At 39.8% G+C, this 72089-nt stretch overlaps 2 protein-coding genes across 4 annotated transcripts in view; one reads left to right on the plus strand and one right to left on the minus strand.

Annotated features, from left to right (window-relative positions):
• The first annotated feature begins 5267 nt into the window (after positions 1 to 5267).
• Positions 5268 to 56863, plus strand: LOC131256674 (calcium-transporting ATPase 5, plasma membrane-type-like). The gene is made up of 35 exons (XM_058257655.1): positions 5268 to 5473; positions 5617 to 5840; positions 22730 to 22846; positions 22938 to 22980; positions 31138 to 31250; positions 31349 to 31480; positions 31579 to 31668; positions 31949 to 32018; positions 36651 to 36721; positions 36816 to 36899; positions 36992 to 37069; positions 37153 to 37224; positions 37590 to 37673; positions 37748 to 37830; positions 37922 to 38030; positions 38112 to 38167; positions 38269 to 38311; positions 38393 to 38476; positions 38712 to 38849; positions 39600 to 39665; positions 39750 to 39848; positions 41599 to 41709; positions 41788 to 41958; positions 42466 to 42525; positions 47524 to 47688; positions 53019 to 53135; positions 53249 to 53347; positions 53435 to 53572; positions 53810 to 53910; positions 54463 to 54508; positions 54612 to 54746; positions 55653 to 55760; positions 55863 to 55954; positions 56128 to 56258; positions 56579 to 56863. The coding sequence occupies exons 2-35, from the start codon at positions 5670 to 5672 to the stop codon at positions 56614 to 56616; spliced, it is 3315 nt and encodes a 1104-aa protein (XP_058113638.1). The 5' UTR covers positions 5268 to 5473; positions 5617 to 5669; the 3' UTR covers positions 56617 to 56863.
• Positions 56864 to 60063: 3200 nt separating this feature from the next.
• Positions 60064 to 72089, minus strand: part of LOC131256675 (choline monooxygenase, chloroplastic) — a 17406-nt gene continuing 5380 nt past the window's right edge. Inside the window, exons 3-10 of one of the 3 annotated variants that reach the window (XM_058257656.1) lie at positions 65692 to 65827; positions 63547 to 63621; positions 63237 to 63449; positions 62661 to 62756; positions 62333 to 62454; positions 61461 to 61554; positions 60599 to 60649; positions 60064 to 60383 (exon numbers count right to left, since the gene is read on the minus strand). In XM_058257656.1, the coding sequence (XP_058113639.1) occupies positions 60243 to 60383; positions 60599 to 60649; positions 61461 to 61554; positions 62333 to 62454; positions 62661 to 62756; positions 63237 to 63449; positions 63547 to 63621; positions 65692 to 65827 (928 nt within the window). In that variant the 3' untranslated portion in view covers positions 60064 to 60242. The remainder of the gene's footprint in view (positions 60384 to 60598; positions 60650 to 61460; positions 61555 to 62332; positions 62455 to 62660; positions 62757 to 63236; positions 63450 to 63546; positions 63622 to 65691; positions 65828 to 72089) is intronic. The other 2 variants (XM_058257658.1, XM_058257657.1) reach the window with 2 other exon arrangements.

Consider the following 72089-nt stretch of genomic DNA (forward strand, 5'->3'; position numbering starts at 1 on the left):
GATCTTCTCGTAACTGCAAATTTTGGGATATTCCCCCTCGATCGTGTGGGACTCGTTTGATGGCCGAGAGGGGGTTTACGCGTGACGCGTGTACATTGCGGGTCCATGCAAACCACTTCGCACGTTCAAGAGAGTCACGTGATTCCCGTTTCGGTGCAATGGTTATTCTTCAAGAGGGAAGTGGATTGCGTTAAGCGCACTGAGTAAACTGTCGGGTCCACCTTGATATCTGTGACTTATCCACGCCGTACATCCGTATCTACAGATTATTTTTGAGCATGATCCCAAAATTGGATCATATCCAAAACTCAAGTGAACCACACCATTGGAGATAATTGGAATAATGATGCCCACGTTGAAACCTTTTTAAGGTCAAATTGATGTTTATTTGTATTACTGGTAGAGCTGTACACGGGTTGAGCTTCGCGTAACTGGACTAGGCTGGGCCACTAGCTGACCCCAACTTGAACTTGGACCAGCTTAGTCCTTGAGCTTGACTAGGAAGCAGATTGGGTCAATTCAAGCCAAGATTGAGTCTATGCGACATTTTCTCAAACATACGAAGTGTACCTTCAATTTTTCACGGAATGTAAACAGCAACATTAGTTCAAAAGTATTTAATCAAACACCCAATATGTAATGTAAAAAAAATCAAGATACTAGGGTATTTGTTTCATATCTAGCCGATACTTCATTAATTCATTTTATCAAACACATGGTGAGCAACATCAGTAGCAAGATAATCAAGTTGCTGAATTAGTTTGATACGAGTTCGATTCAAGCAAGGGTTCGATCTAATTCGAGTCAAGCTTGGGGAAGCTCGAACTCAGCTTGAAATTTTTTTGAGCTCCAAAACCAGCTTAACCCAGCTTGAACTTAGTTTCAAATCGAGTTGAATCGAGCCTTTTCGAGCCGAGTCAAGCGAGCTAACCAAGTTAACTCGATATGTAACTCTAATTTGTAGTTCAAACGGTTCATAAGGTCATATAGATACTGATGAAAGGAAAACACAAAATTATCTTAACCCAAAACTTCTATGCCCTTTAGAAACTTTTATCAGTGAATATTTAAGTCACACTGTTTCGTATGGTGTGGTCCACTTAGCTTTGGATGTGCAGCAAAATAATTTTGACCTCATGCATTAAAATGGGTCAATAAAATGGATAGACAAGATAGTTATCCGCTTCTCTCTTTGCCCAAGCCCGAGCTTTGATTGTGCTATCGCATGAAGTTCTTGCGGGTATAAATTAGATGGGGCCCACTGTTATGATTGTCGGAAATTCACCTGTTTTTCTGTTTTTCCATTTAATTTTAGTGCCTGTAGATAAAAAGTAGCGTCGCTTTAAAAATCAAGTGGGCCAAACGGAAGAAAAGGTGAAAACGAAATGACTATTGTTGAAACCTTTACAAGGTTAACCTTATATATATATATATATATATATATATATATATATATATATATATATATATATATATATATATATATATATATATCCGTTCATAAATTCATTCCCTCTGAGATAAACCCAAAACACCCAAAACTTAGCAAGACGCAAAACTATCTGGCCCTTTGAATGTTTGAACGGTTGTTATTCAATCCACTTTATTTCTTCTAGTATATATTAGCTCACATGAGTTTTTGATCTTCCTTACCACACTAACACCAATGCACTACACTACAATGAGCGAGACCTTGACCTCTGCAATTATACTCTTGTGAATCTGCCACGGAGCCATTAGTACAAACCCCATTGAAACAAACTCAGCAGTGAGAAGTTACTACGAAAGTCGGTGGCCAACATGGAGTGTGTGTACTGACGTGGGGGTGTACTAACAAGCTAACCCAAAAAAAAAAAAGAAGAAAAATTTACTACGAAAGTCTTTGGAAGGCAACCTGCGTCAGTTCCGCATCCCCTACTTCCATATCGTACATCATTCACGCGGTTCGGGTGGATCCACGAAGCTACCCTAGTGACTGGATCCGTGACTATATATATATATATAGAGAGAGAGAGGGGTTCTATGTGGTCGATGCTCCCATGAGATCGAGCTGTGTGGGCCCAAACGTGATGCATGTCGACCATCAGTACTGTGCATTTGATGGGTCCCTTTTAAATTATGGGGTATCCCAAAAATCAGCCGTATACAGAACTCAGGTGGGCCATACCATTTCAAATCATGTGAAAACATGCCTAAAATGCATAAAATCACTTGGTGGGGCCCACCTGAAATTTGGATGCATCTGAAACTTGCTCTGACTACTCATACAATGAGACACATATAATGGATGGGCTGGATTGTGAACCACATCTCAACGGGCCCAAAAAATGATTATGAATGTTTTAATGGAGGGTAACCCCTCTCAAATTTTGTACGTGGTGTGGCCCACAGAAGTCACGGATTGACTTGATTTTTAAACCCAAGTCCCACAATGAAATGGTGCATCTGACAAATGGAGTAGATGTTCAATATGCATCACGGTGGGGCCCACACAGCTCCCCCCCGGGAAGTTCCCATGAGCTCGTCCGCATGGAACCTTTTCTCATACATATGTACCTTATGGGAAGGTCAAGCTATGTGGGCCCCACCATGATGCGTGTCAAACATGTACCCAATCAGTCATAAATACTGGTTCTTCGTGAGATTTTAACCATCGGTATTCAGTCACCAGCACTCTAGCTCAAAAATAAGTTAGGAAAATAAACAAATGATGTAAATATAAAACACATATATTATCGTGGCGTCAGATGATCTACTGAGCTCAATGGTCCCATCCACCGAACTTGCGTCTTATCTTTACATGCACTATTATATGTCGTTAAAAATACTTATCCCTATGCTCTAAAATTCAACCCGATCTGTAACTTGAGTGGGCCCAATGAAATATGTTGTCCATTGTGTTTTCTATATACTGCCCAAACAATTCATCAAGTAACAACCATCAGGATTTGTGGATACACCAGAACTGAGGCTTTCCACAGCGCAGGTGGGCCACACTGCCTGAATACATAAGCTCTAGAGTCAAATGAACATTGCTATCCATGATGTGTCTCACGTGAATTCCGGATTGGAATAATTATTGTGATGTACGGTGAATATGAGGCCACGAATCATGTGCACGGTTTGGATTTAGAATTTACATCACGGGTGGGTCCAGTAATTTCAGCTGCGCTTGAACGCACGTCAACAAAAGTCCTATTCAATGATTCGATCCCGCCAATCTGTCGCATGCGCGTGAAATCTCATCCTTGCAAAAGGTGGGTACCACGTCCAAGATAACTAAAAAATCGGGAGCGGATTGCCTGTGACCGAGGACAGATTGATATATCTGTGCTCGGTGTTGTGTGGGGCCACGTATATGTTTTTGACAAATCCACTCCGTCCATACTTAAGTTTTGCATTTGCCCGACTTTTAAGTTCCTAACCTATTGTCGTCTTTTTAACTAAATGGATCTAATGGATTTGTCACAAACATCGCACTGAGATGTCTCTATGCCCAAAGTCACGGGCAATCCGCCACATAAAATATCAGGCCCTTCCACCCTATACATCAGGCATGCCATCAGCTGTCTTTGACATTACCCAGCCTGATGCGTTGATATGCCCGATTTTTGTACCCGTTGATCATCATAGAGTGGGCCATCTTTTCCATGGCTCCTGTATACTATTTACACTGCTAGGGGTGTACATCGAGTCGAATCGAGCGGAGCTGGCCTCAGCTTGACTTGGCTCGAACAGTGGTTGACCTCAACTTAAATTCAGCTTAGCTCAGTCGTTGAGCTTGTTTGGCCAGCTCGGCTCATTTCGATCAACAGCTCAGGCCGAGCTTGAGCCAAAATTGAGCCGGCTAACAAACCCTTTCATTCGATCGCGACTGCACATACACTCAAAGAGGAGGGAGGGGGGAGAGTTTTCTCATATACAATCGTTTTCTTACTGTCAAGCTCTCTTTCTACATCTTGGTGGCAATCACCCCACTTGGCCACCGATGGTGGGTCCCACTCCCAACTTTTCTATCTTTTCATCGTGGCCTACCACCCCATCTGAGATCTTTTTCTAGCCCTCACCTTTCCTACCTAGCATACGCAAAAACCAATGTATATATACTCTCCTCTTTCGCACGACCGTCTTCTCACCTGTATACGGCCCATCATCTCGAAACGGGATGGGAGGTTGGAAAGAAACCTCCCTCCACACCTTTCCTCAATAGGCATTCAAATTGTAAAACAATTGGTGAGCAACATCAATGGCAAAGTAATTGAGTCACCGAAGTAGTTCGATCCGAGTTCAATTTGAGCTGGATTTGATCCAAGTCAAGTCGAGCTAGGGCCTGCGCGAACTCATTTTTGAGTTAACAAAATCAGCTCCACTCAGCTTGAACTCAACTTCGAACTGAGTTGAATTGAGTTTTTTCGAGTCGAGTTGAGCCGAGCGAGCTAACCGAGCTATTTCGGTTCATGTACACCCTGCACATTGCACATGAAAAGTAAATCATCTGCTTGCCACATATAAGAATATCCTCCTTACTCCAATTTAATTGGACCAGATTTTGTCTAATTTAATGTTGTAGGGTCCACATTGTCAATAGTGATGTGGACCACTGACCATGCAGAAAAGCAAGATTTTCCTGTGCGTGGCAAGCAGAGGATCCATATGGAAATGTTCACGTGTTCTCAAAGTTAAAGCACCATAACCTTTAGAACTTACGGCCAACTGATGAACAGACATCCTATTTCTGTCCTAGGCCAGCTTCAAGGTGGGACCCACCTAATGATCCCACGTCACACGTGCGGTCGCGTGCAGGATTTAAATCCTACGCGCGGGCATAGTTTTTAATAGAGAAAGTCAATCCCCACCGCGTGGCTAGCTCGAACACATCCCTCCCGTTGTATTGCAACACTGTACTTACAGACTTTTGCCTCTGAATCCGGATCATCTTCTACTGATCCAAACCGTCCATATGAAAACTCTTCACTTTGTACGCGAAAATTACAATCTCAATTGGATTATTTCAAACTTTAATGAATATTTTTTCATGCTTTAAAAATATACGGTCCACAACCATTGTTGAATGAATGGCTTAAAAATATACAATCTGAGAAAATTTTTTTCTGAGCAGTTCTCATTTAATAGAGCCCTATAAAGCAGCGGCGAAGCTCAAGGGTAGAGTTTGAACCTATCTTATTCTAACGCGGGATATGGACGTATCAATCAAAACGTCTTCAACACTCTGTAAATACTAAATATGGCACTCGGAGTAATTTTCCGCGAAGCTTCGTAAGTTGTTATCGTCGTCTAACTCTGGAATTTTCCTGCTACCTTCGCAGAGAGAGAGAGAGAGAGAGGAGGAGAGATCTCCGGTTTATCTGGTCCGTTCGTCTCATCCATACATCACGTCCGTTCATCTCGCCGGTCGGTTGGAATTCCGGCTCTGCATGTAATCACCCGCAAAACCGCTCAAAAAACCACCCAGGTAAGCGGGGTATATTACTAAAAAGCCCTTTCTCTATTTTCCCATTTTCTCATTTCAGAGAGAGAGAGAGAGAGAGAGAGAGAAAGATATTTGTTTCTACAGCGATTTTGTAATACGCCCTTACGCGCTTCTGATTGGACTAGTGCCGTGGGCCCATCGGGACTACCGGCTGGTGTCATCTCTCCTGCGTGACAGCATGAGCTCTTCATCTCCATCAACGGGCAAGGACCCTGGCTCGTCGCCCTATCACAGGTTCCGTGGCGACTTGGAGTGCGGCGCATCCAACGGCAACTGTAGCGATGACGACGAGGACACGTTCGACATCCCGCCGAAGAAAGCCCCACTGGAGCGTCTCAAGAAATGGAGGGTACGTTTGGATTCTTGCTATTCCCTCTCAATTTCTCGATTCGTTTTCAGTTTCTTTATCTCTGTTTGGATTCGATTGCATTGCGTTTTGGTTTGCGGCTATTGTCGATTATTGAGAATGTGGGGGTATTTATTAGTTTAGGGCGCGTTTGGATGCTAAATTGCAATCAGATTGTGATTTCCTACTTTGACATTCAGAGTGTAGGTATTATACATTGGTTAGGCATGGATTTGGTTCTTAGTTTGTGCTAGTGACGCACATGGTTGGTCCAGTGATTGTAACTGTTGATGCGTTGGGCTGTGTCATTGTGGATGGTTTATGCAGTTTAATCAAAGAGGAGATGACATTAACTGATGATGCCTTCTATACACTTCAGATTGCAGTTACGATCATTTTTGTCCAACTTGTCATTGTATGATGCTTCGGCTGTGATTTGGTACCACAAACTCTGGTTTTCAGTTTTTACAAGTCGGGCCGTGATTCAATCACTGAAGCAGTTGCTGCTGTGAGACCTGCTATGGAGGGCTTGTGTACAAAAAAATCTACCGGATGGGAAAAATCCTAACCCTTCCAATGGTGGTCAGCAGTGTTTGTAGTATCAGTATCATCACATGTATCATCTGTGTGTGTGTGTGTGTGAGAGAGAGAGAGAGAGAGAGAGAGAGAGAGAGAGAGAGAGAGAGAGAGATTGTTTCCATAGCGATTTTGTAATACAAGCTTCTAATTGGAATAGCGCCATGGGCCCATCGGGACTAATGGCCGGTGTCATCTCTCCTGCGAACAGTTTGAGCTCTTCACCTCCATCAACAGCCAAGGACCATGGCTCGTCGTCACCGTACCATAGGTACCACGGCGACGTGGAGTGGTGGATCCTACGACACCTGCAACGATGATGAAGAGGACACATTTGACATCCTGCCAGAGCGCCTCAAGAAATGGAGGGTATGTTCTGAAATCAGTATTGATAGTTACATTTCAAGGGGTAGCGACAATTACATCTACTCTAACAATTACATTTGTAGTTATATGTGTAGTGGTGGAAGTATAAGTGGGAGTTCTGATATAAGGACTAGCGGTAATGGCAGTCATATAAGAGGAAAATCGAATGATTTCGATATAAGTGACAAATTACAGAAACTAGTATTTTTTTGAAGGCTTCAACATGGTAACTAAAATGATATTTCTTTGGCTGTCCTTGAAAAAGAGGGACCCCAAGACACTGGGATTGTTGCTCCTTCCTCTCAATCTCTCGAATTGTTTTTTATTTTTGCATTTGTGTTTTGATTCGATTGCACCGTGTTTTGGTTTGTGGTTATTGTCACCTATTGAGAATGCTGGGTGGTTACGAGTTTAGGGTGCCTTTGGATATCGAATTGCAATTGGATCATGGTTTCCTCCATCAACAATCATATTGTAGGTATTATACAGTGGTCAGTCCTAGGTTTGTTTCTTAGTTTGTGCAAGTGGTGCCTTTCTAGCCACAGGGCTGGTTTTGTCGTATTTTCTAATTTTTATTTTCCATCTTTTTTTTTTGGTTTCCTTTTGTTTTGTTTGTTTATGTTTTTTGGCTTTGCCTAATAAATTGCTTCATCTTTCGAAAAATAAGTGGTGCATGTGGTTGGTCTGGTGATTGTAATTGTTGATGTGGTGAGCCGCCTCATGTGGATGGTCCATGCAGTTTAATCAAAGAGGAGATGACATAAACTAATGATGCCTTCTACATACTCCAGATTGCAGATACAATCCTTTTTGTCCAACTTGACATTGTACGATGCTTCGACTGTGAGTTTGTATCCCACGCTCTGTCTCATGGCCCGAAATTTGGAACCCGAGTATAGTGACCGAAATCCTGAGTTCCGGTGTGTGAATTAAATTCGAGCATACATTCTTGCAATTCCATTCCACACATCACATATTTAGCTAAACTTAAATACTTCATTAAATTATAACTTAATTTAAACTTAAATTTAAAATTCAAATTTCAAACTAACTAATCTACATCTTATTAATTTCCTACTAAAGGAAAATTTCACTAATGTCTCAATACATCAACTTGCAATGAAATAAAAATAAAACTTAAACTACGGATGTCTCCTTAGTAAAAATATACGTCCAAGTACTTGGCTTCCTTTGCAAACTCTTCTTCCTAAAAACTTGCATGTTGTTGGATTGGGTAAACTAGAAGCCTAGTGAGATCATATTTATCCCAATTGAATTTTATAGGAGGTTTAGATAATTCGCTGAATAGAGTAATAATATGATAGAGTTATCTTGATATTTTCACTAGGGTACAATGCATGATTATATAATTCTAACGCTATGAATGCATGATTATTTTACTTTGATTAATTAAGCAGAGTGACTTTTCACGACTCACATGGCACTGACATTAAGAATCTTTGCAATCCCAACATGCTCACGTAATCGATCTAGCGAGATGTGTACTTATATTCAAGATTTCACTGTCACTGATATTAGGATTGCAATCCCAGCATGCTCACCTAACCGGTTTGGTGTTGCGGCAATCCCAACATGCACACAAATGAGTTATACTAACATGTTCACTGATAAGGGCACCCAGATCTTGCACAACACTGACACTAGAAACCTTTTGCAATCTCGACATGCTCACTTAAGGTCTGCTGAAGCGGCAATCTTGACATGCATGCAGATGAACAATCCTAACATGCTCATCGATTTGTCACCCAAAAGGAAAATAAAACCAATTTCAAGTTTCATTATAGCACATTCATGTGTTCCATTCATACCTCAAGCAATCATAATGCAAGTCAATAACATGGTTTCAAGCACATGATGCATGTAATGCATGTAAACAATTCATCAAGTAAGCTATGATAAGATCCAATCTAAGACGTAATGTACATTCTTATGTTAAACAAGGGTAGAAACTAAATTATTGGCTAAGGAACATCCTGAAATCAAAGGGTTTTCCCAACACTTGGAGGTTGGTTACAAAGGTTGAGGAAACGAGTAAGGAAAGGAATAGAGCCATTCCCAAGGAGGAAACATCAGTTAGGAACGTAAAGATGGAGTATACGATATATTACACTCTATTTGAATATAGTTCTATACACGGGTAGCTAGGCTAGGTGGGATGAAGTCTACAATTTGGGAAAAATAAGGAAAACTAAGGGCTCGTTTGGCCAGGTGGATTGGAAGGGATTGAATGGTATTAGGGTGGATGGCATGGATTTCAAGGTAATGATGGTGTTGTTAGTGGATTGTCTTAAGATCCATGGGATTGCTATATCGCGTCTGTTTGGCACGCTCGGCCAATCTCGGGATTAAACCTTTCCATGCCTTCCATTCCCTCGGACCAAACACGTCCCGGGCAAATTTGAACGGATTAGGGTGGATTGGATGGGATTTAAAGGTAATGATGGTGTTGTTAGTGGATTGTCTTAAGATCCTTGGGATTGCTATATCCTGGGATCAGATCACCCAGTCTGTTTGGCACACCCAGCCAATCCCTTCCAATACCATCCAATCCCTTCCAATCTGCTCGGCCAAATGGGCCTTAAGCAAATTGGAAGGGATTTCCTATGAAAGGAGATTGAATTCAAAAGAGATGAATCACTCACCTTTGTTCACGTCATTTTCAACCTGAACTAGTTCTAAATTGAGTTCAACTCGGCTTGACTCAGTGCAAACTCAGTGTGAAATCAATGCGATTCAATGTTGAACTCAGTGCTCTGCTCCTACAGTTGGACTCTCAGATTACACTAGGGGTTTTTTAACATTGCTGGATTGAACCTAACTCGTATTAAGCTCACTCAGCCCGACTCAGCGAGTCAACTCAGTGAGTCAACTCAATCGAGTTGATTCTTCAACTTTCTCTTTCTTCTTCTTTCCTTCTCTTTCCCTCTCTTTCTTTCTCTTTCTCATTCCTGACCAACCATGAACGCTAGACCTAGTGCAACTCAATGAGTCAACGAGTTGCATTCGACACACACACACACACACACTCTCTCTCTCTCTCTCTCTCTCTCTCATGTTGTGCCTATCCTTTTGGCAAGGGGGTGTTTTATAGGATGTATAGAGGCATCTAGAGTCTTTGGAAGGTTTCAAACTTGACTCGACGTTGAGTCGATGCCTTAATGCAACATGCGGAAAATTGTTTTCGACGCTGTTGTGTTTTGCATTCCTACACCCACTCTCTAACTGGATTCTTGGTTGAAATATTGTAATCTTTACGTAATCTGATGGCCCACATAGTGAACATTTTAGATTTAAAATCGGCTATATGCATGAATGTGCAATTATAGTTCGTTGTCAGGGAAGATGAATGGTTGTCAATGGCAGAATTGCGCTCGTGGGATAATCTTTCGGACCGCTTCTAGTGGACGGTTTGTATTGATTAAAAATCACTCCATTCCCAATGGCTTTCCTGGCGATTTGAACTCACATGGTAGGGCAGTCTTGCTTTTGGCGTTTGATTGAGATCTACTGCTTGGTTCTTCTTGATGTGGCATGGAGGTGGTTCAGGAAAGGCTGGGTAAAAACTTTGGCGTCTATGCTTACTAGTGGGAATTTGGTTCTTATAGAAAGGAATAATTGTTGTTTTAGGAATTGGGTGGGGCGAGTTTTGGAGGTATTTAGTTTGGCGAAAATGCATGTGATAGAATGGGCGGTTGCATAAAGAATGATTGCCCATTTTGTTTCAAAATTTACAAATATCATGCTGTCTTATGAATTTTGACAAAAATAGCCCTAGTGTAAATAAAATCAACTAAAATCACTCATAATGGTGTCCAAACATAACACAAAAAAACTAAATCCAATAAGCTGACAAATTCTAAGAAAAACTAGTGGACAATCCACGATCAATGGTCCGATCATGTGATACAACGGCCCGATTGTCACGTCCCTCCAATCCAATGGTTTGGATCACTCCATAAAGTAGCCCATGTGCATCTTCCCAGTGTGGGGTCTTCCAGATGCTCGCACGTGCATATAGGGTCTAGCCACAAGGAAACCGGTGCGACCCGCCTCCTCTGATACATACACAAAGGTGTACGTGACGACGTGATGTCCTCATCACCTAGCCCACGGCCGGCCCATCAATAAAGAGGCCTGGTCTTCCTAATTAGGCAACTAGCTATGCAAAATCAATCAATTAGACATGCAATAAAATCTTATTAGATATATCTTATCCTTTAAGCATCTTTCTTATTTACTATTCCATTTTTGCATAAGTCATTACTTGTCAATGATATTAAAAATCTTCCCTATTGGTATGTCTCAAAGTTTATTTAAGGGCCCGTATGAGTAGTATCAAGGCACTTTAAAAATGAATGAAAATTCTGGTTATTGTTTCTACTTTATTTGCTATTTTTGTTCGTTGTTTGGAGGTGCCTACGTTTGGGCGAATCCTTCGCAGCAGCCGGTTGTGCCAGTTTGGTCTTAGAGTGGATCCCAATTGCTGGGTTGAAGTCTTGGATCAACTACAATCTTGATCTTTTGTTTCCAGGTTCTTTAATAATAAAATTCTGCATCCAATGCACATAATAAAATTCTTCATCTTTTCCTTTATTTTCATCATTGCATCCATTCCTCCTACCCCCATTCACTTTTTTCTTTTCTTTTACAAAACCAAAAAGTCCAATTGACCAGGAGAGACTGTCGAAATTTTGGCAAGCATCTACACCATAATCCAATCCCTATTTTAGTCCAAATCTAGCCCCTTTATTACAACCCATTAAAACCTCCCAAAATTAGCCATGTTACAGCCCATTAAAAGCTCTAAAACATCAGCCTAATTCCAGCCCATTACAAGCCCTAAAAATCTTCCTATTCTAGCACATGAAAATCCTAAAAAAATAGCCCCATTCCAACCAATTAAAAGCTTAAAAAACAGCCCTATTCCAGCCCATGAAAAGCCCAAAAAAATCAGCCATATTCCAGTCCCAATTCAGCCTTATTTCTATCCATTAAAGCCTAAAATCTCAGCCTATTAACAATCTTTTGTTCTAATCAGAAACCGCCTTATATTTTGACCATTACGTTGCTGACGTGACCCCCAGAAACAATGTCTACACGTTGTGGTCACATCTATCGAGGAGGGTTTACCGATCAACAACGAGGCAATTGCATCACCGAGCTATTCACAATGGTAGCCAAATTGGAAAATGTGTTGACCAACTATGTGGATAACAACATGGGGAGCAACTCGATTGCATCGGAGATCATGATGATGACCCAAATCCACAATAAGGGTTCCAACTAGAACCTTCGTTGAATCAAAATGGTAATCCTCAAGAATCTGTTTATGGCTTCATGCAACCACTCTTTACAGAGAGAGCTCATGACACCTCGATAGAGACACTCAGGAAAGACAATATCTCCAAGAAAGTACGAGTTGAAGTTCTAGATTTCACGGGTCATCTTGATGCAAAGGTTTTTATCGATTGGATTACAATACATGCAGATTATTTTGCATGGTACGACATGGACGATGTTCATCGAATGGCCTTTGTCAAGGTCAAGTTGAAGGGCTCGGCAATAATGTGGTGGCGAAGCATTCATGACAACAATATCATCATGGGTCATCCTACTATCGCCAGGTGGGTTGACATGAGAGAGAAGCTGGAAAGTAATTATTTGCCTTTAAATTACCTGGATACTCTTTCCAGGAGCTCCTTGCATTTAAACATGTAACTTTATTGGTGGGTGAGTACATTGAGAAGTTCAGTGAGCTTCTTGTCTGTTGTAAGCTTGTAGAGACATATTGCGTAACCGCTAGCTGTTATCAGATAAGGTTACACCAAGAGATACCAACCCGAGATTGTTATGTATGATCTTGAGTTGGTCGACAATGTTCATGGGAAGGCTTGAAGAGTTGAGCAACAGCTGCGACAACACTCTTCGACGCTCTGGCTCTCTATCTGGGGAACCCTCTGTGTGAAAAGGTTTGGATCCACATCTTAATCGGACTCCAGCTGATGGCTATTGGCCACCTCTATACCCTTTTTAGCCGCGCCCATAGATGTAGACTCCGCTTGTAAGGCAACCACAACCTATGCAACTTCCTTCGCCACAGTTCATTGCAGGGAGATAACACTAGAGGACAAGGCCCTTTTCCTAATCCTCCCCTCAGGCGAGAACGGTGGGGTGTTGATTGTTATTGTTGTGGATAGATATTATATTTTTCTAATGAGTGTCTACAAACTAGGAATCTCCATTGCTGGAGACAATGAAGACCTCCACTACCCAATAGTGGAGATATTATATTACAATTAGTACATCAAGATGGAACAACCCTATCTAGATCCAACATCACATCCTAAGGACCCCTTTGCTGAAACTGCGATCGAATCTGAGGTTGAAGGCCCTACTCTTGTCATACGCTGCCCTTTTACCACCATTGAGGAAGAGGAAGATTGGCGACGGACCACTGTTTTCTGTATGCGGGTAAAATGTTAGGGTAGGTTATGTAACATGATTATTGTTGGCAATAGTTAAGGTGTACCGTTGCGATAACGGTGGCCATAACGGCCCCCACCGTTACTGATACGGTTACGACCCGTATCAGCCGATACGGGCCCTGTAACGGTCATTTTTTTGGTTAAAAAAAACTGAGAAAAAAATTCATTAAATCCAAAAAATTCTAAATATTCCAAATATGCATTCATTTATTATTTTGAACATGTTTATGGTGGTGTAACGGTCTACTCTTTGGTGAGAAAGTTGTATCGGGTTGTCTAATGAATTTATGAACCTGACAACTTGGAATTGCTGTAAAACTCATAGATATAACTTTATAACTATCTAATATCAATGATAGATATATTAAAATGAATGTAATATCAAAATATCTCACATGTGTAAGTGTTTGCAATTATATTTCATAATTTATTATATATTAACATACGTGAGGAGTGCTGAGGACTTGCATAAATTACAATATTCATTCTATTTTAAAGTCCTCAACATGTCATAGACTTCTCCTATCCCGTGATTCTTGTCTTGTCATCCTCAAGTCAATATATATTTTTTGAAAAAACAGTAGTGTTTGATATATTCCCATGCTTCTTGATTAAGGATTACTTGATTGGTTGTTAGGAGAGTTATTTTAAGTACAAGTTCGGTAGTGTCAAGTGTGTACTTGCTTGGTGAATGTGTGGGTAATTACCTAATGGGTATATAACAATACTTACCTTAATAAAAATATATACTTTTAGTTACCATAATAATATTCACAAGTCACCACCAAAATGAAAATTTGCTTTGTTGTGGTTGCTCGATCTCCACCTCCACGTCATCGTCGTCATAATGCTACGACTATAGAATAGGTGTTGCACATCCATAATATTCAGTGCCAGAGGGAACGACTAGGTCAACGAAACTGGATGATGAATGATCCTGACTAGGCAACGACTCCGACCTAAAGTAAGGATATCCATTAGTGCATGTACTCAGGCTGTTGAGAATCTTGAGATTGAGAATGTTTGTGATGAGTAATTTGGATTTGGATTTGGATATCTATAATCATATGGACATGGATCAGGATGACTACTCCAACATGAATATGACGGAATAAGCTCCATATAACTATAAACCCATTGGCTATAAGAATATCCATCATAATGCCCGGGACCAGGGGCCTGCTGATGTTCCGGACCTCCTAGTGCACAACTAGACCTAGCCTCCTCCTGCTAGCTATATTGTGACTAAGTACACTGATAAGTCCAACCTTGTGTACCCTGTCAATGTTCATCGGCCCGCGATCTGTAGATGATGGTATGGTGTGCTAAGCAACACCATAAGTGGGACCAGCGTTAGGGGTGTTATCACCAACACTATCATGAACATCCGACTCGGTTTCACTGCAACTACTGCTCGTGCTCTTTTGTTGAACTTGAGCCGGACTTTGCATGAAAGCTACCCCTTTCTGGGTCCAACCCAACTACATGTCTCTCTTGCTGTGCTGTGTGTATTATTTTGTCATCAACTTCCAATTCTTCTCTATCCTCTTCAATATGTTTTTCCCTTACTTCCAACCAAGGTAGAAGCGGGTCGCCCTCATCATAAATATTGTCTAAGTTTATTGGACAATAGTCTGTGTCATCGACGCCTGTAATGCTCCTATGATGTCGTTGTATTCTTAGCCTTATGTTGTAGTGCATGAAGACAAGTCTATCTAACGTCCTAGTCTGCAATCTATTCATATTCTTTGAATGAATGAGTGCAAAATAACCCCGGTTCCTTTCGCAGCTATAAGTTATCTGGCTTAAAACTTTTACTGCATTTTTTTTTGGAGAGCCTTTGTACTCTCTCCGAAATTTATCCACCATTCGGCTAATTGCAATTTAGATACTGCATGTTGTGTAAGAGTATCTCCAAAGCTACTCTAGCAATTTTCAAATTTATCTAATTCATTCAATATCTTTATTTGCATATCTAAGTCAGGCTCTAATAATCTCTTTATCACAATTTTTAGGCCGACACGAACTTCATTATTTGCAACAAATGATTGGGCATATCTGTACCTAGGATTTAGGTAGTAACCTGCTGTATGAAGATCGTGTTGGAGTTGTTTTGTCCATCCCTTGTCGATCATCTGCCAATAAGACTCCCAGCTTGTACAATCATGTTAAATTGCCAACTTCGCCTTATTCATGGCATCGTAGAGGAAGCCCGTGGTAGATGCTTAGTGGCTCCATCACCTTTGGGATCATTTGGACCTTCCAATATTTTTTATTCCTTATGGTGTTCACAACATCAACCGGTGTTCCTGATATCTTTTTCTCATGTTTTGTGTTGAGCCAATCCTGAGAAGTGAACATCTCACTCAACTCTCCCCTATACTAGTATAAACTCTCCATGACTATAAAGTTTATTACAAATCTAGTTGCCGCAGGCTTCAACAACTCTCATCCCTTTATGAACTTCCTCATTATTGTGACTACTTGATTATAATTGTAAATAAATGTTGTTACTTGTCATGCCCTTTCGACCATTTCCCTAACATTCTTCTTCTTCTTTTGAATATCCTGCAATATAAGATCAATATAATGGGCATCAGATGGTGACCAAAATATATGTGGTCTCTTGCACCACATTCTCCTCGCCAATCTCATCCACCACTTTATTCATTAGTGAAAAAATATAATTAGCATTTTTTTGACTTATGGTACACCGTTCCCAAGTGGTACACCATGAAGTTGATAATGCTTTGGCCTACCATATGGATTTTGGAATCGTAACGGCCGTTACGGCCCATAACAACCGTCTCCCCCCTTAACGGTAAAAAAATGGCTACTTTTTTTTTCTTGTCTTTTTAAGTTGCGATTTTTCTCATTTGTGTACTTTCCTCTTCTAAATTCTTTTGTAAACTACTTTACTGCAAATTCCAACCACTATTAACTTGAATTTGGGGATTAAAACAAGTTATTTCAAAGATTTTGTTGAATCGAAGTACTGTGGGCTATTTTCCCAAAAATCTTCAAAAATAAGTGTGTGTGTGTGTGTGTTGTTATGGTTGAATATGATGCATTATTCAAATTAGAACATAGGAATGTGCATTTTATAGATTGTGTTAGATTGTGATATCAAGTTTATGTGTTATTTATAGAAAACTCTTTGAGTAGCAACGGAAACCAAGCTTCAATTTTTCTAGTGCTCACCTCCCTTAGACTGATGGTTTAACGGAAGTGGTCAACCATAGTTTGTGCAAGTTATTACGGTGTCTTGTCCGTGATAATATAGCTACATGGGACCTAATCGTGCCCATGACTGAATTTGCCTATAATAACTTAATCAACAAGTCCACATGAATGTCACCTTTTGAAGTAGTAATTGCTATATGATTGTGTCTTCTAGTTAATTTAGTTCCTCTACCCATAGAGTTGAGACCAAGTGTAGAAGCTAATGATTTCATTCGTCATATGTAGTAGGTGAATGACTAAGTTCAATGTAATATCGTTGCAAGCAAGGAAAGTTATAAGCAATATGATATAAGACATTTTGTTGAATTTGCGAAATCAAAATGGTTGTGGCCTATATTTGTCCTGAACGGTTGCCCTTCGGTACCTCAAAAATCCTTCATCCTCACAATGTAAGACCGTTCAAATTCATAAAAAGATTAGTGCGATTGCTTACCAAATTCCTATAGATACAAGAGAACCACATGGCCTAACTTGCAGTTGCTGCCTATTTATACACAACATTTGTGCTTGACTTTGACACTATAGGTTGTTTCTTGCTTTTCCAAGGAAGATGATTTTCACCTAGAAAGATGCAAAATCTTATAGTTGATCTATTTTAGATCTCCCACCAGATTTACCTATTAGTCATACATTCAATGTGAAAGATTTTTCCAGTTATCGTGGGCACCATACTGATGATGGTATCAAAGAACAAGCTATCACACACTAATAGCCGTTTTGCCACTTACAGATACGTTCGTTGATGTTTTCGATGACTATATCATATCTACGCGCCAAGGTGGTTCCAGAAGTTTCTCGTCCATTGGAAACGTGATGAGGACATCGTGCACACGCACGCCCGCACACCACCACCCCTACGCATGTACGTACGCAGAAGGAGGACTCCACTATCGATCTGGCTCGATGACGACGTCCAGGGAGGGCCTCCTAGCTAGAAGACAAGTTTTGGTTCAGAAAAGTGGCCCGATAGTCAAGAAAAGCCCACCATGGGATCTCATGATCGTGGCCCACTCGTCGGATTGGTTTTATATTTTAGGTTTTGCTTATTGTTATTATTTAGAACATCGTGAACGCTTTAGATTTCCTTGTTTGGTTTTTATTCTAGTTTACTTCATCGCCAAGTAATAGGTGTCGCACATGGTGCGAGTTTTGGGTATAGGGTTCTCCCTATAAATAGGCACCCTTTGTAGTTCTTTTCATTGATTGAAGTTAATAAAAAAATTCCTGCTTTATTTTTCTGCTCTCTTCGTGAGTTGTGGAAGAATTCAAAAGTGGGTGCGAAGTCCTCCCTTTTCGAAGGGCTAACTACCGTGGTGCGAAGCCACATCGATCCCAATTCACCCCCATCTTCTATCATCTTTTTTTCCATCTTCCCCCACCATCCGTACTTCGAATTTGTCCTTTTGTTGCATTAGATTTCTTCATTGAAGCAGGTTTCCAGATTTCGGCCCGCAGGCGAGCTGAAACTTCGGCGGAGCACCACGCACAAACCGTACATCGGATCGAGCTGAGATTTGGGGGTTTTGGAGTCCATCCCCAACCGACCAGGGCCAAGGTGGCTTTTTTCTGAATAGTGGGCCCCACACACGTGCGGCCGGGATCACACGCACGTCCGTTTGGGCCATTGTTGCTGTCCACACGCGGGATCATCTTTTGGTTCAGGTTTTTATCCTCTTTTATCCTCTCATAGCCGTTTTTTCATGAATCCTAACCCTATATTATATGATCCCTAATTGATTTGCTCCTTTTTATCACCTTAGGATTCCTTGAATTGAAATTAAGGAATCCCTTGGATTAGGGACTGATTTTTATGCATGAGTAGTTGATTTTATTTCCCTTTGACATCGTTTGGCTTATAATTTTATTGGTCTGGTCCTAGCCTGTGTCGGCTTGGACCCGCATAGATTCCCCTTTAATTGAATGTTTGGATTTTCATGTGGGATGTGGAATTTGTGTGATTGTTTCTGAATTGGTGTGATCTAAGCCTGCAATCTTGCATATCATATTTAAATTCACGTCCTGTGTCAAAACGACAACTTCTTTTCGATGCTACACAGATTTATGAATATAGACTTCCAGTGCTTGAATCCTGATTTCTATGAGCAATATTAAGCCATTAACTCACTAGAGCCAAGCTCTTTTGTCCGGTGAGAATTGATGCGAGTTGATCTTGGCCCCATGGGCCAAGCCTAGGCCCATTAGGCCTAAGACCAAGCCCACAATTGGTCCATCAATAAGGAGGCCCAATCCTCCTAATTAGGCAACTGGCTATGCAAAATCAATCAACTAGCCATGCAATAAAATCGCATTAGATATCTCTCATCCATTAAGCATCTTTCTTATTTACGTTTCCCTTTTTGTGTAAATCATTAATCGTCAATGACATTTAGAATCTTCTTTATTTGTATGTCTCAAAGCTTATTTAAGCGCTTGGTATGAGTAATATTAAGGCACCTTGAAACTGAATGAAAATTTTAATTACTAGTTCTTATGTATTTGCGAATCTTATGCTTAGTTTGGAGGTGCTTACGTTTGGTCGGATCCTTCCCATTAACCGGTTGTGCCAGTTTTGCAATAGGAAATGGCGAAAGGGTGCTCTTTTGGGATGATGTTTGGCTAAGCGACAATTCTCTTCGTGCCTAGTTCCTTAGATTGGTACGGATATCTTCGGATGCCATCTCATGTAGCTGAATATTTCTTGGTTATGGACGAGAATACCCTGTGGTCTCCTACTTGTAGAAGAAACTTCTCCGAAGAGGAGTTGGAGGAATTCTCAAGGGCAGCAGAAAAGCTTCATAAGGTTTGCTTAGTACCGGGGATGAAAGATTACTTGATGTGGAGTCTAGAGAAGTTAGGTAGGTGTTCAGTATTGATAATCTTCAGAAGAAGGTGATATGCATCTCCAATATGCGCTCCTTTTGCTTTAACAATGCAGAATTAGTGAACCACTTATTTATTCATTGCCCGTTCGCTCAATACATTTGGGTTGGCTCTTTAGAGGTGTTCAAGATTGGGTGGGTGATGTCGCGTAGTATTAAGGACCTCTTTCTAACATGGCGCAGAGGTGGTTTCAAATGAGATGGATAGAAGCCTTGGAGGTTGTCTTTATTGGCTATCCTTTGGTCTATATGGGGTGAGAGCCGCTTAAGGGACGAGTGCTTTGGTTTTTCTATCTTTAGGGAGGGCTTTGTTCAATGTTAAAGGGTGGGCGTCTAATCTGAATATTTTGGCAGATTGCTTTTCTTAAGTGGGCTAGGGTCCTTTTGTATCTTTAGCGCCTTTTTTGCTCCTTTTGTGAATAAAAATTATTTGCCTTGAAAAAATAAAGTTGGAAGCATTTTTTGGCCTGATATTGGCAACTCATTTGTACACGATATAGGATAATCATCTATTCTTATATAATCATATATGATCATATGTATATAGTGTACTGTTATATGATATATTGAGTGTAGAGCTTTTCTCTAGTTAAAATACATAATGCAATGATTAATTGGGGCTCCCTTTCAGAAGTTTTGTCTAATTAAAATACATAATGCAATTATCTTCTGGTGTAGGACGGCCTAATCTAATAACCCTAAATGAATGTGATATTTGAAAGTGGTAGATTTATGCAAAAAAAAAAAAAAAAAAAGATAAAAAATGAAGGTGGTATTTGAAAGGGGGCATATTTATGCAAGCATTGACAATAAAATTCAGCATTATACATCATAAAACAAGAAGGAAATAAGGAATATTAAGTAATGATCATGACCATCCATCACAAACATGTTGTATTGAACCTTAAAATCTGAATTTAGTTGGATCCGGCAAAAGATAAGACTTTCATCTTGCAATAGGTCCATCTAACGATCCAAGTGGATTATCTAATATAGGAAATATGAATTTTCTGGATTGGGAAATCGGGAAAATTCAGAAAAATTGATGGTTCTTCAAATCTAAGGTCTTGGGTGATAGGATCTGAAGAAGATCAAAATGTGGGGCTGAAAATCTTTTAAGATCTAATGATTTAGATTGAAAAGAAAAAAGGATCGGCTTTTAGATTTAGAGAATTTAGAAGAAAAGGAAGAAAATAGGTTTAAAGAAGAGAATACCTTGAGAAAAGAAAGGAGGGATAATGAGAAGATAACTCACTTCCCTGGGCCTCACGTCCTCTTCCAATCATTGGAAGTCGAAGATGGAATCATTCGGTCTTGAAGAAGCAAAAGTTCTTTCTTTTCATAAACATAATATAACATCCCTGAGGTTTACGGCAAAACACCCTTATAAATTTGTAATTACATAAAATGACTAAAATACCCCTATTAAAAAAGTTCAAAAAAGAAGAAGAGAAATTCGCACAAAAAAATGTGCGTGCATTGTCTCAAAACTCAAATAAATAAAATATTCATAAGTCTGGGACATCAGAAAGATACTTTCATCACTGACTGCTATTTTGTGACTTCGGCCCAAATAGTCTGGGACATCAGAACTATTCGAAATCTCTCTGACAATGAAACTGACAAATTTCAAGACCTCATGGTGTACATTCAAAGATCGGCCCCCAACAGCGATCACCCAGATAGTCTCGTTTGGCAGCTTGAGAAGTCGGGCCTTTTCTCCACTAAATTCCTCTATTGCAATACGAGTTTTAGACAATAGCAGCTGCATCAGGCTTTGCCTTTTATCTGGAAGCTCCTGGTGCCTCCTAAGTACATTTGCTTCGCCTGGTCAGCAGGGCGGAACAGAATTCAGACAATTGATAACCTCATCAAGCGCGGTATGCAACTGGTGAACATCTGCTTGTGCTGTATGAGTGACACATAATCGGCAAATCACCTGCTCATCCATTGCTCTTTCACGACTAAAATCATGACCGATTTCTGTCAGATTTTTTCAGTGCCTTGGTGTAATCCTGAGTCGACCTTCGGTTTAATGCAGGCTTGGAATGGGATCAAATTGGGAAGGATCAAGTCTTTGATCTGGCGTCTAGCTATTATCGCTATCTGGTGGGCTGTCTAGGAGGAAAGGAACGATCGTTGCTTTAATGATGTTTCTTCGACTGCCGTGGTGGTGGGGTCTAGGGCTAAAAGATTAGTGATCAAATGAGCTTCTATTGTAAACGATCTTAAGTCTTTTGATTTTAGTTCTTTAGGTTTCTAGGGCCTGTCTGCTACCTCAGCAGCTGTGTCCCCTTTTCCCTTTCCCTTGTTGTTTTCTTCTTTGCTCTTTTCTAGTTTTAATGAAATTTCTAGTTGCTTCTAAAATAAAATAAAATATTCATAAGATAAACTCAAATCCAAGATGCCCGATGGGCCCTAATGATATGGCAATAAAGGTGGGCCATGACGATCCAATGGTTCGATCACAATCATCGCAATCCAATGGTCTAAATATCTCATTCAAGCAACTTACATACGTCATGAACACATGTGTAAGGTCTTCAACCTCTAGATACCTAACCTGTACCCGTCATCTAACCACATTCACACAGGTAATGCACGCCTCCTGCGTTGATATACTTTGAATGGTTTGATGTCCGCATCATCTTCCCTCCCTTTTAGGTTGTAACTTTTGTGTTTTTTGTTGTTGTATTCTTTTCTCGTTACCTTTTGCTAGCAAGTCTTCAAAAAAGGAAAAAAAAAATTCCTTACTAAAGAAACGCGGTTGAGTTGCATAGTCTTTTAGTAGGTGTTAATATTATTCAATTATAATATACAATTCATCATCATCATCATCATAGCCTTGCCCGAGTTAATTGGGCTGCTTTATGAATCGTGTTTCACCAATCATATTTGAAACAAGAAATCCCATGATTTGTCAATCATACTCTCCAACTTCATTCTCATATTCTCCATCATATGGTTAGTTATCAAAGTATTATTTTGGTAATGTTTATTCATCCATGACTTGCTAATCAAAGAAAAAAGTTTATTCATACACGACTTATTCTCTCATTTATTACAGTGTATATATTAGCAAATCACTGGCATCATTACTTTGAGATAACTCCACGTTCTTTTTTAATTGAATTTACTCTTTAGATTCTTATTTGATTCCAAAATAACCTAAGTTGTTTAGATGTCTATATTTACCCTTTGTGATTTGTGTGTTGATATATCCTATTGTCTTATTTGGAAAAATGTGGTTGCTCTCAAGAATGTGTCACCATCATCTTTATAATCATCAAATGCTTATTACACATGGGTTCTGTCTATACAGCAAGCAACACTTGTGTTAAATGCGTCTCGTCGGTTCCGGTACACTTTGGACTTGAAAAAAGAACAAGAAAAGGAGCAAACAAGAAGGAAGATTAGGGCACATGCCCATGTTATACGAGTAATGCCTTTTTCGTATGCAAATAAATATGGCCTTTACATAGTACATATAATTTCCTTTGCATTTTGACCTCATAGTTTTATTGTATCAGGCAGCATTTCTTTTCAAGGAGGCTGGAGAAAAGCCTGTTCCTGGTACTTCTTCAAATACTTGTGCTAACATTGATTTGTGATAAGAAAATATGAGGATAATGTTTTTCTATAGATCACAATTTATTTAATTTTGAGCTCAGTATTGTTTGCCTAGAATTGATAAAGAATTTATTCTAGCATGTAACTAATTGTTTTGGTGTTTATGATTCTGATTTTAACCATAGATTTAAATATCAATATTGTATTGGTTGATATGGGTGTATCGTATCCGTATCGACACGAGATGATGCGCGATACAGGCTGTATCAGCCTGACACGAAAAAGCGAAGCCGTATAAGCTTGTATTTGCATTGATATGACATACCCGTATCAGTTTTATCAATATGTGCTTAAAACCCAACAGCCGGGCCTCTTTCAATTTTCTTCCTTTCCTCTCTTACCTTACAAAATTTTCACTTCAGAGATCATTTGAAGACTATTTTCAAGCAAATCTACGCTACATTTGAAGATTAAAACTTTGTTTTTTGGAATCGAATCTATTGATTGAAGCATAGATACCCGATTTGGGGAAAATCCAAAAGAAGATAAAAATACTATTTTTTCATTTATTATTGTGGAAAGCGAATCGAAAATATAGTATAAACCGAAATTGAAAGAACCATGCTTGATTTCTTCTCGATTTCGGGATTTTCGAATCTTTTTAATTTTTCCTTTTAATTAATTATTTTTTTATTTTTAAAGGGCTATGAATAATTTTTATTAGAATAAAACGAATGGCCACAAACTAACCAAACAATACAAAAACCAACTATTAATTTTGGAAGATAGAGCTAGCTACATTGACGTCAAAACTGAGAATATAAGTGGCCCATTTTAACATGTCTCTTTTGATCATCCAAAAAGGTTGCTCTTGCGACCTGAGCTTTTATCAAAACAGCGAGTGTTGTGCTTGCCCCATATATTCCAAAAGCACGCCATAATACACAACCTCCATATGGGTGACCTATCCTTTTCCATTCGCACTTCGTGCCAAGCCCATAACATTTGTGGCACTGTCTAAGGCATCGACCATTGAACTTCAAACAAACCGAGAATTTGATTCCAAATCTGAACGGAGAAGGGCCAGTGAAGCAGCAAGTGATCTATAGATTCGACATCGCTCACACATAGGAGGCAAATGTTCGGAAGGCACATACCTCTCTTCTGCAAATTATCTAATGTCAGGATCCTCCTTCTAGCAGCCAACCACACAAAAGAGGAAATCTTTGGGGAGCTCTGTAGAACCAAAACACGAAGGGCATCGATCTTTTGGCCTCGATCCTAGAAGGTCTTATCTTGTTGAGGAAGGATTTTATAGAGAAGGACCCAAAAGGAGAATGCGGCCGTACCAAGGAGTCAGCCTCTCCCAGAGAAGGGACAAAGTGTTGAAGATGTAGCAGTAGCCTTGCATATTCCCTAGCCTTTGCGTCCGATAGACCCCTTCTACACGGAGGACACCATGTACGCTTTCTGCCTTCAAAAGAAAAACATCTATCAATCGTAATGTTCTTTGTCATTGATGAAAACACCAAAGATGGGGATACCTTTGGAAAGGTATTCTCCAAATGAAAAAAGAGAGTATCAAAGGTGTTAGTTTTGAGTTAGGCAAGGGAGATAGAATTCGCTTCTGGAAAGACACTTGGATGGGAGAGATTCCTCTTAAAGACAGATTCCCAAATATGTTTCGTCTGGCTTGGAATCAAGACATTTTTGTTGCTGACTGTTACTTGGTTTTGGCTGGTAAGACTGACTGGAATCTGCAATGTAGAAGGAATCTTGAAGATTGGGAGATCGATGAATATGTGAATTTGCTTTTCTGCATTTACAAATCAAGCCCAAATCAGTCGAATGCCGACAGGATCATATGGAGATCGGAAAAATCTCTTATCTTCACAGTTAAATCGTTGTACAATCTGCTTATCTCCAACCAAAGTTCAGCACTTGATCATATGTCTCATCAAGTCTGGAACTATTCGGCCCCTCCGAAATCTTTGGTCTTTGGATGGCTGGTTGGGAAAAGAAAAATCCTGACGGTCGACAATTTGAGAAAAAGAGGGATGGTTTCAACAAATATTTGCGTATGTTGTATGGGGGAAGAAGAATCAGTCGATCATCTTCTCATTCATTGCCCTTTTATAGCAAATATATGGGCAGATTTTCTTGCTTGTTTTAGAATCAGTTGGTGTCTTTCAGGTTCGGCAGACCTTCTTCTGAAAGCTTGGCATGGGATCAAAATAGGAAAGAGAAATACTTGGTTATGGCATATGGCTATCCCTGCTATTTGGTGGTCTGTCTGGGAAGAAAGAAATGGTAGATGCTTTAGGAATGTCTCCAATCCTGCTGATGTGGTTGCTTCCAGAGCAAAACATTTGATAATTGAATGGGCTACTCAAGTAGATGTTTTGAAGGATTTTGATTTTCTTTTCCTTGGAGTGTAGTTGTTTCTGCTTTCTCAGCAGTCTCTCGCTCCTGCTTTTGTTTCCTTCTCTTTTATTAATATAAAATCGTTACCTTTCAAAAAAAGAAAAAAAAAAAGATGGGGATACCTTCAACAGACCTTTGAACTAGGTATCTTCCCAGAATCGAACACGGGCACCACTCCCTAGGCTGAAAGATGAAGAAGATATAACCGAGGGAGGAACTGAGATGATGGCCTTCCATATGCTTAACGTACGGTAATGTGACAACTTCATGGATTCCCAACCCCTCTCCTCCAAACCGTACTTTTGAGCAATAAGAGACCGCCATAGCTTGTTATCTTTAACACTGAATCTCCATTGCCACTTCCCCTATAATGCTACATTCATCGAGAACAGATCTCGCAATCCTTCTCCCCCTTCGTTTCACTAGGTGAAATTTGTGTTTATCCTTGGCCCCTTGCCACATAAAGTCCCTGCGCAACTTTTTGAGCTTATCTAGAGCTAATTTGGGGCATTTATAAACAGACATAAAATACGAAGGCAGATTCAATAGAGCTACTTTCATCAACATAATACGCCCGCCTAAAGATAGATTTATTTCTTTCCACCTAGATAATTTCCATTCAAATTGTTGGATCACCTTGGACCACAGGTGTTTCAGGGGCTTCCCTAAGCATAACAGAAGGCCGAGATAAGTTGAGGGGTGGGGACCAGCTTTGCAGTTTTTTTTTTTTTTTTGCATAATTGGGTAATTTTCTTTAGGTAACCTGATTCCAAGCATCTCACTCTTGCCTGAATTTACCCTAAGCCCTGACACCTCTTCAAAGCATTCCAATATTTTCTTTAAATTATTTGGACAAATTATCATCACAAAAAAGTAGCGTGTCATTCTCAAACTGCAAGTGGGATATGGAGGGACCAGTGTTGGATGTACGAAAGCCCAAGATTAGGCTCACCTGTTCCCCTTTATATAACATGCTGCTAAGAGCTTCTGCCACAACGATGAATAAAAAAGGGGATAATGGGTTGCCTTGCCTCAGCCCTCTGGATGCCTTGAAATAGCCTATAGGTGATCCATTCACCAACACTAAGAAGGATACAGATGATACGCATTCCATGATCCAGAAGATCCATTTATTGCCGCATTCATTCCTTCTCAACATGTTTTCCACAAAACCCCAATCTACATGGTCATACGACTTCTCGATATCCAGCCTGCAAACCCCTCCCTTCTTATTTTCCTTGTGCCTAGAATCGATACATTCGTTAGCAAGAATAGCTGTGTCCAGTATTTGCCTATCAGCAACAAAAGCGCCCTGATTTCTCGAGATCACTGTCAATAAAACCGACCTGAATCTGGTTGCCAGCACCTTAGCCAATATTTTATAGGGGTTGCCAATGAGACTTGTGGGTCTATTAAGCAGATAATGATTATGCGCCCTCTTTTTGGGTATAAGAACTATGAAAGTGGCCCCTTATGGGTCTAGGTAAATGTCCCTTGTTGTAAAATTCATGTAGAAAATCCATCGTATCCTTCATAACCGTGTCCCAAAATATTTGGAAGAAATGGATTGGGAATCTGTCGGGGCCTGGGACCTTGTCGCCTAACTATGTATTGATCGCTTCCTTGACTTCTTCCGAAAAAGTCTTTTTTAGGAAATCCCTGTCTGATTCCAAAATGCTTCAAAATTGTAGATTGTCTAAAACTAGCTTCGACCTAACTTTGCTGGATAGTAGGTCAGAGTAAAAAACTACTATGGAAAAACTGATTTGATCCTTGTCTTCTAGCCTGATCTCTCCTACTGATATGCTGCTGATGAGATTATTTCTGGCCCGGGCATTGGCTATGTCATGAAAGAAAGATGTGTTTCTGTCACCTTCCTTCAGCCAAATAGCTCTAGATCTTTGCCACCGCATGATTTCTTCCTGCTTCAATAGTTTGGAGTATTCCGTCGCAAGATGTAGTTGCCTGTTTTGATCTTCTACAGATAGCAATTCCGCCTTCTCTCTGATTTGTAAATCCTGCAGCTCACTGAAAATGTTGGTGACCTTCTCTGAATTTTTGCCAAAAATCTCCTTCCATTGTGACAGTTTTGATCTGAGGAGTTTGATCTTCTGGGTCAACCTATTGGTAGTGGAGCCATGAAGAAATGATTGCCACCAACCCTTGACCATATCTGCAAAATTATCAGCTTCTATCCACGTTAGCTTGAACCGGAATGGTTTAGGGCCCTAACGAATTGGCCAATGATCGGATGTTGTTTTGGGTAGAGCCTGTGAAGGTACCATAGGAAACTTGGCACCCCACTCTAGCGACATCATAAACCTGTTGTGGCAGCCTCTCTCTGCCGTTGGACCATGTGTATTTTGCTCCACCTATGGGAATGTCAATCTATTCATTCTGTCACGTCCATTCCTCAAAACCTTTGATGCTTATGGTGACCCGACCTGATGGAGACTTCTCGTGAGCGAATCTGATAACATTAAAATCTCCCTCGACACACCAGGGAAGGTTGTACGAGGATTTGACTTGGTTTAATTCAACCCAGAAGAAGAGCTCCCTGCGATTTGGAATGCATGACCCACATACTGCAGTGAAAACCCACCTGAATTGGGATGCGCTATCCCTGAGAATGACCGAAACTGAGAAAAAGCCCTTATGATGCCCTTCTGAGACCCATACATCTTAGTTCCAAGCTACTAAGACTCCACCTGTTGTGCCTTCTGCATCTAATGCTGACCAACCTATCTTCTTGATACCCCATTCGTCCTGAAGGATGTGGTCATTGAAATTCTTTAACTTAGTCTCTTGCAGAGTTAAGATTTGAATCTTATATTTCCTGCAATTTTCTTTTACTTAGATTGGCTTGTTGATGCTCCCCAACCCCCTGATGTTCCAGCTTAATATCTTCATTGGCAACCATTTCTCGACCCCCTGCCCTTATGATCATCGTTATTGATGATAACGATGTCATAATTAATCAAACTACCAAGGCTTTGTAATCCCTCCAACCTTTTGGAAATTTAGCCCTGGGCTTTTGTCTGCACATGTCCCTCATCTTTTGCTTGCCTCGTTCCTTGACGAATTTCATGAATGCTCAAACATCATCGTCTTCAGCACCGAACGTCATACCGATGGATTTACCAACACACCCTAGCATATCCTTAAACCTTTCCATTTTTGACAAAGAGCTCGAGCCCTGCATGATAGGATAATCATCAATAAAAAAGGACGGGGAATCTATCGCTTGTGGCGGGAATTCCATGCCTGCCTGCAGCGGAGTGACATCCAGAGCATCTACAAAGAATTCCGAACCGTTTGCTTCTTCTGGAATGATGGATGATTCCCCCTTTTTATATACAAACTGCTAAGGTTTGTTCTTCCAATAACATGGCAGAGGGCAGACAATAGCAATCGTTTACACCTGAAGCTGTTCCTTTGATGTCATGGTAGAATGGGTAAGTGATTTATTGCCATTATATATATATAGTCCTGATGTCATGGTAGAATGGGTAAGTGATTTACTGCCATTATATGATTTGTTTAGAATGTTTATGTTGCAAGGTTATGAGTATGTTGGGGAATTGATGTTTACACCAACACTGTTGATAGATTGACTGTCTGGTTCTTTTGATAATTCATTAACTACAACTCATACTTTCGTATTACTAGAAGTCAAAAGGATGTATCATCAGAAAGAGTGGGTGCAAATGGTGCTTCTGCTTCATAGTTGTCCTGTATATCTTCCTAATTAGAGTAACAATAGTTAAGGTAACCTTTTTTTTTTGGTATCTCCATATATGATGAATCAGATCCTTGTGATGTGGCTGGTGTGGTTCTTGAAGCGTTGAGTGGAAATATTGGACCGTGAAAGCTCTTGAATTGCTTGGGTTCCAAACCCATTGGTCCTGGCCAGGGTATAAACTTCCTTTATTATGAAGCAACTCTGTTATCCTCACATATTTGTCGATGTCCTCATCCAGAAGATCTGTTCTAAATGTAGGATTCAACACCAGTTTTCTTCCACCATTGAAGTGTATTGTGCATGAGAGAGTTTCTCTCCCTCACTACCCAATATAGAAGAGGGAAGGCCAGGCTTAAAGGCCTGTCACTGCACCATCTATCCTCCCAAAATCTAATACATGATCCATGTCCGGTAGCAAAATCTATTTCCTCATGGAACAAGTTTGCCACTTTAAGAACTGCCTTCCAAATAACGGTCACCATATAAGAAGATGTTGCAGCCATGAACCTCCTCCTGTTCTCCTTGCTATGCTTACAAGCAATCACCTTGTTCCACAAGCTGTCCTTTTCCTCTCCGAAATCTCATAGCCACTTTTACCGAGAAGAACTAAATTGAAGAGTTTCAGAGATCTAATGCCAAGAACCCCCTTCTCTGTTGGTTTGCATACGTCCTTCTTGTTAACTAGATGAAATTTCTTCTTCCCTTCCAATCCTCTCCATAAGAATGCCCTTTGGATAGTTTCCAGCCCCTCAATGATGCTGTTCCACTACAAATATATTATGTTTTACCTCTAATATGAAGTTTGATCCAATTGTGGTATTCGTTTTATCTTGATGGCTGTATAAGAGAATGTTTAGGTTATTATCCTCATAAGATGTCTTAATGGCTTTAAAAGTGTGAATTGAAAGCATGATTTGATACAAGGTTACATCTTTAGCTTCGTTTCTCTCTCTCTCTCTCTCTCTCTCTCTCTCTCTCTCTCTCTTTGAGGGATAATGAGAATTTTCTTAAAAAGCCCACCGACAAACGAAACGGGAAAAGAAAACAAATGAAGAACCACAAAGTACATCCTGTAAAGCAAAGGGAGATCGCAATCAGCTAGATCTTTCAGGAGAGAAGCCCCACTCAATCATTAACACTTTAACCTTGCCCACCACCAAATCCTCCGAACTGGAATTGTTTCGGAAGGAACGACTGTTTCTCTCTCCCCAAATAACCCACCAAAGAGCTGGTAGGATAAGATGCCACATTATCCTTTCTTTCTTCCCGGCCGCTCCTCCATGCCAAGCCCAAAGAAGCCTCCTCGGGGTAAACAACATAACCCAATTTGAATTGAAAATAGCTAGGAAATGCGTCCAAACTTTATAAGTGAAGGGGCAATGGATAAACAGATCATCGACTGTATCCGCCGCTTGCATACACAAGGAGTATATATTTGGGATAATCATTGACCTCTTTCAAAGGTTGTTAACAGTTAGGACCTTGTTCTTTCCCACTAACCCGGTGAAGGCAGCAGCCTTAGGAGAGGCACCATGAAACCAATTGGAAAGTGCGATCCTGCTTGCCTATTGACTCAATTGTCCGAAGCATTCCATAAAAAGATTTGGCGGGAAACCGATCCCGAGTTGTGAACGCGCCACACCATCGAGTCAGTTCCCATGTATGGGGAGGGGGCCAACTTCAACCGATCTAGCAACCTGACGAACTCCTCAATCTCATTGTCCAAAAGGTCCCTCCAACTAGGAGGCACCTAGATAGAGTTGGATCCACAAGAATAGAAGTACTCTGCTACTTTGATATCTCTGGAAGGCTCCAAACGAGCCAACCCTAGAAAGACTGGTTCAACGGGAGGTCACCACACCAGATGTCTTCCTGAATCTTACTTTGGTGTGGTCTCCAATTGAGAGATGCCTTTCTAAACAACAAATGTTTTGTTTCTGTCACTTTGGTTTAACCCATTATATTCATCTTTGCCTTTTCCATGCTATTTCTAGGTGGTTCTGGAGGATTGCCTGTAGCCCCCACTAGTGGTTATGGGATTGGACAAGAGCAACTTACTACAATGACTAGGGATCAAGACATTTCTTCTCTACAAGAACATGGAGGGGCAAGTCCATGTCACATCTTAAGCTTCACATTGATTCTCTTACTATTATTTTGTCATTGCATCAAGTAATGTATCATGTATTCATATTACTTCTACAGGTTAAGGGGATAGCTGATTTGTTGAAAATGAATGTTGAGAAAGGAATTGGTGGAGAAGATGACGAAATAGCTCATCGGAGGAGTGTGTTTGGAGAGAACAGTTATCCTCGAAAAAAAGGACGAAGTTTTTGGGTATTTTTTTGGCCAATACTGAACTTTTGGTGGTTATTTTATGTTCATTACTGCCTTTGTGGTTATCTTATTGATATTCATGTGCTTATGTTGTATAGATTTTCCTTTGGGAAGCCTGGCAAGACTTAACCCTTATCATCTTGATGATAGCGGCAGCTGCATCATTGGCATTGGGCATAAAGACAGAGGTGATTTTTAGTAATCTTTCTTTACGCGTGTGCGCACCGTGAATGTCCTTATTGTTTTGACAAACATCCTCACAAGAAAGAGTCCTGACGTATTAATGTTGTTCGTCAAGTACTTTTTTCCATGTTCTTCAACGGAACTTATATAGTAGATTCGTAGTGACTAATTTTTTTTTTTTCAGTAGAATAGTTTTTGTTATAAATATTCTTCAAAATGCTGCTTGGGTCTGTAGTTCTTGATTGCAACTGTGGTTTTGAATCTTCGATTTCCAAATTGTGTTAGGGCATCAAAGAGGGATGGTATGATGGGGGGAGCATTGCTCTTGCTGTTATTCTCGTTATAGTTGTCACAGGTATGGAACTTTTAGAATAACAATCACCCTGTTATCTGTTTCATGTGCACAGTTCTTTCCCTTTCTGTTCATGTTTTAGAAGCACTTTACTTTCCAAACAGGAATATTTGTCAGATATTGTTGACAAATAGTGTGACACAATCTTATTTATATTGGCCTTCAAGTTTTCTAACCAGTTAATCTTAAAAAAGAAAGAAAGAGAGAAAGAAAAAAGAGTCTTCTAACTGGATCTAATTGCACACCAATTGAAGATTTGAAGTCTTTGCCTTTATCTGCAAGATAAAGATTAGAGGGAAGCCTCCAGCAGGAACCGTTGGTTCATGGAGCAAAGATGGTAGTAGTTGATTAAGGTCAATTCCTGTCTCTGATTAGGCCAAGTTTAGACAATTTGGAATTTGATCATATCAACGAGGCAGATGCTTGAATGCTTGAATCTCCAATTGCTGAAGAGGAAGTTCGAGAGGCATTGGAGCAGCTGGGGGCAGGTAAGGCTCCAGGGCCAGAGAGATATCCTATTGCCTTCTTTCATTTCTTTTGGAAGGTTAAATAAGATTTGATGCAGTTTATTAAGGAATTTTATGATAGTGGCCGATTGGCGAAGGATATGGAAGCTTCCTTTATTGCTCTTATTCTGAAGAAGAATGAAGCAAAGGAGTTATCTAACTTCAGGCCTATCGGTCTTCTAGGCTCAGCCTGTAAGATTCTTGCTAATGTGCCGGTGTTGAGGCTCAGAAGAGTGCTCAACTCGATCATTTCCTTTTACCAAGGAGCTTTCATTAGGGGAAGACAGCTTCTGGATGGTGCTCTAGTGGCTTACGAGTGCCTAGATCAAAGGCATAAATACCGAAAAGGAGTAATATGCAAGTTAGACTTGGAAGAAGCTTACGGTAATGTTGATTGGGATTTCTTGTAATATATGCTTTGAAGAATGGCGTTTGAGGTTCATTGGAGAAAGTGGACGCAAAAATGTGGGGAATATGCTAAATACTTTGTTTTGGTAAATGGGTCCTTGAAAGGTTTCTTCGTGGGATCTAGGGGGGTCCAGCAAGGTGATCCCCAATCTCCCTTCCTTTTTGTGATTGTACTGGATGCATTAAGCAAAATTCTCTCAGAGGCTTGAGAAGAGGGTCTTATTGAATGATTCTTGGTGGGTGGAAGTAGGCAGATCGTCACATTTGCAATATGCAAATGACACAATTATTTTTGCAAAGCTTAGAGAGAGCAGCTGATTCATCATCAGTGCATCCTGAGGTGTTTTGAGGCAGCGTCAGGTTTAAAGATTAATTTATCCAAGAGTGAATTGTTTATATTCAACTGGAAGACGGACAAGTATTGAGCTGGCAGCCATTCTGGGGTGCAAACCAGGGTCTCTCCCATCCTCTTACCTAGGATTGCCCTTATGTGTTGGTTCCTCATCAAAAAGTTTGTGATCCTGTAATTTCAAGAATGGAAAGAAGGATAGTAGGCTGGAAAGGGTGATATCTGTCACTGGGAGGCTGTATCATATTTATCAAATTGATGTTGTGAATGTCAGCTATACTGACCTATTATTTGTCTATGTTTCGTTGCCCATCAAGTGTTCTATGCTAGAATCGAAAAAAACTAATGCGAGTTCCTATGTCAAGGATTGAATTCAAAGCACAAGTTTCATCTCTTAGATTGGAAGGCGTGCAAACCTACTTCTCAAGGTAGAGCTGGTATTAGATCAGTGAAAGTGATGAATCCTTATTGGGAAAATGGATGTGGATATTTAATTTGGAAAAGACGTCCCTGTGGAGAGGTAGTAGTAGGTAAATAAGGTATTCATGCAGATGGCAGGTGTACCTCATTAGGTGGCCGATACGGACGATCTCAGCTTTGGAGTCTGTAATGCTCCAAGGGCTTTCCGTTATGGTGGGTAAAGGAATCTCAATTAATTTCTGGAACGATCAATGGTGTGGCGGCATATTTTACGAGATCGATTTTGTCGGCCATTCTCGATAGCATCCAATAGGGAAGCAAAAATAAGAAACTATTTGGAGATGGTCTGAAATCATGTGGAATGGTCCCCAGTTTTCAGACAAAATCTCTCTTACAGTTGGGGGAGTTAATTAACGAGCTGAATGGTGATCCGTGGAGGGAAGATAGATCGAATTGCTGTATAAGCTTCTGAAGGGGGATGATGGGCCTGGTGCTCCCACGGGCTAGCTCTGGAAATCTAAAACTCTCCTGAGAGCTTTTGCATTTGCTTGGCCAGTGGGTTGGGATCGCATTCTGACAATAGATCGCTAACTTCATCTGGTGAATGGGTGTCTAATGTGCCTCAACAATGAGGAAATGTGAATAATCTTTCTATTCACTGTTCCTATGTAGTCACGGTTTGGGAATGGTGCTTCCAACAATTCCAGGTGGTGTGGTTGATGCCTCCTTCAATCTCTCAGTTAGTGGAAGTTTGGAGATTCTATTGCTCTTGGCTGAAGAGGTCGTCCATTTGGAATCTCGGCTTTATTGCCATTTTGTGGGCAATTTTGAGGGTGAGGAACAATCATACCTTTAACAGTGTTAGTGTTCCATTTTCATCTATCATTGCTAGAGTAAAACGTCTCGTTTGCTTATGGGTGGTAGCTATGGGCTTAATGGTTCCTCCCAGTCAGGGTTTGGTCTCTTGTTCTTGGTTGCATATTGTATCTAATGCCCTAGTCTTGTAATGGCCTTTAGGCCCTTCATTTTCCTTTAATAAATATCATATTTACCAAGTATTAGTGTTTGGGAAGCGAGTTAGCTATCTACTTGATCTATTCATGTTTCCAAGATGCTGCCATGACTCACAATTTCTTCACTTGAACTTGCTTTGAGCAATTTCACCTTCCAATCAAGCGTAGTTTTGCATCTTGTGATTTGGCCCATCTTTTTACCAGTAATGAAATTTTTTTATTAAAAAGGGAAGACTTGTGGGTCAATACAAAGGAGGTGCAATACAAGAGAGGATTGATCGAATGAGGGGAGCATTCCCATTGGCAGAAGTGGAGGTGGAACCTGATGTTTCTGCCCAAGAGCAAGAGAGTAAATGACAGCGGAAACCGTCACACAGATACCATTGAATGTGCCATTGTTCATTCTGTCCAAAATGTCCATAGGATGTCTAGGAAACACAAATCCCAAAATATTTTGCTTTTCTTGCGGGACCAACAAATTCTCCAAAGTTAGAACAGCTGGTGAATGGTGTTGGGCATAGACTATACCGCATTGAACTGTCTAAGAATCCAAATCCAAACAGCATGTACGAGCTGACAGTGGATAAGGTGGTGGACAGTTTCAGCATCCCATGAACACAAACAGCACCCATTCACAATAATTACCCTCCGACCACCATGGTATTAACAAACGGTTATGTAATGGTGACGGTGGGAGCTGTTATGTGATATGGGTTTGTAATGCCCTTTCTGAAAAAAAAGGCCTGTAACAAGTGTTATCCACTGAGTTTGTGATACGTGGCTGTAATGCCCTTTCCATTAGATGATGCTGAATTTGTGGAGTTTGTTAACTTGCAAAAGTTTTCGGTGCAGATTGGTCTAGTCTTGAGCGAGCCGAATTCATTCTCTTAGAGAGAAGAAAGTCTGGAAAATTATCGGTTTCATCTTTCTTCAGAATGTATGTTTGTTGTGTATGCAGAATGAGGAATCAGTAAACCATTTGTTTATCCATTGTGAGTTCGCAAGAGTAATTTGGGAAGCCTTCTTCAAATTATTCAGAATTGCATACCCAATGTTAAAAGAAGGGTGTTATGGGCCCATAATGGGCCAATCTGGGGCCCAGGTCCATAACAGTCTGACACAAGGGCCAATAGATTTTCTTCTTTTCAAAATTTTTTGACCGTTACAGGGCCATAACAACCAGCTGTAGCAGCCATAAGGCTGGCTATTACAGCCACCTTTACCATTATTGAATACCTTGCTGATGGCGTAATTAATCCACCATGATTAAATATAATAAAAGGTAAAATCATGCAGCGTCACAAGTATTTCTTATCAGCCAAGGGAAGTCTTGTTTTCACTATTTGGCCCAGTGAAATATGGATGAAAGTAAAATGAGGTAGTGATAAATATGTGGCATGCCTGGTAGCTTACTTGGATGATGGTCAGGTAATTGGGACTCATGTTTACCTGGCTAGCTGCAATTGGGGTCTATGTTGTGGAGTTGGAGGTCATATTGATGTGTTCAACAGGCAACACATGCTTTATTTCTTGGTTCCAAACATCACTGGTATGGGTAATGAAACAAGAGAATGTTTAACCATAAGTCTATATTTCTGTGGGGATGTTTAAGAAGATGAAGTAGAGGATTGTATTTTGGGCCTTGTGGATTTCCTTTTTTAGGGCCGTTCGCAGGATGATCTCCTCTGTGATTTGGGTTGTTCTTTAGTAGTTGATTTTTATCGGGTTGTTGGATGGCCTCTCTGCCTCTGCTCGCTCTTTCTTGTATTTTGCTTTTGTTTAAGTAAAGGTTTTAGATGATATGAGTTTGCTTCATGATAGGCTTCCATGCACAGCAACACAATACTTATGGTCATATTCTGTTAAGAAGAGAATGAAATATGGACGTTGATATACTAATGGTCATGTTATATGTTTCTCTTTTTCTTCTGTCTTTTAGCTGTCAGTGATTACAGACAGTCGCTTCAGTTTCAAAATTTAAATGAGGAGAAGCGAAATATACAGTTGGAGGTGCGTGTACCGCAACGTGAGGATATTTATCTTGAAATATCTTTCCCTTTTTGTTCATTTTATCTCTCTAAATATAAGTTCTGCGTTTGTGCAGGTTATTAGAGGTGGTCGAAGAATTAAAATTTCAATATTTGATATTGTTGTTGGTGATGTTGTACCTCTGAAGATTGGTGATCAAGTTAGTGCTCATTAAATAGTGTTGGGTTAATTTAATTGAACACATTCATTTTCTGTATTAACATTTATTGCTGCATTGAAATTTTCATCTAGGTCCCGGCAGACGGCATTTTTATTAGTGGCCACTCACTCTCTATTGATGAATCTAGTATGACCGGGGAGAGCAAGATTGTAAGCTGTTATCACTTTTTTTTTCTTCTATAATTTTAGTAATAACACGAATGTTGATTCTTAACCTTCTTGATTTATTGTAGGTCCACAAGGATCAAAAGGCACCATTTTTGATGTCTGGATGCAAGGTGGCTGATGGTTATGGCAATATGTTGGTAAGCATTGCTTAAAAACTAAAAACTTGGGTAGCTATCATTAAATATGCTGGCCTAAATGTGCACAAACTTTGATGGTCATAATTGCCTGCACATGAAGGTATGTGTATCTATACATTCATGATTGCATCCATATAAATGGGGTCCCAATCCAATACAGTCGACACTACTATAACTTATGGTTGCGTCGAGTGTCAACCTCTGTGCGACCCACCTTGGTGTGATGCAAAATCCAAGCCGCCCACCTCAGACGTCCTCCCTTTTATATCACATCCATCTTATTCAATAAATTCGTATTATCAGAAAAAAAAAACCGCATGCTTGCTTGAGGTTGCCGGTGATGACTTGTTGACATCATACCTCAGGTAACTGGTGTCGGAATAAATACTGAATGGGGATTACTGATGGCCAGCATCTCAGAGGATACTGGTGAAGAAACTCCATTGCAGGTTTGTTTTCTGACGCTGCTACTATTGATAATAGTTCCTTTTATTAATATGCTATTTGTGGATGTCTTAAATAGGTACGTCTAAATGGTGTTGCAACTTTCATCGGCATAGTCGGGCTTGCTGTAGCTTTTTTTGTGCTTGCTGTTCTGTTGATTAGGTAAGCAAGAGCTCAGTAGTTGTATTTTTGTTAGCATATAATTCCAATTAATTATATTTAACAAACTGTGGTGTCATAAAAATTTGCTCAGATACTTTACTGGACATACCAACTCAGATGGAACTGTCCAAAAATTTAAAGCAAGGAAGACAAGTTTGGGTACTGCTGCTGATGAGGCTATAAAAATCTTGACTATTGCGGTCTGCAATCCTTGCTTATATATGTTATTTCATTATCTTTCTTGTGAAAAATGGCTGAATGACCATTGAGTTGTTATTTAGGTCACTATTGTGGTAGTTGCAGTGCCTGAAGGGCTCCCTCTAGCAGTGACCTTGACGTAAGTATGTGTTACTATTTTATCATTTGAATAATCACACCATGCCCACAAAGGTTCTTTCTTGTTTCCAAATGTCGACCTCTTTTCTTTTACTTTGACAGACTTGCATACTCAATGCGGAAGATGATGGCAGACAAGGCCCTGGCACGTATCTTTTCTCAATTTGTAACTTCAACATTGCCAAGGAGAGTATGTTCTTATGGGTCTAACTGTGGCTGAGTACAGGTGAGGAGGCTTTCTGCTTGTGAAACTATGGGCTCAGCTACTACAATATGCAGCGATAAGACAGGAACTCTGACCTTGAATCAGGTTGGTTCTTCAGTTTGTTGTTTAGTTTTTTTTTACGGCTTAAAGCTTAAAGCTTAGTATTTGTGGTTGTACCTTTAAGATGGCAAAATGTTCTAGTTTCTATGTTCTTTTTAGGTAAACTTTATAGGGGTTGGAGTTAATTTCTGATTTTTGTTTCTACGGTTAATGTTGTGGATTCATTGCAAGTTCTACATTTCCCCTTTTAATACTTAAACTTGTTCTTTTGTTGTTACAGATGACTGTTGTTGAGGCATATATTAGTGGAAAAAGAATCGATCCAGTGGATAATACACGACTTTTATCTTCTGATGTGTCTTCTCTATTAATTGAAGGCATTGCACAGAATACTACAGGCAGTGTCTTTATGCCTGAGGTGAATTTGCTATCAATCTGTGTGGTTCTTTACGTTCATATGTTCCTTTTTCTTCATGCGTTTACATTCAATTGCTGGTTACTTATACCCATATAGTGGAGATGAAATGGTAGCTGTTCTGGCTCAGTTTGTAGGATGATATCTGATTTTGTGGTCATTAGCTAATCTTTTTGTTTTTCTTTCTTTTTTTACTCTCTCATTTTGTGTCGACAAAAAAGAACTTCCATTGAAATGAGATCGAAATACAAGTTTAAGGGATCTAGGATGCCCTATGTTAAACTTTACCCTTGCTGACTCATATGTTGTGGCTTGCTGTTAAAACTCGATAATCATGTACTATGCAACCGACTGATGCAGACAGGATACTCTTGTGTTCTTGAATTATTTCTAGTTCGGTCGATGCAAATATTTTCTTTCAATTCTTAGAGCCTGTTTCGATGGAGGCGGTTCTGATCAAATTAGTTTGTTTGACTTAAATTTGTTTCAAGTGGGAGATGGCATGGACAATAATATGAAAACCATACCCTTTTATATTTTTCTGCTCAGGGCGGAATGTTTTGGATCAACCAAAGGTCTTGGCTGTTTGAGGAAATAAAATAATAATAAACATTTGAACTTGGGATTCACCCCCCTTCCAAACAGGCACTTAACCATAATGTCTGGAATATGAAGCTATTTGCTTATCTTTTGAAGCAATATCCCCTGCCAAAATAAATTATATATATATGTGTGTTTCTTTACCATCAACAGGATGGTGGAGCTGTAGAGGTGACAGGTTCACCAACTGAAAAGGCTATCCTTTCTTTTGGGGTGAAGGTACATTAGGATGTTCATATTTGTTACAGTTTTCCGTCATTACCCATCAAGTACTAATTTGTATAATTGGCATCCATGTTATAGCTGGGGATGAAGTTTGATGATGCAAGATCTCGGGCTTCAGTTCTTCAAGTCTTCCCATTCAACTCTGAGAAAAAGCGCGGTGGTGTTGCATTATTACTGGTATTGTTTTACTTGCACGCTATGTGTTCAATAAGATTTACATTTACCAATCATAGAAATATGTTGAACCGCCTTTTTACTTGCATTCTCTCTTGTTGTTGAGATTTCTCCTCAACTAGGCAACTGCTCCAAGGTGTTCTGTATCCGTTACGATACGCCCGTAAAGGCTGATACATATAGTTAACGGCTATGTCTGATACGCGATACGGGGGTGAAACGAATCAATTGGTTTTTTGGGACCGTATCGACCGCTACAGTAGCCGTAAAGGTCGTTACAGCACATAACAACCATTAGCCCTATAACGGTCGAAAAACGGCCACTTTTTTTCTATTTAAATCAAAATTTCTCCTCATTTTTCACTTTTCTCATTCCAAAAACTTACTTAGATCATTTCACAATAGATTTTGACCACTCTTACTATAGTTTTTAAGATTAAAACCGTAGATTGAAGTGATTTGAGCAAATAGAAGCTTTGAGGGCCATTTTAAAAATAAAATAAAATTGAAGAAGTATTATTTATCATTTTTTTTTTTTTGATTTCTAGTTCTAGTGCTTGATTGTGATGTGCAAACATTAAAAACATATAATCATATCACAAATTCATTAGACAACTTGATACAACACTCTCACCAATGAGTGGAGCGTTACACTACCATAAACATATTCAAAACAAAAAATGAATACATATTCGGAATACTTACATTATTCTGGTTTTTCTAGATATTTTTTTCAGAATTTTTTGGGCAAAAGAAAATTTTCAACCGTTACAGGGGTCATAACGGTCGTTACGCGCCCCGTATTGACCGTTACGGCCGATACCCGTATCGGTAATGGTCGTGACCGTTATGGCCACCGTTACCGATACGGAATACCTTGACCTGCTCTATCATCATCATCTAAGCCTTATCCACTTAATTGTGGTCGGTACATGAATCCTGTACTGCCATTGTTTGGATTCATGATGAAAGTTATGGCATAAGTTTGACGCTGGCTACCAACCTGATGCAACCCCCCTCCTCTATCCGGGCTGGGGACTGGCAATGAGAGCACAAAACTCCCACGGGCGCAATATCATAGACTATTACATAGGTTGATTACTATCAAGTGTTATCTAATAGCCTATTACATAGGTTGATTACTATCAAGTGCTATCTAATAGTCTATTGCATAGGTTGATTACAATCAATTAGTTAATCCACTTGCTCTATGAAATGATTAAAATGTTTTGCATGTGGTCACTTCATTCCCTCAGATACTAAATGTGCTGGATCACAGAATGCATCTACTAGCTGATTGCAGTAGTGAACCACTGCAAATTTTTCGTCCTATCACATCATCATCATCTATGCAATATCCCACTAATTGGGGTCAGCTGCATGAATCCTGTTTTGTCATTCCACTATTGTGGACTTCTGTCCTAGCACATAAACATTCGAAATCACTGTCCAGTTGCAAGCTTAATGGTGTTGCTGTATTGGATGCATATGCAGATACATCTTATTGTGTACACTGTACTGGCTAGTTGAGTGCATGCTTTTTTGAAATTCACACTCACCAAATTTGCATGTGCACAACAAACGACTTATTTAAAGATGACACTGGTATCTAATGTGTTTCCACATGTTTGATGGGAGCAGTCTATCTGGCACATTCATTTTGAATTCATTCATACTTCATGCAAATTTTCTGCGATCCACCATTCTTTCTCATGTTATTGTAATTCTAGATGTCTCTGCTTGATAATTGCAGGCAGATTCTGTAGTTCATATACACTGGAAAGGGGCTGCTGAAATAGTCTTAGCGTCTTGTACAAGCTGGCTTGACCTTAATGGGTCAGTGCAACTATTGGATCAAGATAAGGTGAGATCCTTCGGTTCTTTAACTGCATTCCAAGTAAAATAATTGCAATTAGTTATTGAATCATATTGCATTGCGCAGGAAGATGAATTTAAGGAGGCTATTGAAGACATGGCAGCACGTAGCTTGCGCTGTGTTGCATTCGCATACAGATTATATGACCTGGATAATGTTCCAAAGGATGAAGAGGAACGGGAACATTGGAAGTTGCCTGAGGATGAGCTAATTTTTCTTGCCATTGTCGGTATCAAGGTATGGCATCCTCATATTATTGTAGATGGTTATTCATGTTCACATACATGCTTATTCAGGAATGTTCTTTATTGTGTGTTAATCTTGATCACATGAGCCTAAGGAGGAAATGTTTGGTACTTCTATCAACCGCAACTTCTTTAATTAAAAAAAGCATCCATAAAGAAAAGAAAGGAACAGTACAGTAAACTTCGGTTACCAATATGATAGAATTTTGTCAAGGGGAACCCACAACTCATGGAAATCTATTAGCCCATCATTTTATCAAGTATTCCTCTTTCGAGTTCTCCTTCCTGCACATGATTAAAAGAAACAAGTGACTCCTTGCGAACATGAAGGGCCTCTTTATATGCAGCCACTGACTGCAGCCTATTTTACATGCAATCTGTTTATTTGCCCACATCAACCAACATATCCATTTCGTTCATCCTTCATTTCACTTTACGTTGTCATTTTTCATGTAGTTTCCTATTGATTTCTTCTCTAAATGAATGTATTATGGTGTAGGATCCATGTCGGGAAGGTGTCAAGGATGCTGTACGGCTTTGCACAAATGCTGGTGTTAAGGTAGTCTTCCACAGCCTTTATTGTTTACCTGTTTTTTTTTTTTTAAATAAAAATAAAAATCAACATCAAGGATATGTTATTAATTGCCCATTTGGTATTGTGGATCTCCGGTTTCCGGGAACTTATGATCTTGCAATTCTTGAAGATTCATTGTTTGGCACTGTTCAAGTTTTGGGAACTCCGTATTCCAAGCAAGAAAAGTTCCAAATAAGCAACTTCAATTCCTCTTGCATGGGGGTTACAAAGTTCCAGGAACTTTGTGGGTGCCTTCGTCGTATGATTCTAATACATGAGATAAATGGATGAGATCCACCACTCATTAGGTGCGTCAACCATGACAAGTCCATAGCTAAAATTACATGTCACCTTATCCCAGTTGTCCAACAGAAGGCAGGACATTCATGATGGATGATCTAGATCAGTGATCAGACCATTTAATAGTAAAATCAATAGGGGTTATCCTTTCCACTAATCCTTGCTTGGATGGTTAGGTCATCCACCAAAGTATTTTCTCCGTGAGATGGGCAATCAAAAGTGGAACCCACAACATGGACGGTCTTGATCAGTGATCGGATCTTCCCTAGTATAATTATTACGGATAGTCCATTTCCCTATCCATCGATTAGTTGTTTAGAATCATCCGACAATGCATTTTTGTTCTGGTCAATAAGAGGTTGGACCGCATCGTGGATGGACTAGATCATTGATCTTACCTGTCTATTATATTCAACAAGGACTGTCAATTTCCTTAACCAATGAATGGATTTTAGGAACATCCAATGGAAGTAAGGCTGTCAACAGGCCGGGTCTGGGGTTGGCCTTGGCCCAGATTTTGAACTGTTTTGGGCCAGGCCGTCAGGCTGACCCTTTTCAAAATTCTCCTTTTGGCAGGGCCGATCCCGGCCCATTGACACCCCTAAATGGAAGTGATTTTTCATAGAAGTGGGAATGACCTGATGGATGGTCTATACTCAAGATCAATCATTTTTCATAGAAGTGGGAAGTAGGGCCTTTTCTTGTATAATCAATATGGAGAGTTTGCTCCCTAGCCAATAAATTGATGTTAAGATCCATCTGATTAGAGTGATTTTTGAGAGATGGGAACTCAAAGGTGGGACCAATGTTTCAAATACCGTTCATAGCCTACACTACAATGGAGTGTGTAGCATAGCTAAAAAGCATAAATCCCTTGTAGCATACGCGACAGCTACATAGCGTGTAGCGTTTGTAGCATACGCTACTATATATATATATATATATATATATATATATATATATATATATATATATTTATGGGAAAAGGTTCTATGCGGTCGAGCTGTGCGGGCCCCACCATGATGTATGTCGAACATCAACACCGTGCATTTGATGGGTCCCCTTTAAATTATGGGATATCCCAAAAAACAGCTGTATATGGAACTTAGGTGGGCCATGCCATCTAAAATCATGTGAAGACATGCCTAAAACATATAAAAGCACTTGGTGGGGCCCACATGAAATTTGGATGCATTTGAAACTTGGTCTGACCCCTCATTCAAGTGGGACACACATAATGGATGGGCTGGATTTGTGAACCACATCTCGGTGGCCCCAGCAAATGATTATGAATGTTTTAATGGAGGGTAACCCCTTTCAACTTTTGTATGTGGTGTGGCCCACACAATTCACGGATTGACTTGATTTTTAACCCCTAGGCCCACCATGGAATGGTGCATCTGACTGATGGGGTAGATGTTCGACTCACATCACGGTGGGGCCCACATAGCTCAACCTCATGAACCATTTCCTTATATATATATATATATAAGGAAATGGTTCTATGCAGTCAAGCTAATGGGACCACCGTGATGCGTGTCGAACATCTACCCTATCACCAAGTACAAAAGTTGAGAGGGGTTAACCCTCCCATTAAAACATTCATAATCATTTGTTGGGCCCACCGAGGTGTGGTTCACAAATCCAGCCCATCCATTATGTGTGTCCCACTTGGATGAGGGGTCGGACCAAGTTTCAGATGCATCCAAATTTTAGATGGGCCCCACCAAGTGCTTTTATATGTTTTAGGCATGTCTTCACATGATTTTAGATGGTATGGTCCACCTGAGTTCTGTATACGATTGATTTCTGAGATATCCCATAATTTAAATGGGACCCATCAAATGCATGGTGTTGATGTTCGACATGTATCACAGTGGGGCCCACACAGTTCGACCTTATGGGAAGTTCACATGAGCTCGACCGCATAGAACCATTTCCCACACACACACACACACACACACACACACACACACACACACACATATATATATATATATATATATATATATTAAGTTTCACTTTTTAAAAATTGTGTAAAATTCACATCATAAAAAAGCCTTAAAATGTAAAGTTAAAACCAAACCTTTTTATGTTTACTTTCACTTAAAATGGTGGTGATCCTTTGTTAAAGTTGGTGTGAAACTCACACATTAAAAAACATTTTAAACTAAAAAGAAAAAGTGTTTCAAAAGAGTGTTTTCGAAAACCTCTATTTGTATAGATGACATCTGTATTGTACTTAATACTCATAACCAGTGGGATTTCTATTTATTTCTTTTCATACTTGGGAGTTGTACTTGTGGTTTCAATTAGACATTATTAATTAAAGTGGTTTGCTTAGAAAGTTGTTGATGCTATAATTATTTGATTTGTTTCATAACTTTATATATATAGATTAGCTTTTGATAAATGATAATTAGTAACTTGTTTGAATATGCTTATACTTGAAAAAAATAAAAGAATGAATCATTTGTTAGGCATTTTTATAGTTTTTTTTTTTTTTCTTACTATTTATCATATTTTTCCAAATTTTAAATTAAAAAATAGAAGTATCATGTAGCTTAGCTACACGCTACGTTATTTACGCTATACGCTATGGAGGGCCGAATGCTACGCAACACGTAACCTCTATTTAAAACACCGGGTGGGAACCATATGATGAGTGGTCTAGATCAGTGGTTGGAATTTTCTAGTATAATATGAATCGTCAATTTTTGTACCCATTCAGTGGATGGTTAGGATCATCTAGTCAAAGTGATTTTTGTTGGAAATGTGCAGTTGAAGGTGGGTCCCACATTATGGATGGCCCAAATCAATGATATAGACCTTTTTTAGTTAACCAATATGGACCATCCATTTCCTTGCCATTGAATGGTTTGCTACCACTTAGAACTTTGAATCATCTGATCAAAGCAATCGTTGAGAAGGATGGGAAATCACAGGTGGGCTCACATGGATGGTCTAGATTAATGTTCGAATCTTTTCTAGTATAAAGAATATCGGCCATCCATTTTTTTTCCATCGTGTGGATGGTCGGGATCATCCGATCAAAGTGATTTATGAGAGGTGAGATACCAAAGGTGGGACCATCCATGTGATGAATAGTCTAGAACAATGTTTGGGCCATTTTTTGTATCATCAATATGGACTGTCCAATTCCTAACAAATGATGGATCTGATCAAAGTGGGAACCACATGGTGGATTGTCTACCTCAATGATTTGAAATTTTTGTTGTACGTCTGATTGGATGGTTTGATCATCCAATCAAAGCGATTTATAAGAAGCATGTGCAATGAAAGGTGGGGCCAACATGTTGGATGGTCAAGATCATTGATTGAACCTTTCCTAGTATAAACAATATGGATATTCCATTTTTCTAGTCACAGAATACATGGCTGGGATCTTTTGATAGATGATGGGCAATCAATAGTGCCTCAAACGATCAAAGATCGGAGCTGCTTCTTTTTCTTTTTCTTGTATAATCAATTCACCATTTTCCAACCAACATGACTAGACAGCCTAATTTTTTAAGCAGATCTAATCCTTGGATTCACGCATGTGCAACATATTAGCATGTGTGGATTCCAGGCATTCTGGTCCATGTCATATAAACAAGAAAACTTTGATGTCAGAATCTATGACTTCCTGGAAGTTGTAGATCTAGGATTTCAACAAGTTCCAAGATCTTAGGAATCTCTATTCAAGGTGGTCGAAAGGTATGAAATCAAAACAAATTACAAGGATAATCAATTAAGGCAATGGATACACAATGCCACTCTATGGGAGGAACAGGACTTGCCTTTGGAAGGATATCGTGATGGAGCTAGTCTCTCTAGTGACATGACTACACGATATGGTAACACAGGCGGATGGATTTTTTAATCCCATTGAATGCAAACCAATGCTTTCAAGGAACAATGGATCGTCACAAGGCTTTCACATTATGCTAATCAGTAATCACCTTCAATAATATGATGCCCCATAAATATTCGCAGTGGAGATACAATAATCATAAGAAGCCCCATAAATATTTGTAGCGGAGATAACAAGGTGATTCATCCATTAAAAAAAAAAAAAAAAAAAAAAAAAGGAGAGCAGAGGTGGAGACGCATTATTTCACTACAATCTGAAAGTTAAGCTGGCTGGATGATCCAATCCAATCATAAGTTAGTCTTACTTTTTGCAGCCATTTGTTTTCCTGGCCATGGACTGATGTTTAGGATTCTCTTATAAAAATGATTCTTCAGAATCATAAGCTATCCATGATGGTCTCCAACAAATAGATGACACTGATTAGTCCTGTTTTACTTAAATGATCTTGATCGTTCATTTTGTAGGGTAATAGTTAGATGGTTAGAATCGTTTGATCAGTGACTTAAATGGTAGCCCATGGAATGTTGTTTGATGTTGTGTTGGATTCTCTGAGTGGCCAGATGCAACTAGGAACACTATAACATATATCACTCTGAGAGCATTGGATAATTTCTCTTTTAGTACTCTAGTGCCCCTCAGCTGTACAAGTATAACTCTTGTTTTTTTTTAAAATCACTAAAACCATAAGTTTCTTTTCCTTTTCTTTCTCATATTACATTAAAAATCTCTATTTTTATTTATCTCATTTACTCCAACACATCATATTTATTCTCCTTAAGTTTAGTTGTTTGTTTATGAACCTGTAGGTACGAATGGTGACTGGAGATAATCTTCAGACAGCAAAGGCAATAGCATTGGAGTGTGGGATACTCAAGTCAGAAGCTGAAGCTATACATCCAATTCTCATCGAGGGAAGAGTATTCCGCTCTTTGTCCGATTTCGAAAGAGAAGAAGTTGCTGAGAATATCTCTGTATGGACTCACTTCTTATACAGTTCTCACACATGCATATGCTTCCATTATGTAATGTGTACAATTTTGGCATTGAAGCCCAGAATTTTCAAGATCAGTAACTTCTCCTTAGTGAATTCCTTTCTTTCTTTTCTTTGGACAAGATCATGCAACATGGCAGGTTGTGAGGAGAAACACACACACACACACGGATAGAGAGTTCTAGCACCTATATATTGTGTGTTATGAGCGTGTGGGCCCTGCATGTGGATGCAGTCATATAGAATCTCAAACAACCAAAGCCAAAACAATGCTATAAACAACAATAACAAGGAGAATGAACGACCGTAATAAGAAATTCCAATGAATGTCCAAACCTGATCACATACGGAAGGGGATCTTGTGGAAATTAAGTCAAAAATACCTGAAAATCTGTCCAAATAGAAAATTGAGCAAACCCTATCTCCAAAGTAATACAAAAATCTTCTTCAACAGAAAAATAAAATAAAGTAAAATAATCCTGCAAATTCTAGCCAAGGCAAAACAAAAATCTGCTTCAACAGAAAAAATCCTACAAACCCTAACCAAGGCAACACAAAAATCTACTTTAATATGAAAAAATCCTGGAAATTCTGGCCTAGACAATTCAAAACTCTGTCTCAATAGAAAAAAAATCTAGCAAACCCTAGTCAAAACAACCCAAAATATGCTTGAACAGAAAAATTCGTGCCCTAAAATCTTCCAAATCTAGAATTGTAGCAATCAGCAACACCATGGGTTATGAATCATGCGCAAGACCCCTTCAAAAAATCAAATCATATAGTAGGCTAGACCATGCCGATTTTCAAACCAAATCTTTAGAAGGAAAAGAAATCAAAGAAGAGAGAAGAGGAGCATATAATGCAGGGGAATTTTCACACCGGGCTCGAGTGGGGTGGCCTATGGGATGCGGGGATACACTCGGGGTGGGCAGCTGGCGGAACCCATATGATTTGGGGCCCATTTGAGGTGGAACCCATGTGATTTGGGGCTTAGGCTATGAGATAAAGGGATTAATTTGTCATGCTTTATCAGTTTGAGCTTTTAGAGCAAGTGGTTAATTGTCTTGCATCAACATACTTGAGTTGAACGTCCAACCCTCTTATTTATAATAGATAGCCTTGTACAATTACAAATATGCCCTTAATATTGAAGGGGCACTAAAGAGACAGGGAAAGAGCAAAAGAGGAAATTGGAAAAAAAAACAACTAAAGTCTAAATAACTAAAGACTAAAGCTCAAATAGAAAACAATATGAGAGAGAAAAGAAAAGCATACTTGGGTTGGACGTCTAACCCTCTTATTTATAATAGATAACCTTGTATAATTACAAATGCCCTTAATATTTAAGAGACACTAAAGAGATAGGGAAAGAGCAAAGGAAGAAATAGGGGAAAAAAAAAACAACAAATAAAGCTTAAATAACTAAAGACTAAAAGCTTACAACATAAAGGCATAGAAGAGACATTCAGGATCACATGCATGACCCCCACACACTTAGAACTAGGTCTATAGGCTCATAACACCAACACTCCCCCTCAAGCTGAGGCATAAATATCAATCATGCCTAGCTTGTCAAGTGTACGTTGTCCATCTTCCACAATAAGAGCCTTAATAAAAATATCCACCAATTGTTCGGAAGTCAAAACAAACAAAGTGGAAATGATGCCTGTAACATCTTTCTCACGAATAAAGTGATAATCAACTTTAATATGTTTTGTTCGCTCATGAAAAATTGGATTAGAAGTTGTGAACCGTCTGCTTGTTGTAGATAAAATATTTGCCATAGCATGATACTCTGCCTCAGAACTAGACTTAGTAACAACCGTCTGCTTTTTAGTCTTCCACACAACTAAATTTTTGCCAAAAAAAAAAACAAACAAACAAAAACAATAGCTTGTTGTAGATCGCTGATCATCTGGAGAACTAGCCCCATCCACATTAATGTATCCTTCAATATCAATTTTATTATGACAGCTAAATATGAGGCCACATTTAGGAGACGATTTGATTAGTATAAGATGCGATGAACTGCTTCAAGGTGTCTAGAATGGGTACATGCATGGACTAACCAACCAACCAAACTCACAGCATGAAACAAATCTGAAGGAGTAACGGTCACATATATCAATCCCCCAACCAAGCACTAGCACATGTTAGGATCGTCAAGAAGTTCATCATCCGCCCTAATCTTCTTATTGACTTCCAATGGAGAATCAATAGGATTGACACCAAGATTACCAGTTGAAGTCAACAAATTAAGAGCATATTTATGGTAAGATAAAACTATGCCCCTTTGTTTAACAAGAGACCATTTCCAAGAAAATATTTTAGAGGTCTCAAATCCTTAATATCAACACCTTGCTCAGATATAATTTCAACTCTGAAATGCCATTAGGATAATCACTTATTAATATATATATATATATATATATATATATATATATATTACCCACATAGACATTCACAATAGTCCCATTCACATGTCTCTTAACGGAACACAAAATGATCATAATGAATACGAGAAAATCCAATACAAATCAAAGCTCCACTATACTTATCAAACTAGGCTCAAGGAGCTTACTTTAAATCATATATCGCTTTCTTCAGATGACATACCTTCATCTCCTCCCCTTTCCTAGTAAATCCAAGAGAATTAAGCGTATTTCTCCTCAGTCTAATCACCATTCAAAAAGGCATTTTAACATCCATTTCATGCAATGACCAATGCAGATTGGTAGAAAGAGAAATAATCACTTGAACAGAGTTCATCTTAGCAATATGAGCAAAGATCTTAGAATAATCCTCATCAAAAGTTTTCATAAAGCCTTTAGCTACAAGGTGGGTTCTAGGTTGAGTTATATTTCCATCAAGATTATACATGAGTGCGTATACCCAATGATAAGCCACTGGATTCTTCCCAGCTAGTAACTCAACTATCTCACATGTATGATTGTTTTCAAGAGCTACCATCAACTCCTCCATAGCTTGTCGCCATAGAGGAGAAAGAAGAGCCTCCTTAAGATTTTTAGGAATGGTGGAGGAAGAATACTTAAGAGAATAAACAAATGACCTGTGTTAAGGAGACAAAATGATAGGAAAGAAAGCGTTGAATGGGATGAAAGGTGCACTATTTTTTTGCTTTTCTAATAGCAACATATTCAAGAAAGGGTCGTCTAAACATGAATCAGCATAAAAAGGAAAAGAATACATGTAGTCAAAGGAGCATCCTTCGTGGTGTTCCGAGAAAAAATGGGATTACGAACATTTCTTCATTCATATCCTTCAAGTTGGATTTAGTGGAATCAATGGCAACCTTATCTCTAGCTTTATCGGGTTTGGAAGGAACAAACATTATTTCATTAGACTCGAGGATAAGGACAAGAAGAACTATAGAATGGTGCTTTCCCTTTCCACTTGATAAATATGGAGCATCTTCAACAAATTTAACATCCATTGAAATATAATGCTTTTTAGTAACTGGATCAAAACATTTATACCTCTTTTGTGAAGACAAATATCCTAAGAAAATGCCTTTAACAACTCAATTTGATAGTTTATTTCTAAAAAGATCAATATTATAGACATAACACGCACACGCACACACACAACAAAAGACCCGCAATGAAATTTAAGAGATTGGATAGAAGGTTGAAAAATATTGGATTGATGACTCTCCACCAAGAACCTTAGTAGGAAGACGATTAATCAAATACCAGGCTGTAAGAACAACTTCTGAGAAAAAAGATTTGGGAATAGACATACCATGTGGAGAGCACAAGTGACTTCTAAAAGATGTTTATTTTTTCTTTCAGCAATTCCATTTATCGCAGGGTATATGCACACATGGTTTGAGAATAAATACCATGCTCCCAAAGATAAGATAACATAGCATGGGAAAGCTACTCTTTTGCATTATATGTACAAAGAGTTCCAATGTTCATATTAAATTGATTTTTGGCCTAACTACGAAACACTTTGAAAATAGAACTAACCTCATCTTTAGTTTTCATCAAATAAATCCATGTAATACAACATGTATCATCAATAAATGAGACTATATAAATCCATTAGAAATAATAGGAATTGAACCCTATACATATGAATGAACTAAGGGCCTGTTTGGGAGCGTGGATTTGGAACTCCCTGGATTTGAAATCCTCCCATTGTGTTTGGCACCCTGGATTGGAAATCAACTTTAATCCAAAAGTAGCTATGCATGGTATATTTACAGAGGTTTGAATTTAATTACTAAATCAACTTTAATATCTCTAATTAGTGACGTATGTAATATTTGACGCAATGGTTGTAATAAAGCCCGCTGAAATAGATGCTTTGCCCGAAAATGATGAAACTCCAAGTCTCGGATGGGCCCCAAGCACAAGATCATGTCCATGTGACTAACCAACGATTTTAACCATTGATTTACATGGACAATGTTTGGATGGTGTTGATCATCATGTTATAGTGATGCAAATGATAATCTAATTGTTTTGGGATATCATTAGTGGGTCATGTGCCCAATAGAATAATAGTATGGTGACACACATGTTATACATGTAACTCTTGAATGGATTTTAGATGTAATCCAAGCTCTCACCGTGGATTTCAAACCTCCTATTTGAGGGGATTTGAAACCCCTAGTTACTTTATGGTGCCAAACAACCAGGGGATTTGAAATCCGCTTAAATCCCCCCAAATCCTTGGTGCCAAACGACCCCTAAAGAAAAAAAATTCTACTGAACAATTTCTCCATGGGAGGATAAATCCATTAGACAATATTTAAGGTTTTGAATCATTAGACTCGATGGATGCAGGTTATAAAGACCATAAGACCAAACTCGAGTGATGACCAAACCTACAATGCCAGATATAAACATCTTCCTTCGTAAGACTAAGATAACATGCAGATCCCACATGCTGATAACACTAGCATATAAGTAGGCTCACAAATAGGCCAGGCCAGACCCACTAGTCTAATACCTACTGAAATGGTGTCAAATAAGTTTGGCCGTGCGAGGCCAACCTATCGGACCTTTGAGAGGCTTAAATGCAGGAGTGGAAAACTCAGTCAGGGATCAACCATGGGCCTCTAGGCTCAGCTCAAGACTGGGGCCAAAGCATGTTGGCCACAGGCTGGGCCTGGGTCAACTCCGGCCTAGCTGCGACCATAATTTTTATATGCTTTGCCATGTCCCACTTATGGCAATCTATTTACCATTTGTTTTTAATTTTATATTTTTCCTGTTTCGAGGAAAAGGTCTCCAAAGTGGGTCAAGGTAGCCGCTGTAACTAGGCAGTTTTTATGTCCAGGTGATGGGAAGGTCTTCTCCTAATGACAAGCTTCTACTTGTAAAAGCATTACGCAAACGAGGCCACGTAGTTGCCGTAACTGGAGATGGCACTAATGATGCTCCTGCCTTGCACGAGGTTTAATCTTTCTTACTTTTTTCTTATTTTCCATTTTTCGAATATATATGCAATTGCCTGAAGCGGGCAACTTCAAGGAACACTTCTAATTCTATTATTTTTTATTATTCTAGGCAGATATAGGTCTTGCAATGGGTATTCAAGGAACTGAGGTCGCAAAAGAAAGCTCAGACATCATTATCTTGGATGATAATTTTTCTTCAGTTGTAAAGGTTTGTCTACAGATTATAAACATGTTGGTATATAGTTTACCTTTTTATTTATATGCAGATGAGGATATTTTATTTTATTGCCTTTAGGTTGTCCGATGGGGGCGTTCTGTATATGCAAATATTCAGAAATTCATCCAGTTTCAGCTCACGGTCAACGTTGCAGCCCTTGTCATTAATGTTGTTGCTGCAGTTTCTGCTGGAAGTGTTCCTTTAAATGCAGTGCAGGTCCACCATCCTTTTTCTTTTAGGCATTGATATTTACACCAACCCAGTTTGATAAATACACGTTGGTTTACTTTTAATATAACAATAGTATGACTTTACACCATTTGTATAAAGCAAAACAAGAAAATAAATGGTTGTTTCTATTGAAAAGCAAACAGTGGATCCCTTCATCCTCCTTTGTTGGATTTATTTTTAAAATTTTTAATGTTGCTCTCATATTTTGTTTTGTTTACACAGCTTCTCTGGGTTAACCTCATCATGGATACTCTTGGAGCACTTGCATTGGCTACCGAGCCACCGACAGATCACCTTATGCTTAGGCCTCCAGTCGGTAGAAGGTTAGAACAATTGATTAAAGTAGAATAGATTTGTAGACAAACTGTTTCTTCAAAATTATTGTTTTCCACTGGCTGAAGTTGGCTCTGGCAGTTCAAGGTACATCCCACTATTCATAAGAATCAATTTGATCTAGTTGTCTCTACATCCAAGTTGTCTGGTTTTGATTTCATTGCCATTTCTCTGAAAACGATCTAAGAATTGGCTCATGCTGTGGGGCAATTCCACTGACTTGACTTAAGCCATGGGCTTAGTATAAAATGTACTGTTCTAAAGCTTGTTAGATATGTTCATACAAATGTGAATGATGTTTGCTTTTTGTACTCGTCTCTGTTCTTTTTTTATACTTTGTATTGAAAAAGAAAAAAGAAAAAAGAAGTAAAGAAATTGAACATGTCTTGCCATCCAAATTCTCTTCCTTGCAGTGCCATGATTTTCTTTTGCCAGATTCAGATAATATTTTATTAATTCTAAATTTCTGGTGGGATTGTAATTCACGGAAGCCTTTGCTCTTTATATTTTGCTGAAAAACAGTTTGTTATCTGTTTTCTCAGGGAACCACTCATTACAAATATCATGTGGAGGAATTTACTTGTCCAGGCAAGTATCTATTTTCTCTTATACCTCATGGAAACCTCAGAGAACTAAATGATTGTAATTATATTCTATTGGAGATTGATTGACAGTGTTTGAGGGGTTGCAGGCTCTATATCAAGTGGTGGTCCTTCTTGTTCTCAACTTTGCGGGCAGGAGCATTCTGCATCTGAAGAGCGGTGACCTAATCCATGATAACAAAGTGAAAAATACAGTCATATTCAATGCATTTGTCCTGTGCCAGGTAAGTCTTGATATTGCAGCATAGGAGAAGGTGTGAGCTTCAACAATTATTTTTATACTACTATTTTTATTTTATAATGTTAGTTTTATTATTTACCCATCCTTGAGTCATATTATTATACTAAAACTATGTCCTGTTGCTCCTTGTTTTATTTACTTTGCATTTTTCAGACCACTGGTTGGATGGCTACCATAGTCTGATGCTGTTGCTTTTTGGACTATGGCCCACCCGCATGGTGGTCTGTCAGATGAACAGTCCTGATCACCATAGAGGTGGCCCATGCATTTTAGAGATGTGTTATGCAGCTCATGTAGATCTCCACGAAGGACGTTTTGCATGTTCATGTTAGAATTTTGCTTAGCAATTTTTCTACCAGTGATGCTCCCTTCCCCATGTCCCTTAATTGGGTAATTCTTTTTATTATTATTATTATTATTTTTATTTTTTTTTTAAGATGACAATTTATTAAACAAAAACAGGAAAATGGAAACAATAGCCATTACAGGAAGTGACCCTCTCGGCACCCCCCTTGCACACCAAGGATTCAAGGAATGAAAATAAAAGACCAATCTCCTAGAGCCAACAAAGCTTTAGATTGGACCACCAAAATCCTCGGCCAAATAACAAACCCTAAAAATCTGGGCTTGCAAGAGCCCAATTAATGATCATAGACAATATGCCCCTTTTCAGAGCTATACCATAAACAATTTTTTAAAAGTATCTTATATTGCTTTCTTTTCCATAGCCGCCCGGCTGGATCTGAAAAAACACAAGAATTCTTGTGACCCTCAAAAGGCCCATGAACCTGTTCTAGCCGCAAATCACAAAATCTCTCTAGCAAAGAAAGCTTAAATTTTAGCCATGTTGCAGTGAATGAACGAGTGATCGACTTAATCTGATATGCAGATTTTCAATGAGTTCAATGCTCGAAAGCCAGACGAAATGAATGCCTTTGATGGTGTCACTAAAAATCGCCTCTTTATGGGGATCATTGGATTCACTCTTTTACTTCAGGTATCTTTTTATGTTTATTTTTTTGTTAAGGTTGTATATGTGTCAGCCTTGTGATATCTTTTCATTTATTGCATGCAATTACAAGGCCGTTCTGTGGTGTAGGTTTTGATCATCCAGTTTCTTGGGAAGTTTACTAAGACCACCAAGCTCAGCTGGAAGCTGTGGCTTGTTTGCATTGCTATCGGTTTCATAAGGTCTGTTATGGGACATCCCTGTAAATTGTACTGGAGGTTTTTCAGAAATTCCAAAATTCTTGATTTGGTATCTAAATCCCTGTTTTGGTACACCTTAAGAATATTATTCATCATCCTTAGAATCATCCCCCCCTTTATTTATTTAACATGTATTTTCCACCCTTTTTCTCCAGTTGGCCTCTAGCCATTGTTGGGAAACTCATACCAGTTCCCAAAACTCCCGTCAGTGAATACTTCAGTCCATTGATCAGGTGTTTTCGTAGTTGTTTCAAGTGCCGAAGTCACCAGCGTGAAACTGATGATGGTAAGAACCATTCATCTTCATAGCCGTTTATGTTAAAAGTTATTTCTTAATAAATGCCCGTGTACCGCACATGGATGCATGCAAGATCCAGAGTGTCCATCTAGTGACCCCACCATGTGTGTGTTGTAGTCCAAAGCTCAGGTGGTGGTCTGATAACCCACAGCATCCTTTGGGTTACAACAGATGCACAGTAGGGCCACATGATGACTGACATGGATCTTGTGCACATAGACAAAAGGAGATGCAGATTTGGGATGCTGTTAGCAAGCCTTAATCGAAACCATGAGATTGGAAAGTTATTCTGGCTTGCATCTTTTCAGGTCAGGAAATTGGGATACAGGAAGATGCCAGGCAGTGAGACTGTCACCGGTACAGTCGCATGCTATTGTAGGTTAAAAATGCAAATTCTTCTCCATACAAGATGGGCGCATCGAAGTCCTGTAAACACCAACTCATTTAAAAGTTTTTTGGACCTGTATAATTTTTGTTTTCAGGTACTTGTTTATGAAAGAAATTACTTTTATATCCTAATAACATAGCAAATCATATTGTAAATGCTGATGAATTTCTCAATATCAATCTGCATGCATTTGGAACTTTTGACATATGTTGGAATTGGATCACACTGGTCATGTTGTCGTGGCCCTTGATAGAATATAGATGCCTGGATTGTGTGATTGAAGGACCTATTTGGAATTTTAGCTACTGAATGGAAAGTATGAATGGGTTAGCATTGGCTTGTATTAGTATGTTAATTACGGCTGCTTTGAATGTCCACGAACAGAGAGACATCAGAAGGACGCATTTACGGAAGGATGATCTTCCATTTCCAACTTGATATGGATTTTTTTTTTAATTTTTCACGCAAGGCTGGGATTTTGCAGGAAGTAATATTTCCACATGCAGGGTGGATTCTTAATACTCAATCTTTTGAGTGCGTCTGGAAGTTATGAAGTCAGATGCACAAATTGTACTGCATTTGGTAGGTTGGGAGCAGATTAGGTGGAGACCCAGACTCACCCAAGAGGCAGCCCTTGTGTTTGTTTTTTTTTTTTTCCTTCATCCAGGCTTATGTGACCTTATCAACAGATTGGATGGCAAGTAAACAACACAAACATTAAGGTACACCTATTTAGTTTGCTAGGTGACGGTCCACCTTAAATTTGAATCTTCATTTTTGGGATCATGCCCTAAAATGATCTGAAAAAACGGATGGACAGTGAATATAGGAGACGTACGTCAAGGTAGGCCCCCCGGTAGGGGCCACTCCATCTTGTGTGAGGCCAGCGTCTAGACCCCTAATCCGCTTCCCGGTGGTACATGATCCACTGGCTCACATGAATACAACATCAGGAATGTACTGGTGGGCAGTGGAAATGAGCAACCCCGTCATGAATGCAGGCTGGCTCATTTGCAAGGTGTGGTATACTGCATTGGTTTTACTGATCAATTTAATCCATCCATTTCTTGTTTGGACGCAGATTTTGTAAGTTCCTGTGCTCGAAACCTAGGTGGGGCCCACTGTGATGTTTATAGGAAATCCACCGTCCATCCGTTTTTTGAGAGCAGGATCCTAGACTCAAGCGGGCTGCTAGGGAAATTCCTACTGTTGAAACCTCCCTGGTCTGACAGTGATGTTTACATGTCGTCCATACTAGGATGAACTGAAAATACAAATATTAGCCTGATTGAAAACTCATGTGACCCCGCGAATATTTCAACTGTCGACATTCAATCCTCACGTTTTCAGCACACTTGAGTATTAGATCCGGCTCATTTTTTCCATGTCCTAATTTTTGACCCCATGTCCTAAAATGATCTCACAAAAGGGATGGACGGGGTGAATTCCTCACAAACATCACAGTGGGCCCCACCTATGTTTCGAGCGCAGGAACTTCCTGCAAAAGCCTTTTGCAGGAAATCCGCGTCTCTGTGAAATAGACCTGATTTCAGTCTTCGAATCTGCCTATGCAGAAATGGGCCTCATAACTCACAAAAGGCAATGCCCAGCCCACAAGCCTACAATTAGAACCCAAATGGGCGAGAACACGAGCATTCCTGCAAGGGGAATAGAAACACTAGCAGAGCACGGTGCTTGATACGCTACGTATTTAGAAATTGTGATGTCCTCCATGGGCGCTGATTTCGGAACTACCCCCACCAGGACATAGCTAGAGACAGATGGTCCTGGCTGGGGCTCTGTGGAGTCCACCATGATGTATGCGCTTTATCCATGCCCTTCATCCACATTTTGACAGATCATTTTAGGGCATGAGCCCAAAAAGCAGGCAGTTTGTAGGCTTGAGTGGACCACAACACAGGAAGCAGTGTTGACAATTGATGCCCACTGCTGAAGCCTTGATGTTTATTTGCCATCCAATCTGTTGATAAGGTCACACAGACTTGGGTCCTTGCTCTTACTCCAGTAGTAGACTCTCAGTAGTTTCAACACCTGGTTGAGGGTTCGAGTACCCATAGGTGGTGAAATTCCACTACTGCGTGAGTGTGTGGTGGTGTGCATGTGTATAATTTTATTTTTTTTTATTTTAAAAAAACAAACTTAGGGAAAAAAAAAGGTCACACAGACCTGGATGTAGGGAAAACACAAATATCAGCTTCATCCAAAACCTGTGGCCCCAAAGAAGTTTTCAACGTTGGGCATTTAATCCCCACTGTTTCCTGTGGTGTGGTCCACTCACGCCTTCCATCTGCTGCCTTTTTGGGCTCATGCCCTAAAATGATCTGCCAAAATGGACAGTATGGGTGTAACATATACATCCAGGTGGGCCCCATAGAACACCTGCCGGGATCTTCCATCTCTAGCTAGGATCTGGTGGGGATAGTACCCAATCTGCGACCGTCCTCGAGTGGCACGAATACCACCGCAAGCTACCCGGCAGATGTGGGTCCATGTGATGCATGCATAAAATCTAACCTGCCCATCTCATGCCTCTGCAGCTGTTAACCCCAGGGCCATAAGGTTGGACCGATCCATGAATTGGAAGGACAACACCATAGGGAACAGGCTGGGATGGAACGTCCACCCTTGATTTGCAAGGAGGGCCCACCTTGATGAGTACATTCAGACCCTTCATCGGGGGTCTGAATGAAGGGTCAAGATGAAAACCAGACTTCTTAAATTCAGGTGGGATCCTACATAACATAAATCAAGGATGTCCCATTTCATATTGTTCTGAGTTGTGGTTCAGTTGAATGTTGGATCCGATTGATTTCTGGCACCTAGGGGTGATATGAAGCCACAACTGATGGACGAATTGGATGGTTTTCACACATTGCGTGGACCCCACATCTGCCTGGTATGACCATAGGTACCATTCGAGCACGCTCCTCTGGCATGGATGCAATTTCTAAGTGCTAGTTTGTCATCCATCCATCTCGCTGCCAGAGCATCAAAGTCTCTCTTCCTGTAAGAATCAAGGACACTGGTACGACTTTATTGTGTACAAGTAGAGACCATGGCACGTGTTGTTGGTCAGGATGGGTATTGGAACTGTAGATACTGTTTCAAAATGGCCAGCATGTATGCGAGATCCAAGTGTCCCTCCGGTAGGTCCCATGGTGCAGATGCCCATTGCCCAAGGTGGTGGCACAGTGATCATGCACGCAACAGTACATAAAACAAACAGACAGCCGTAGTACCTTGCCCAACCTTTTCTAAGCAGTTCATTTGTTTCCTAAACTTTTGCCTACATGATCCATGGGCCAGCTTATTTTGGTGGCCAGGGTTGGATTTCACAACGGTGAGCACCCAACATTCATACATATGGTCCAATGACATGCATCATGCAAAATGCAAACAGTGCCCGCATTCATACATGTCATCTGATGACATGCATCATGCAAAATGCAAACGGGGTTGTTTCCATTGGAAAGTATCATAAATTTACTAACTCTCAAAACATGGATGTAATTCCCACCGGAATTGACAGTTTGAGTGTTTGGTTTTTCGGACGGTGAAGAGAATCAGAGAGCAATAAAGTTCTCATGCAGCAAGCAATGGAAATGATGCATGGCTTTTTCGATAGTGGGAGCATACCTGCCACTGCAATATGCTGGCGATTCGAGGCCCTTTTGGACTCCTACGCACAGCACGATATCCTCCATCTGGAGTTTAATAGCTTGCATCAGATAGGTGGTGAAATTCCACTAGCATGAGTGTGTGTGTGTGTTAAAAACAAAACAAAACAAAAAACAAAAAACAAAAAAAACAAAAAAAAAAAAAAAAACCTTGCATCAGATCTCGGAATGTTCTATAGCACTTCACAGTGTCAAAAAAATAATAATCATCCATGTATAAGATAAAGGACTGTTGTTTGTACCTGCACTCTTTCACTCTCTTCCATACTTCTTGCCATGAACTCTTTATCATCCTGCAGAAGTGGAATAGCAGCATTGATGAATAGCTTCGGGTTCATTTGGGTGGGTCATTAAAGGGGCGTTTAAATGCAAGCAAAGCTGTGTCTAGCACAAGTTGTCTATATGATTTGTCAAACCCATTTATGCACAGGAATAGAGGAAAATAAGGAGAATATCTCCCTAAGATTCGACAATTATCAAGGGTAACATGTCATTGTAGAAAGGGTGGGATAAGTCCCTAGTTCAGTGCACATAGGAATAGAATGGTCCGTGCACATGTAACACGTGTTGAATGTATCAAATGTTCAGACTTCTAGGTTAGTTCAATCATCCCACATTTGCCACCATTAATCTTCTACATGTACCAAGTGTCAATGTTCACATGTGATATAAATGCTACATGTACCACCATCCACCTCAGGCTTTCTGCATGTGCTACAGTCCATTTTCACTCCTAGCCTAGGGTGCTTGACAAATAAGGAACAAAACAGCTAGTCCACGCCAACATATCCTAAAAAGATTTTTGGACATGACTTTACTTGCATCCAAACATCCCCTAAATTTAAGTTGTGTGCTAATTTCTTCAAAACTAGATTGTAGAACCGAGACATTTGCAGTTTGGAGCCATGTTAATAGGCTTTCTCCATTCTGCAAATTTAAAGGGACAGAATGGTCATTTCTGCCATTCTCCAAACAAGGGCCTTAATCAATGAAGTACAGACGAACTATGACAGACTATGCAAATTTTTTAACTGTGAATTCAGGAGCTTAGGAACTATTAACAACCTAGGAATGTAATAATTTGGCATATTGCAGGGAATTTACCTTTAAAGAAGCTTCCAGAAAGTAATCAAATATCACTTGACATTTACTTGGGCCCAGCGGAAGAACTAAATTAGTATCCATCCAAGGACCATACCTATCAACACCCGTTAATCTGAATATTTCAGAACTAATTATTGCAGCATTTCCAATGGTCTGGTGACCCAGACCGTCGATCTGACAGTCCATCATGGGTGCGGAATGTCCCAATAATCTCTTACTTGGGAAGATCCTAACACTTCAACCAGTTGCCTGCTAGTACACAGTGGAGAAAAAGATACAACTGCAGTCTAGAAAAGGAGGCCAGATATTGATGTCCGGGATCATCCAATCTGGAAGATTTCAGCGCATCCCCCATCCATGACAGGTGGCAGAAGGTCAACATTCTGGATTTCCCAAAGATGGGTCCTACTCGTATACCTGATGCACAAGGTCCCTAGGGAGTTGATACTCTGGCAAAGTATGACACTTGATATGCAGGCACTCAGATTTGTACTCCGGCAAACTAAACCGACTAAATTGTGAAAATCACTCTCTAAGTGACAGTCTCAAAAGAAGATTGGTTGAACAAATCTATCCTCTGATTCATGAACACTTGTTTGTTGAAATAAGACCATTGGATATTTTTCATTTTTAACCATCCAAAAAACGTTCACCAATCTGGTAATCAGATAATCAAATTATATTAACTTTTGTTTCATGCTGCATCCAAAGTGGAGCCCATAATTTTTGTTGGTTTAATTTGAATGAATTAGATTCCAATTTTCCAATTTCTAAGTGCCTGCGTATCATCTATCACACTCTTCCAGAGTATCAATTTTTTTTCTCTTTCACATTAATTCAACAATAAACACATGGGAAGATCGAGGAAGTACCTATTGATCATAAAGTTTGGGTAAATGAAAGCATATAAAGCTTCCGAACCAAGTCTATCAAAATCATCTCCCCTTTCTACCGAAGCACTGTCACATCTTTGGACGCTAACCTTCTCGAAAATCTATTGCAGCAATGGAAATCTGTCAGATATTACAAATCCAAGCGTCATAATAACCAATAGGGTATCCATATATCCATAAGACACAATCCGCCAAAGACAAGCTTTGCATTTGATGTACCTTCAACTTTTACACTAAGCAAGATGAATGGAATAGGATTGTATCATGAGCTTTAATACCAGAAAAGAACACTGAGCATTGAGCATACTATTGTAGAGTAGGACTCAAGTTTGAGACCAGATGCAAGACCTCCATGTGCATATGGCACATGATATCCACCATCCAAGTAGTTGTCGCAAAAGACCTGCACAATGAGCGGGCAGAAATTGCAAGCAGTATTTCAGAATTCATTTTCATACTAAGAACAGTCCATATAAGACAGAAACTATAGGGTGCTGATGCACAAGGACCTGTAGAGTGCCCTGATGCACTGAGTCTGTACAAGTAGAGTTGATTGTTTGATGGCCCAGATGATTTATCATATGGGTTCCACTGTCGACAAAGGATGACCCAAAAATCTTCTAGATGGGAAGATCCTAGTCATCCAATCTTTGGCCTTTTTTTTTTTTTTTTTGTGAAGAGCTAAGATCTTCCAATCCCCTGTCCATGGTAACCATAGGCCTCCTACTTGTAAACTGCCTGCTATTGCAACATTATACAGTATCTGATGCATCAATACCCTATAACTCCTGTAAAATAGAAGGAAATGGTTGATATACATATTCCGATTTAAAGGAACCTAGACATGCAGCTGAAGCAAAGTTCTCATCCTAAAGGATCAAACCTTCCAGTTACATTCAATGGTATATTCACGCCTGCAAACATGCCTTAGTGAGGTATCAATCCCACCACTACTCAGTATCTCTGAAGAGCTCCCGAGCCATTCATTCTCCACTATCTTGCTGTCCAGTTTATGTTGCAGTGGAATATCTTTGTCAATACTGATCAGTATGAACGGGCCCCAAATAGCTACATTCAGCGGTATAAGCCCATACTCCTGTTTTTATGACAGATGAGCATTGAAATTATCCATCTAGAAAAAAGTCACAGAGAACCAATAATGAAATGGTTATCAAGATAGCTTTACTGCCTACATTTATGTCAAAGTTCCATATTTCTGCAATTCGAGTAGCCTTCAAGAGTGCTCCGTCTAACCCATAGGTCCACCCCTACAAAACTAAGATATTAGACGTATGGTATGGATATGACTCAATAAAGCATATACATGAAATTGGACAAACATCGAAAGGCTAAAATCATTTCTGGTAACTGCATTTTCCTGAATATATCCTTTTAACTAGAAGACAAATTAAATGAAGTGCTTACTAGTTTCGAGTTATAGAGCCAGCCTAGAAAGAAACAAATACATGCAGTACTAAGCCAAATGGTGAAACTTAGGCTCTGTTTGGCTGCCACTTAAAAATGAGTTCCATCTCATTTAGTTAAACGTAATTATGTATTAGAGATCATACTTTCTAATACATGATTACACTTCTAAGTGGCAACCAAACAGGCCCTTAAGCTGCACTGCATTTGGATTGTGAATCAAATTGAATTGCAATGAGTTGATTCAACTAAAGTGGAAAAATGGGCCTAACCTCACTCCATTGATAAAGAGGGACCATCCCCCAAATTTAAATTGCAATAATTTGTGGTCCAACTTGAAACATGCAGAATTGCAATTTAGGTTTTGGTCATCATCATGGATTAAAATGGGTAAAAGCCCCTACTTCAGTCATTTCTTCTACTGAAGTGGATTGTCGCAATTACCATCTAAACACAACCTTAGCCAATTAAGCTCACCAACGTCAAAGGAAGACAAGCAAACATGAGATACCACAAAAACATGGCTGGAACAATAATTTGAGTAAACGAATGAGAAAGGGACATGATAGGAGAAAGCAGACTGGAAGCTGAGAAGACAAGCAAGCACCACCTACCACAGTACACATTTGATAATTGGGGAAACCAGTGATACAATGGAAGTACAAATGAAATGCATGAGTAATGAAAACTCTTGAAACTATGACATTTCACTACTTTGTCTAAGCAGCCTGATAAAGAAGAAAAATCGAAGGTAGCCAATATATAAATAGGCATGGTTGTAAATGACAATGAGAAAAACTACAATACTCCTGCAGAGTGTAATGGATGATAACAGGCATTTAAATATTTACTTGGAAATTGCATACATGGCACGCATGCAAGTCAAATTGACCTGTCCAAATTAGGAGTCCCAGTTTACATTTATCATGAACCTAAAATTATGCTTATTTGACTATTTGACTATCAATTGGTGGACATTTATTGCACAGTTAAAAATGAAAAAATTAATAATAATAAGAAAATCCAACGGTCATATTTCAATAAACAAGCGTCCACGAATCAATGGTTAGGATTGTTCAACCAATCTGATTTTGGGCTGTGACTTAGGCGACTGTGGGTTCCACAGTTTAGTCGGTTTAATTTGAACTAATGCATGCTATGTGTAAAAATTTTTAGTGTCTGTGTATCAAGCGTCATACACTGCCTGAGTATCACATAACTCCCCATGACAATGGCTTGTGAGAACAGATGTAACTCTGTAAGGGAGAGAAGCACTATATGGAAGTATTGTGGGGATCAAGTACCCCATGTATACTCTCTCCTTTGGCCATTGGAAGTTTGAAACTGCACAAGGTCCCAGGTTGGGTTCCTATGGATCAGGTGGTACATTATAGCAACAAAAATATTGAAGATTACATTTAAACTTCATAATAGAGAATTTAAATAAATGCTCACTGCACCTATTCCACTCAACAATCCTTTAAATGAGAATCCACCTATAGGAGGACTTGTGAGTATAGGTTCTCTTTAATTTATTCAATCTATCTGTAAATTCATATAGTTTCACCAGACGAAACAGTTCTATAATGTGATTGTGATTGCAGAAATGTTAGTACTGGAAAATCATTCATTAGCCTATTGATAATAGATACATATACAGACGCACAAACATGGGGGTGAATCGTGGTTGCTAATTTTCATGATGTTCATGTCAGTAGGATAGGCCATCTCCAAAACTTAAGATGTGTATCCAGCCAAGCCTCAAATGACACGCCGGAAAGCTGAAAGTTAAAAAAGACAATAAAGAGAGGCTCATCTAACCTTGTCATATGATTGTGGACAACATGTAAAATCTTAATCTCATAATGTGGTTTTATCAATATAATCTACAGTGAAGCAATGTAGAAACTTACATGATAAGGACATACAAAACAAGATTTCTTCCCACTTCCAGATGCAAGAAGAGAGGCATGATGGCGACAAACATTGTGAAAAGCACGAAGATTTCCATCAGAATCTCGACAGACCACAAATTGCACACTTCCCAATCTGTATTTCCACCAATTAGTTACTTTAAAATAAGACAAAATAGTGCATTAAATGGAGGAAGATTTCACTTTTCTAACCAATAAGCCAAGTCAAAGCTTAAGAAAAGAAAAGAAAAAGAAGAGGCTTATTTGCATCCTCCTCTGTCACTTTTCCACTAACATAGAATGACTTGCGGCCTAGTTCTGATATGGATATATATTGGCAATAGAACATGGTTTTATGATAGGGACATCACGCGCACGCACGCTGCCCCCCCCCCCACACGTACGCAAAGAGAGGGAGGGCCCCACCGTCGATCTGGCTCGATGACGACGTCCAAGGAGGACCTCCTAATTAGAAAACAGAGTTTTGGTTCAAGAGGGTGGGCCCAATAGCCAAGTAAAGTCCATCATAGGATCTCATGATCATGGCCCACTAGTCAGATTGATTTTATATTTTAGGTTTTGCTTATTTATGTTATTTAGAGCATCATGAACGCTTTAGATTTCTTTGATTGGTTTTTATTTTAGTTTACTTCATCCCTTGTAGTTCTTTTGATTCATTGAAGTTTAATAAAAATTTCTGCTAGTTTTTTTCTGCTCTTTGAGTTTCTGAGTTGTGGAAAAATTCAAGTGGGTGCGAAGCCCTCCCTTTTCAAAGGGCTAAATACCGTGGTGCGAAGCCACGTTTATCCCAATCCGCCCCTCCATCTTATTTCATCCATCCTTCGATCATCTTCGCCTCAAATCTACTTGTTTTTCAGTTATTTGTCTTTCTAAAGCCAGTTTCCAGAATCTGGCCCTGCAGGAGGGCTGAAACTTCGACGAAGCACCGCATCGCAACCGTACATCGAATCGCCATCAAATTTAGAGGGTTTGGAGACCCCCCTAGCCGACCAAGGCCAAGAAGTCCCTTTTGGGATTCGGGCTTCCTCCACACGTGCGGCCCCCTATTGCGCACGTGTGCTGGTACCCTGCCCCGCTGCCCACACGTGGGATCTATTCCAGGTTCAGGATTTCCTTCTCTTTTCCTTTTTCTTACCTAGTTTCATAACCCTAGTCCTAGTTTGCATTATCCATAATTTGTTCTCCTTTTTTCTCATCCTAGGGTTCCTCGAATTGAAACTGGGGAATCCCTTGGATTATGGGCTAATTACTATGCACGTATGGTTGAATTCTATTTCCCTTTGAGTATCGTTTGGCTTATAATTTTTATTGTTCCAACCCTAACCTGTGTAGGCCTGGACCCGCATAGATTCCCCTTAATCGAATGTTTAGACTTTCATGTGGGATATGAAATTTGTGTAGTTGTTTCTGAACTAATGTGATCTTAAGCCTGAATTCTTACACATCATATTTGAATTTCATGTCTTGCATCAAATTTGGTATCAGAGCTTAGAGTTCTTATATGGGAATACATCACATGTTTAGGGTTAGTTTGTTTAAGTCCAACATACATCCCGTTTCATCATACATAGCTGTTTAGAAGTCCATAGTTCCTAATATTAGTTGTTGAAATTTCTGGTAGCAGGAAGTTAGCAATTTTCGTTGCTGTAACTTTCTATTATCCCCTTATTTCGACAACTATATTGTCGGATTTTAGTAACACTGCGTAGTTTCCCTCATATAGAGTCTCATAGGATCATTTAGTCCTATTTAGTTGCATATAGTCGTCATAGAAAGTCCTTAAGTGGAGTTAGCAAGTGTATGCCCACACGTACGAGTCATGGTTTTGGCTTGTACCCTATACTAAACATGGAGCAACTGCTAGAGTCACTAAACAAACTGTCCCAGAAGATCGAGTTTTTGGGTAAGCGCTAGGAACATAGACCAACGCTTTGATCAATTTGATGTGCGCATTACCCAACTAAAGGCCTCCGGGGGACAAACCCCACCATTGGGGTAGATGTTCAATCTCAGGCAGGTGGCCAGGATGATAGACCAATAAATGAAGTTGGCCAAGGAATTAGTTATGGGCGTACACGCATGCACCCACCCCATGAGGGACATCAAAACCACTATTTTGATGGGAACAACATGTGCGGCCTTGTGGCTAGAGAGAATGCACCACAGGCTAGTGTAAAGTTACCCACTGAGGCCATTCCGGTAGTGGATGAGTTACGTGATGTCTTTCCTGATGATCTACCAAATGAGTCTCCCCCTAGGAGGGATATAGAACACACCAGAACATGGGACACCGTAATACCTACAGCCGAGTTTGCGTTTAATAGTTATGTTGATAGATCCACAGGTCTCAGTCCTTATGAAGTCGTTACTGGTTATAAACCTGATAAGCCTATTGATCTTGTCCCTATGTCACTGTCCCATAGGCCGTCAAAGCCTGCAAAGTCTTTTGCCTATCACATTTATTCATGGCATCAAGAAATTAGGCAGAAGATCACTACTAGTAATGAACATTACAAATTTTCTGCAGACCAACTTAAATGTTTCAAGGAATTCAATGTAAGGGACTGTGATTATCTGCATTAGGCCATTGCGGTACCCATAGGGGAACCGTTCGGAAATTACAGGTGCATAGCGCTGACCCATTCAAAATTATAAAACGAAACGGTCTCACTGCGTATGTGGCAAATCTTCCACCCTCCATGGGAATTAGTTTCACATTCAATGTGGAAGATCTAGTTGCATTTCAAGAGGTCATTGATGCATTGTCCAGCCTTTGACCTAACCATCCTGATTCCCCAAACCATTCCCTTAATCCATGACCCCCTCCCGACCCATCTTCCCCGCCTTTACGTCCCATATTACCCGTCCCGACCCATTTTCCCATCCTTTACCTCCCATACCTACCATTCCCAATGCATTTTTCCAGCCTCTACGTCCCATACCTACCCGTCCCAACCCATTTTCCCAGCCTCTACCTCTCATACCTACTCTTCCTGACCTTTCTTTACAGCCTCTACCTCCCATACTTAACATTCACACACTCAGAGAGAAAATAGAGGATATCCTGGACCATCAGATAGTTTCAACATCAGACGACGGATTTTAGAAGTACCTGCTTAAATGGAAGTCACGCCCAACTTCAGACAGCACGTGGCTCATTGAGGAGGAGCATCAGAGACTTGATCCTGACATCCTGGCGCAGTTCAAGAGTTTTATTTCGCCACTGGCGAAATCTTCGCGGCCGGGGAGAATTGACAGGGACATCACGTGCACACACGCACGCACACCGCCCTATGCAAGGAGAGGGAGGGCCCCACCGTCGATCTGGCTCGATGACGACATCTAAAGAGGGCATCCTAGTTAGAAGACGGAGTTTTGGTTCAAGAGGGTAGGCCCGATAGCCAAGTAAAGCCCATCATGGGATCTCATGATCGTGGCCCACTAGTCGGATTGATTTCATATTTTAGGTTTTGCTTATTTATGTTATTTAGAACATCATAAATGTTTTAGATTTCTTTGATTAGTTTTTATTTTAGTTTACTTCATCGCCAAGTAATAGGTTGCGTACATGGTGCGAGTTTTGGGGTATAGGGTTTTCCATATAAATAGGCATCCCTTGTAGTTCCTTTGATTCATTGAAGTTTAATAAAAAATCCTGCAAGTTTTTTTCTACTCTCTGAGTTTCTGAGTTGTGAAAAAATTCAAGTGGGTGCAAAACCCTCCCTTTTCGAATGGCTAAATTGAAGTGGGTGCGAAGTCCTCCCCTTTCGAAGGGCTAACTACCGTGGTACGAAGCCACATTTATCCCAATCCGCCCCTTCATCTTATTTAATCCATCCTTCGATCATCTTCGCCTCAAATCTACTTGTTTTGCAGTTGTTTGTCTTTCTACAGCCAATTTTCAGAATCTGGCTCTATAGGAGGGCCGAAACTTCGACGGAGCACCGCGTCTCCACCGTACGTCGGATCGCCATCAAATTTGGAGGGTTCGGAGACCCCCCTGGCCGACCAAGGCCAAGAAGTCCCTTTTGGGATTCGGGCCTCCTCCACACGTGCGGCCCCCCACTGCGCACGTGCGCCGGTACCCTGCCCCGCTGCCAGCACGCGGGATTTATTCCAGGTTCAGGCTTTCCTTCTTTTTTCTTTTTTCTTACCTAATTTCATAACCCTAGTCCTAGCTTGCATTATCCATAATTTGTTCCCCTTTTTTCTCATCTTAGGGTTCCTCGAATTGAAATTGGAGAATCCCTTGGATTAGGGGCTGATTACTATGCATGTGTGGCTGAATTCTATTTCCCTTTAAGTATCGTTTGGCTTATAATTTTTATTGTTCCAGCCCTAGCCTGTGTTGGCTTAGATCCGCATAGATTCCCCTTAATTGAATGTTTGGACTTTCATGTGGGATATGGAATTTGTGTAGTTGTTTCTGAACTAATGTGATCTTAAGCATGAATTCTTGTACATCATATTTGAATTTCCTGTCCTGCATCATTTTAGCAAGAACATAAAACATGATGTTCTTAAGCTATGGCTAGTGAGGATTACCATCATCATTGTAGAAATCTCAGAGACTACATTTTGAAGAATGTTGTTATATCTACTCCATACATTTGAAGAGAATATATAGAGAAGGTGGACGTTTGTAGAGATCTGTGAGAAATCTTGACAAATATACACATATCCATTCATGTATCTATGTATAGTATGTACAATTGCACATAGATATCCTATACTCTTAACATACCCTCTCAAACTCAAGCTGCTGGTGCTTTAAGGAATAGCTCAAGTTTGAAAGGCATGGATAACATTTATTCATAAGCAAAAGAAATATCTCTCCGATGACAAAATCCCAATGACAAGCAACATGAGGGGAGTGAGCAGGGTTGCAACTATTATTTCCAAGAATAGGTTGCAACACAAGACAACTGAATATGGTGTATTGCCCTCTCGATGACCTTTTTTTTTCCTTTTTTTATTTTTTTTATTTTTAAATGGGTATGTCGTATATCAGCACTAAAAACATCAGAGTGGTGCATGACTTTCATTTCCTCATCACAGGCATTGGCACTTCCAGGTGATTTAGTGGCACATCTGGTGGTTGGGATTTCGACCATTGTTGTTTCAGTGGATACAAAAACTTCCGGTAGTTGTAGTTTCAACCATTGCTCTTCCAGTGGTTCTAGAACATTCCGACATAATAACAAGTCCAGGAAAAAGTCCTGGCACAACAGAAAACAAATTAAGCTTCGTAAAAAGGCCTGGATAACTTCAGAAGGTGACAAGGTATACTTAACAAGGTGAACTCACAGATCACCAAACATATATATATATATAAAAGATGAATGTTGATAAAGGAATGTCCCTTCTTCCTCTTTGCAATGAATTGTGAGATGATGGTGGCTGGCTGCCAACTAATGGTGCAAGAAGACATCAGTGGGGGATGGAGAAGAGTGGAGGTGTTGAAATGGTGAAGGTGATGCTGCCAACTGATCTGGTTTACACCAGATCAGATTGGATGGCAGTAGTGATTTTGGTCGGAGAATATAATGCAGGCTGCTACAGAGACGGGTTTGCTGGAGGACCGAAAAATGTCACCGAAGAGGATGACAAATGGTAGATTGGTGCAAAGCTAGCCTGGCCTAATTTGATATCTGTTGTGCTGGGACTTCAAATGGAAATGGCACCGAGTGTATTTTGTGCAAATGGCGGATATGCAACCAGTGACAAGTGCAAGACGGGTTTTGACATTGGGTGATGGATTTTATCAGCAATGGGTTCAGATGGTTGTTGGTGCAGATGGGAGAGTGGAGTTCAGACCCGGCATTTTGGGTTTTGATGCTAGCAGCAGTGGTGATTGGGATCTGATGGATCTCGCTGGTTTCAATGGATGTCAGATTATCAGATCTCACGCAGAAGGTTGGTTGCGTGGTATTGTAGTTACAGCATCGGGTCAGGAAGATCAGTTGCAATCGAGCCAATTTCTGGCTAAATCCTTGGATTTGTACGGGTAGTCTGATTGATAGATTTGGCTATAGGACCATATATGACTTCCACATGGATGTGAACCTCAAGGTTAGTGCTTTCATTAGAGACAATTCCTGGCACATCCCCTCTCCCACTTCCAGAGACCTAGCCGACATCTTTACTGAAATTCGAGAGATGCCCCTCTACAGGTGCAAGATCAATTTTTGTTCCTCAAAGTAGCTCCGCCTTTGCTTCTGCCGTTGAGATATGCCATGAGAATGTTCCTTATGCTGCATGGGCTGATTTGGTCCGGTTCAAGTGCTCTATCCCAAAGCATTCTTTTATAGCTTGGATGGCATTTCTTGGGAGGAACCATTGATGGACACTAACAGTTTTCTGGTATAAAATGAGAA

Source organism: Magnolia sinica, chromosome 9 (assembly GCF_029962835.1).
Source record: "Magnolia sinica isolate HGM2019 chromosome 9, MsV1, whole genome shotgun sequence".
NCBI lineage: Eukaryota > Viridiplantae > Streptophyta > Magnoliopsida > Magnoliales > Magnoliaceae > Magnolia > Magnolia sinica.

Excerpts from the sequence above, each read along its gene's own strand:
- LOC131256674 (XM_058257655.1), top strand. The coding sequence starts at position 5,670 with ATGAGCTCTTCATCTCCATCAACGGGCAAGGACCCTGGCTCGTCGCCC. Across the intron at positions 22,847-22,937 it reads CACATGCCCATGTTATACGA|GCAGCATTTCTTTTCAAGGA; the intron begins GTAATGCCTTTT and ends TTATTGTATCAG. Across the intron at positions 31,251-31,348 it reads CTCTACAAGAACATGGAGGG|GTTAAGGGGATAGCTGATTT; the intron begins GCAAGTCCATGT and ends TTACTTCTACAG.